At 39.5% G+C, this 72,089-nt stretch overlaps 1 protein-coding gene across 1 annotated transcript; it reads left to right on the plus strand.

Annotated features, from left to right (window-relative positions):
* Positions 1-3,544: 3,544 nt before the first annotated feature.
* On the plus strand, positions 3,545-50,636 carry ATP6V0D2 (ATPase H+ transporting V0 subunit d2; the record flags this gene model as incomplete). Its single annotated transcript, XM_079722436.1, has 8 exons — positions 3,545-3,674; positions 14,849-15,020; positions 38,337-38,515; positions 39,721-39,800; positions 41,272-41,349; positions 47,417-47,593; positions 48,796-48,873; positions 50,475-50,636. The coding sequence occupies 8 exons, from the start codon at positions 3,545-3,547 to the stop codon at positions 50,634-50,636; spliced, it is 1,056 nt and encodes a 351-aa protein (XP_079578562.1).
* Between the last annotated feature and the right edge of the window lie 21,453 nt (positions 50,637-72,089).

Here is a 72,089-nt window from a genome sequence, read left to right on the forward strand (position 1 = left end):
TTAAGGAATAACTTCAAGTACAATGGAGTCATGATTATATTATATAACACAGGGTATATAACAATATATCATTGTTAAAGGATTTTTATCTTTTAGAGATAACTGAAATATTTATAGATAAAAAATGATATCTTGGATTTACTTGAAAATACTTAAGGGTAGGGAGGAAGTGGGCAATGTTATACAGCAGGGCCAAAAACGACGGCCCAGACCAAATCTGGCCCACCACCTCTTTTTTTTCTTTGTTTCTTTGTTTGTTTAAATATTTATGTATTTATTTGGCTGATCGGGTCTTAGTTGCGGCGCATGGGCTTCTCTCTATTTGTGCCGGAAGGGCTCCAGAGTGTGTGGTCTTAGTTGTCCCGCAGCATGTGGGACCTTAATTCCCCAACCAGGGATCGAACCCATGTCCCCTGCATTGGAAGGCGGATTCTTAACCACTGGACTACCAGGGAATTCCAATGCTTTTGGTAAATAAAGTTTTATTGGAACACAGTCAGGCTCATTTGTTTATGTGATCTATGACTGCTTTCTTGCTACAAAGGCAGAGTTGAGTAGTTGCAACAGAGACCGTATGGCCCACAAAGGCTAAAATATTTACTATTTGGCCCTATGGGGAAAAACCTTTGTGATCCCTGGTAAAGCTGCACTAAAACTGGCCATGAGTGAATAATTATTGAAGCAGGGTGATGGATACATGGGCATTAATTATAAAGTATTGTTTCCATTTATATATGTTTGAAATGTCCCATAATAAAAAGGTTTAAAGTTTGTTTGTTTGTTTGTTTGTTTGAAGTGCTGATAGCTTTAGGAAAGGACTTTGACTTGGCCTTTGACTTTGTCACTGAGGATGGCATCCTGGGCCCACTCCAAGGTGTATCCTACACAACACTGCCTCTAAAGACACTCCGAGGGACTGTTTGGCTCAGAATGGCTACAAAGCTAATGACTCTTGGGAGCTCTTAAAATTGACAGAAATTTGTAATAAGTCCTATATATTCTATATAGATAAGCATACATACACATATACATATATTTGTATAGCATGCTACAAAACCGCAATACCTTCATTCTTTGGATACAATTACCAAATATAGTGTTTCCTAGAGAAACGTGGAACTAAAGACTCTGTAAGAGCAATTTTATCCAGCAAACAGCTATTTGAGTCTCTGCTTGCCCTCAAGGCATGCTACTAGGCACTTGAGAGACAGAAAGATGATAAGATACTCTTCCTGGCTTTCAGGAACTCAGTGTAGTTAAAGAATTAGGATTACAGTTTGTAGTAACAGGAGGAAGGAGAGAAGCCATTGCAGCAGCTTCTTAGCACACAAGCCCACACCTGCTAAGCATATTAAGGACTGTATCTCATTTAATATTTACAACAACCTGAGGTGAGTGTTATTATCTTCATTTTACACATGAAAACACTGACACTCAGAGAGAGGAAGTCATTTAAACTCATACTCTGTCACACTCCAAAGCCCACTCTCCTAAACATCATTGGTAGTTTAAACACTGAAATGAACGTTTTTATTACATTTTCACCAGAAGGACCCATTTACAAAAAAGCTCCAGATTACTGTCACTGTGCTGGGCTTCCTCTCATATCCCATGAGTTTGATCTCATTTTTGATAAGTACCTTTAGCAGGAATGAGACATTTTTGCTTTTGCTAGGTTAGAAGAGTAATGTGAAGAAAAGGAAATACTTTGCCTGATTCATCCTCTAATTTCATAATAGTGGAGAAAGTAGATGTCTATCATTTTAAAGAAACATTGGAACTTGTCTGCTCATAAATATAAAACATGGCAAACTGAAGTTTTTCGCACACATTCACACAAAATCCATTCTTTTTTGAGCATGTGGACATTCAGGGATAGTTCTCAGCAAAACTATGAAGACTTTGTGTTGTGCTCTAAATATTTAACAACTGGCTGTCTCCCCAAAATATGTATATATGTTTATCATAAATTTTATGATATAAAGGATGCCTATTACCCAATTTACAAATAACAATAAAATAATACTCTTTCTTACAAATCCCCTATATTCCATTGATTTTCACAGTATGCTTTCATTTATCTTTGTTCAACTCTAGAATCTGTAGCCAACCTATGGTTGCAATTGACAAACAAGTGTAGTTCCAATGACTGTTGGTTGATATTTTTACTTACATTAATGAGTAGGCCAAAAATGAAACAATGAAGTCATATGTAATGTGCGTGACTTCTTTGCAGAATAAAACAGTTTTTTGAGTACTGAAAGACTATTTCTTCAAATTTTTTGCAATTTACAATATAACTGTAACAGGAATGGGGACAAGCCCCTTCCAGGGCCAGAAAGTGAGCTCTTGTCTAATACTCGGAAATGGATTGTCTGAGGAGACACACGTACTGACAAAGCAAAAGATTTTATTGGGAAGGGGCACCTGGGCGGAGAGTAGCAGGGTAAGGGAACCCGGGAGAACTGCTCTGCCACGTGGCTCAGTCTTGGAAATACTGAGAAGAGACTGGAGAATTTCTGGCACCTTAACTTCAATTAAGAATTTGACACAATATATATGAAAGTGAAATACTACATATGTAAAATAGTGTTCAGGATATTTGATACAATTTTAGAGCTAAGTGTAAGGGAGAACCAGCATTCCTTTTGGGAGCATGAAACAACAGTTACGTCCTGGCTTAATTAAGCTGTGCATTTTGAGCTGCCTCCCGACTTCTGAGAGCTGGTTCCTTATTTGTGATTTGAGAAATAAGACTATCAGTCCAGATACTCATCTGAGTATCCTGAGATCCAAATGGGAAAAAGAAAATGAAGAGCGCCTTGTAAAGGGTCAGATTTTGCAAAGGTAGTGGCTTATTATTAAGAATCACAGCACTGTGTATCAGCTCCCAGGATTGTTTTCTGGTCTCTGCCTAAAGACTGGGCGCGGGGAAGGAAGCAGCTACGAACCTTTGACCAGGTTAAGGCATTACTAGTCATTGGTTTTACAAACACGGTGCTGCTGAATTAGCTTCTCAGGGTTCTCCAAACTGCCTGCTCACGTTTGCTCTATGTACATATAAGTTAATTTAAAAAAAAAAAAAGCCTTCTCTTTCTTCTTATTGATAGTCCTCAGGACACTTAGGACAAATGTAATTTACAATTGAAAGCTCAGAAGCTCAGATGGGGAAGGAATGTTTACACAACATTCTGCTGTAGCAAGGGTTCCAATAGCAAAGCGGGGAAGGGGCCATTTGCTCTCGCAGGGAAAGAGCCCTGACCCCCCCTTCTCACGACCCTCCTCTCCCAGCAAGGGTTTGCTCCCGGGTGCACTCGGGTTATCTAGCTGATTCACTGTTGATGTAAAAACAGGGCTGGGCAGGCTATGTTCAAAGCCACTGAAAGCGGAGGAAACTAGTCACGAAACCCCACTATCAGCTGAGAGATCGCTTCCCGGTAACTCCGGAGAACTGCTAGCACTCTCTCCAGACTGGTGCACGTCCTCTGGGTCTGCCCGGGACGCAGAGCTGTTTCAGCCTCTCCGGGCCGCGACCGCTTCCCCCATGCTTGAGGGCGCCGAGCTTTACTTCAACGCGGACCATGGCTACCTGGAGGGCCTGGTGCGAGGATGCAAAGCCGGCCTCCTGACCCAGCAGGACTACATCAACCTGGTCCAGTGTGAGACCCTGGAAGGTAAGCTCCGCTCTTTTCGCCGTTTAAAAAGGAAAAAAGGGATTGATGCTGCCCACTGGAAGCATGGCCAGGGGGCCTGGGAGTCCAGGGCGGGTTCTTAGGCCCAGGGTCCAGACTTCAGGGGTCCATAAACTTGGACGAGGAAAAAACTTACAAATCTATTTTTAGTATTCTCTAAGTAAAATGTAGCATTTCCTTTCATTATGAATGTAGGTAACAAATCACTGCGGTTAGTACTTTGTAACCAACAGAAATTCAGTGTTTTCATATCCTCATACAGTTCTTGCAGATACATTGAGATATCATTTATGTTTTCACTCTTTCAAAATTATACTAGATATTGCACTCATCCTTGATATTTAATGTCTTAATAAAGTCACGTTATTACACATTTTAAAATATCTTAATAGCTATATTTTAAAATATTTGGTTTCCTTTGTACTACTATGTATTTTCCTTCTACATACTTATTTATTTATTTTTGCTGCCTTGGGTCCTTGTTGCTGCGTGTAGGCTTTCTCTAGCTGTGGCAAGCGGGGGCTACTCTTCGTTGCTGTGAGCGGGCTTCTTATTTCAGTGGCTTCTCTTGTTGCGGAGCCCCGGCTCTAGGTACGTGGGCTTCAGTAGTTGTGGCACGTGGGCTCAGTAGTTGTGGCTCATGGGCTTAGTTGCTCCGCGGCATGTGGGATCTTCCCGGACCAGGGCTCAAACCCGTGTCACCTACATTGGCAGGCGGATTCCCAGCCACTGCGCCACCAGGGAAGTCCCTCGTTCTACATATTTATAAATATTATCTGGAGAAGGATATCACCAAACTGTCCAGGGATCCATGGCCAAAAAAAAAAAAAATACCCTAAACCTTCGTCTAGAGAATTTTATTCTATTCTACTTACCAGTATCTATTAACACGAGAGTATGTATATTTGAGGTTTGTCTTTAATGCAGCTTAAGAAAAAGATCAAGAGACATGGTATGTGGTGAGGCCATCCTAGATTCAAAAGTCCTGACTTTGACTTCTGCCAGGAATAGGTAGGTGACTTGGGGCTGAAAGCCTCTGAGCCTGATTCCTTATTTGTAAAACTTGATGGTAATGCCTGCTTTGCTGAGTTGTTTGGAGAAATAACATGAGTACATGAGAGAGTGTGTTAAGAACTGTGAAACACTCTACAAATGGAAATTATCTCTTTTTTTTAACCACTTTATGAGGTATGATTGACATGCAAAAAGCTGTGCATATTTAATGTACACAACTTGATGAGTTTAGAGATAAGTATACACCTGGGAAATCACCTCAATCTATGCCATAAACCCATCCATCACCTCCAAAGGTTTCCTCCTGCCCTCTGTTATTACTATATGTGTGTGTGTGTGTGTGTGTGTGTGTAAACTATAGGCTCTATGCTCTACAGTAGATTTCTAGGGCTTATTCATCTTGTATAATCAACACTTAGTACCCTTCTCCTCATTTCCCCCCCATTCTGGAAATTATCTTTTTCTTAAAAAAAAAAATTATTTATTTTAATTATTTATTTATTTTGGACTGCGTGGGGTCTTAGTTGCAGTATGTGTGCTTCTCTCTAGTTGTGGCGCACAGACTCTAGAGCACATGGGCTCAGTAGTTGCGGCACAAAGGCTTAGTTGCCCTGCTGCATGTGGGACCTTAGTTCCCCAACCAGGGATTGAACAAGCATCCCCTGCATTGCAAGATGGATTCTCAACCACTGGAATACCAGGGAAGTTCCTGGAAATTATCTTTAAGCTACAGTATTTTCAAAGACTTACCAAAGATTTCACATTTAAATATATAGTATTTTTATTATTAAAAACACTACATTTGTTTACTTTGAAATATGTTTATAAAATTAATATAATAATGTCAATAATAGGGTGTTTTAAAACTTTTAGGTTATTCTAGAAAAAACAAGAAAGCAATAAGGATCAAGACTGCCAGGAAGAGTATTAGAAGGCAAAATAAAACAAAAACTCGGAGGTGACTTTGCAGGCTTCTCAAGTAGGGCTGATGTTCCAGAGGTCACTTTATGGTTCTGACCAGTTAGAGCCAGAGTTAAGGCAGAACTGCCCAGGTTGAGGGAGACCCTCTCCTTTCATTAGCAGTGGAAAGAGCTACACAAATCTTGTAGATGATAACTAATTTTGTTGGCTACAAATAATTACAATATAATCCCAAATCCTAAATCACTTCAGCATATTTAATTAGGAGTTTGATGTCTGGAGAATGTTAATCATATATATATATATATATATATATATATATATATATATATATATAATCAGCATAAATTAAGGTAGAAAAAATTAGTGAACACAGAGCATAATGAATGCTTCTGAGAGAAGCCATTTGAATGAATTCTCAATAGTTTTCAGTCAAGCTTTTAAATGGGCTGAGGAATGCAAATTTAAACATAAACAATACATGAAATGTCTTCATGATACAAAGCAAGGTTTAACCAGCTCACTAAAGAATTCATAGAGGAACCACCCTCAGCTTCAGTTTTGGGGAGAAGGAAAGGTTTCAGACCCTTTTGAAGACCTGAAGAATGAACTCCTTAGAAAAATACACACAGGTGCATACATATAGAATTTTCCATATAACATCAGGCAGTCATGGACCACCTGAAGTCATCCTGCACCCCAAGTAAGAAACCATCTTATATACACCATTGTTTTATTGTCATTGTATCTCATGGTTTCTACCTTTCTTTCCTCCAATTAATATATATATATATTTTTTCAACCATTCGTTTTACAACTGTGTTTGAATCTGTTGCCAAACTGTTTGGAGACCCTTAGGAATACCAAATATGAGCCATCAAACTATAGGTTATAATGATGCATGAGAAAATCAATCTAAATAAAGTAAGGGTTTCATCTCCTCAGTTAACTGTTGAGGACTCTGAGGCTTAGAGTGGCTGTGACTAATCTAACCACCTTGTCAGGGGTGGGGTATGCAGACATCTGCATCTGCTTTTCCACTAAAATGTCTGCCTCCTGAGCATGAATGGAAGATACAGGAATAGGTCCATGTTGCTCTCAGCTCCATTTTGATATAGAAAATAATGTCTGACCTGCCTGTTTATTCTATAAGATGTTGGGAAATAAATCACTGGTGAAAAGCAGTGCAACTGTTGCATCTGTGAGTGTACTGAGAGAAACCCAGCCACCTTCCGACCTGGCTTAAGACATGAAGAGAAGAACTCAAGGACACTCATTGAGACAGAAGTTAAGGATTTTAGGATTTGTTTACTTTCTCACATAATATGCACCATACAAATTATGGGTAAAGAAGAGTAGGTAAAACAGTGTCAGGATAGTACTATGTGTTGAAGCAGGCATTTTCTGTAAAGGAAAGCTAACTTGGCAAAGCTTATATTTGCCTTTAGTCTTTTGAAGTCCTCTAGTCTTTAAAAGAAAAGTGTCCTGATACCAACAAGTTGTTTTAGAACCACTTACCAGGAACATATAAGGTTTCAGGTAAATTTGGAAGAGAGAAATATGAAAATTGTCCAGAAAAGCTTTGAAAAACCCTAGTATTTATGATTGTGTGAGTGTGGTCAGAAATACTCATCCACTCCAAGGCCTGACCCTGACTAACAGTGACCTGAACCAGTCACTAGGACCCTCTGTGACTCAGTCCTTCCAGGGGACAGGAGAGGAAGCCAGTTCACATGGCCTGTGTCGATGGTACTGCTTGGCGGCTATATTCACATAGAAAATTCTTAAAAAGTAACTTTTAAAACAAGTTCTTTAAAATTAACTTGAACCAAAATAATAATGTTAAAGGGACATAAAATAGTCTTTAGAAGAATTAACACTGCTAATTTTTTTAATTAAAACTTTTTTTAGAGCAGTTGTAGGTTCACAACAAAATTAAGGAGGAAAGGGCTTCCCTGGTGGCGCAGTGGTTGAGAGTCCGCCTGCCGATGCAGGGGACACGGGTTCGTGCCCCGGTCCGGGAGGATCCCACATGCCGCGGAGCAGCTGGGCCCGTGAGCCATGGCCGCTGAGCCTGCGCGTCCGGAGCCTGTGCTCTGCAACGGGAGAGGCCACAGCAGTGAGAGGCCCGCGTACGGCAAAAAAAAAAAAAAATTAAGGAGGAAAGACAGAGATTTCCTATGTAACACCTACTCCCACACATGCATAGCCTCCCCCTTATCAACATCCCACACCAGAGTGGTGCATTTTTATAATCAGTGAACCTACACTGATACGTGGTAATCACCCAGAGTCCAGAGTTGACATTTCAGTCACTCTTGGTGTTGTACATTTTATGGGTTTGGACAAATGTATAATGTGTATCCACCACTATTGTATTATACAGAGTATTTTCACTGCCCTAAAATTCCTCTATACTCTGACTATTCTCCCCCTCCCTGACCCCCAGCCTGGCAACCACTGATCCCTTTACTGCTTCCCTAGTTTGGCCTTTTCCAGAATGTCACATAATTGGAATCATACAGTAAGTATGTAGCCTTTCCAGACTGGCTTCTTTCACTTAGTGACATACCTTTGAAGCCCCTCCATTTCTTTTCATGGCAACACTGCTATTTTCATCAGATTTTTTTTTTAATTACAAACAAGACTTTTGTAAGTATTCTTTCCTCTTCAGAAAAAGGACAAAGTGGTAAAATGAATACTTCAGAGCTTTAGAATTTAGTAAGAAATAGCCTTTTCTAAAATATATGGTGAAAGTGATCTCTGGCTCTCAGGGTGTGGTAAGAGCGCTCTGGACCCAGCCTTTACCTCGTCCTCTTTGCCATCATTTTTGGGAAGAGGATGAGAGGAGGTGATTATAGCTCACGAACAATTACTTCCTTTTCAAGGGACATGACCTTCATTACTTTCCAACTGTGCCTTCACATGGGAATTCATTCATATATTAAGCACTTTCTCATTAGAGCCGAGGAAGTAAAGATGGAAAAGAAATAGTCCCTGCCCTAAAAGGGCTCCAACTCTAGAGAATAAAAATATTGAAAAAATAAGAACCCCTTAATGATAGCAGTTGGGCCTCAAAATTCCAAATGCATGTACACTTGACCTGGTACTTCATGTAGCATTGCTGGGAATAGCAGAAAATGAAAACGAAATCAAATATCGATTGGCAGGGAACTGGTTAGATAAATTATGGAACAGTCACATAATGGGATATTCTGTGGCTACAAAAAGAAAGAAAGAAAAGAAAAAAAAGAAAGAAAGAAAAGAAAAAAGCATGAGGACACACACACAGTCTAAGAGGACTGATATGGAAAGATAGCTGAGATGTATTAAGTGAGGAAAGCAAGGGGAAGAACTGTGTAGCATATGGATACTCTTTACTGAAAAAGGCACATACATTTAAAATATATTTTCTATATGATTGTCTCGATACAAAGAAACTGTGAAAGGATTCAAATGAAACTAAAACTAGTAATTTACTGGGGCTGGTAATGAGTGGTGGGGGTGGTGGATAGGTAGGTAACAAGTAGGAGACCTTTCATTGTTTACCTGTATTTATACCTGCTACCTATTTTTTTTAATTTTATTTATTTATTTATTTATTTATTTATTTATTTATTTATTTGTGGCTACGTTGGGTCTTCGTTGCTGCGCGCAGGCTTTCTCTAATTGTGGCGAGCAGGGGCTACTCTTCGTAGTGGTGCGCGGGCTTCTCATTGCGGTGGCTTCTCTTGTTGCGGAGCACGGGCTCTAGGCACACAGGCTTCAGTAGTTGTGGCACGCGGGCTCAGTAGTTGTGGCTTGCGGGCTCTAGAGCGCAGGCTCAGTAGCTGTGGCGCATGGGATCAGTTGCTCCACGGCATGTGGGATCTTCCTGGATCAGGGCTCAAACCCGTGTCCCCTGCATTGGCAGGCGGATTCTTAACCACTGTGCCACCAGAGGAATCCCCCTGCTACCTATTTTTAAATTAAAAAATTCATATAGAAGGAAGGCTCTTATTTCAAAGGGCTTTCACCAAGCTCCTTTAGACATTATTTGTACCTCTAATTATAGTACTTATTTTCTCTGCCTTGTGTTAAAAACGCATATACAATACCATCACTTTTCTGTTCAAAAATACTTTCATCGGGCAGGATAAACTTCACTCAGTTTAAAAGCTGGAGCAGTCTGTCCTATCTCTACCTGGTAAGCGTTTCCTCAGAACCCTTCTGCCCTTCTACAGTTATTCCTTCAGCCACAAATTCCATTCACCATCCTGCTTGCCTGGAGAACACCCATTCCTCTTTAAAGTCTCCACTTCCAAGTCAATTTCTCTATAAACCCTTTTCTCCTGTATCCCTATTGGGACAGAATTGACTAATCTCAATTTTGTGCTCTATTGTGCCTTGTAATGGACCTAATTCTGTGTAGCATCTGTGATATTTGCGTAAGTATGTCACCCTGGGGCAGGACATTTGTCTCGTTTATCTATCTAGTCCTCTGAATTATCAGTTAAGGGCTTACCTCCTGAATGAATAAATGAATCTGTCCCCTTCTAAATTTAAGCCTTAAGGGCAGAAACTATAAATATGTCTGGTGTTAATTAACTAGGTGGGAGAATTCTTTCACAATGTAAATGTATATCAGATCACCACAATGTACACTTTAAATGTCTTACCATTTTATTTGTTGGTTATACTTCAATAAAACTGAATTTTTTTAAAAAAAAAAGACTTTTGTTTTAAGGGTAGAAACCACACCTTATACTTTTTTGTCTCCTAGCTTCTCTAGCCCAAGGCTATGTTTTGCACATAGTAAGAATCTGAAAATACGCATTAGAAATGTCTGCATGTTTGAGTTTAAGTCCTGGCTCTTCTACTTTCTGGCTCTGGGGTGTTAAGCCAGCTGCTTAACTTTTAGTCATGGTGCTTTCTTATCTGATGCTTAGATGGTATCTCCCTGGCCTAACTCCCAGTTACCAGGGGAATTAGAAATTTCTGAAGATGTTCTGTAAACTGTAAACCATAGGAATTCCTGGGAAGTCATAAGAACACGCCCTGAACTGCAGTGTATATACAACAAGAATTAATTTACCCTCTTCTGCTGGACTCTTGAATTCCTAAAATAATCCTTCCATTTCTTGGTTATGGTTAATGGTGTTTGGTATATGATTCTAAGTAGCTGATTCTATTTGCCTTCAAAAGCACTGTTTTGTTTTGGAAATATTCATTCTATAAATAAACAAAACAATTAAAAATATAAGAAGAGTTTAAACCAATAGATAGAAAATATATTTGAAAGTGAACCAAATCTTGAAAGACAGTAGGTTGGGAAAATGCCAGTGAGATAAGGAATAGGAGGTGGGTGGAGGGGAGTTGATATGGCAAGACATCCTAGGTTCTTAGGGAGAATTAATGAACTATAGATAGAAAACAATAAAAGCATATGGGTGAGGAGTAAAGCAGTTTGGCTGCAATACTAGCATACTTGGAGAATAAGGCAAGAATTTAGGTTGGGAAATTTTTTGAAGGCCCTTGAAAGTCTAATTATGGAGCTTCAAAATATTGGATGAGGAGGTATGTTTGAATCTTCAGTCAAATACTTGTAAGCATAGAAAACATGAACAAGTTATTTCTCTGAGCATCGGTTTCTAAATCTATGGGGTTTTTTGTTTTGTTTTGTTTTTTTGCGGTACGCGGGCCTCTCTGCTGTGGCCTCTCCCGTTGCAGAGCACAGGCTCCGGACGCGCAGGCTCAGCGGCCATGGCTCACGGGCCCAGCTGCTCCGCGGCATGTGGGATCCTCCCGGACCGGGGCACGAACCCGTGTCCCCTGCATCGGCAGGTGGACTCTCAACCACTGCGCCACCATGGAAGCCCTTGGACATTCATTTTTATAGAGTATCAACAGGAAGCTGCACAGAAAAAATAAAAATAAAAAAAGATCTATCCAACAAATTAATAAAGAAGAGATAACAACCAGATAGTTGTCCTGCCTCACTGGCCAAGAGATCTCAGATAATTCCCTGAACCCAGTGAACTGCAGCCCACAGAAGATGCATTTTTACTTTATGACCCTGTGTACACACATGCGGGCACATTGCATATACACTACTCTGGGTGATATACTCAGATATTTGTTATAATCGCTCAATCTGTTCCTTTTATGTTATTACATCTGGGACCTATAAAATTGATTTAGTTGGTAGTGATCTCACAGTTCCTCATTTGAATAAAAAAAGAAAAAAATGCCACTTGACACACTACTCTGGATAAGAAAGGAGTGTAATTTTCCAAAGTGTGCTGTGTGGGTGTCTCCGTTGATTTCTGGTGGCTTGGGAGGTTCTGTACCGTACTCTTTCTAAAGAAATCATTCAAATTAATGTATTAAAGGCTTTCAGTTCCTGCAGTTAAGAAGCCTTTTTATTCCAAATGTATTTGACCACAAAGCTCTATTCATCACATATCTATTTAGGTAAGCATTTAGGGAAATGTGAGGAAAAATATGTGATCCTATTTTTAAAACTATAAAACTATAAGCATTATTGTCATTACTGACAGATAATGATATTATCTCAGCAAATATTTCAGTTCTTAAGATTTTCTTAGGATCTGATTGCAAGTGTCCCTTGGATCATCTTGGGGCTGGTGAGACAGGGCTCCTTCTATCTCAACTGTCTCTCCACCAGGCACAGTATTACAAGATTGCTTACAAGGTCTGAAACACTTGAGACATTTTTTTAAATATAAATTTATTTATTTTACTTATTTATTTTTGGTTGCATTGGGTCTTCATTGCTGCACTCGGGCTTTCTCTAGTTGCAGGGAGTGGGGGCTACTCTGTTGTGGAACAAGGGCTCTAGGCACGTGACCTTCAGTAGTTGTGGCACACGGGCTTAGTTGCTCCGCATCACGTGGGATCTTCCTGGACGAGGGATTGAACCTGTGTCCCCTGCATTGGCAGGTGGATTCTTAACCACTGCACCACCAGGGAAGCCCTGAAACACTTGAGGCATTTAATTTCAGAATCTCACTGGCAGTTGAAAGGTATGGAAGTTATTTTGCTTAAAAGAACCATATGTCACATGAGCAATATACCATGGTTTTGGAAGAAATATCATTTGTGTCACTTCTGTTGGCAAATATTCCTCAGTGCTGAGAAGGCAAACTGTCAAACTGTATAAAAATCTGACTGTCAAAATAAAAGCCAATGAAGACATAGCAAAAGAGTATGATTTTTTTTCATTAAGTTAATTAAATAGGTAATTGAGCAAGTAAGTTCTGCAGTCAATCAGATGAAGAGCATTTCTGATTCATGACCTACTCCAGACACTGAGGAAGAATGCCTGTCTGCTGAATCTCAGAGACTCAAGAGCCACTTGAGTGCCTAACTGAAAATCCACCCTCCCCCCAGCTTACAGAGCAATTAGTTCATAGCCCACAGGGGCTCCCTGTTATCCTCAGGATCAAGGAAGTCACACCAAGCCTTCCTGGGGATAGCCCCTGCTTATTTCTCTGTCTTCACTTCTTATCCCTCCTTCTCTCCCACTAAGTGCTTCAAACCACACTGAACTGTTTTGAGTTTCTTGCACCCACCATACCCATACTAATTCATGGAATGCCTTCCTTGCGCTCTTACATAGTACCTTAAGGCTCACCTCTGGCTTAACCTTCTTCTGAAAACTCTCCTAGGTTTTTTTGCTCTCATCCCTATGCATGTTGCTCTTATTTTCTATGTTCCCAAATATCAAGGTTCTTAGCATTTTTTTTTTTTTTTTTTTTTTTGCGGTACGCAGGCCTCTCACTGTTGTGGCCTCTCCCGTTGCGGAGCACAGGCTCCGGACGTGCAGGCTCAGCGGCCATGGCTCACGGGCCCAGCCGCTCCGCGGCATGTGGGATCTTCCCGGACCAGGGCACGAACCCATGTCCCCTGCATTGGCAGGCAGACTCTCAACCACTGCGCCACTAGGGAAGCCCCCAAAGACATTTTTGATATTCAGATATTTAAGAACACTTATACATTGGGTACTGCACAAGGAACCAAAAGATAAAAGATATAACTAAAAGATATAACTAAGAAAGCAGAACTGCATTTTTGGAGTTAACATATTAAGACTTTATAATATGCTGGGACAGGAGCTGTGCTAGAAATATTATCCAAGTACTTTGAAATTCAGTGTGAGATTGAATAGTTCTGCCAGACAGAATTAAGGCTTTACAGAACAACTGATAATCTGATTTAACTGATTGTCAATAAATTACAGATTTTTAAGATATGAGGCTGGCTTTGAGTCCATTTATCGACGTGATTTTGAGCAAGTTATTAAGCTCTCTGAGCTGCAGGGTTCTTATCTGTAAAAGGGGCTAAAAATCATTCCTAACTCATAGGGTTGCCATGAGTAGTAAATGAGATAATACACACTTGACACAATGCCTGATATGCAATAAGCACTCAATCACTGGTAACTATTATTTTAATGCTGAAGGATACATTATAATGAGCAATCTAAAAAGGGGAGGGGGCCAATTCTATAGCATTAGATGGGATCAGTATTAACAGAAGTGTAGGGCTGGAAAACAAATGGTTTGTTCAGGATGAAGTGACAGTAAATGAAGTTGGAAATCAAATTATCTGGCAACCAAAAGCATTGCCACTTAAAGAACATCTAGCATGGTCCCATGGAAATGATGTTGGAATTCAAGAGTAAGGAGACCCATCTCCTAGTTTAAGCTCCACTACTATATAACTCCCATTTAGACCTGCTGAAACTCAACTTCTTCACCTGTAGTCAAAGGATATTGGTGGCTGCCCTCCCATAGCCATGGTAAATATTAGTAATAAACTTTTCTTTTCCATCAAGCTGAGATGGAGGCTTAGTATCCTCAAACAGTTTTCCTAGCACTATTTTCACATGGCTAAGTTGGCTCAGGTAAAACCAATTTGCAATCTCTGAACTAGGTGGTTTTTTACGTTCTTTTGAGCTGTGCTAAATAATTCTAGATTTTTTCAGGTAATTAAAAATTGTTATATCGTACTATACGGTGTTAACATGAATTTTTTATTGCTTTAGAGATTGATGCTCAAATCTAAATCATATGTAGACCTTATGTTAAGGTCTAATAAGATAATAATTAAATATGCATTTCATTTGTCATAAAGTTACCATACTGTCAATTAATGTTGTAAAGGTTATTCATGCATGTTCAACACTTAACCTGATTTGGGGTTTCATTTAATTTCAGATCTGAAAATTCATCTCCAGACCACTGATTATGGCAACTTCTTGGCTAACCAAACAAATCCTCTTACTGTTTCCATTATTGACACGGAGATGAGAAAAAAGCTATGCAGAGAATTTGAGTATTTCCGGAATCATTCCCTGGAGCCCCTGAGCACCTTTTTCACATACATGACGTAAGTGGTAGCAGGAGGCCCTACTCCTCCACAGTGTGATTGTGCAAACAACCCCGCACAGTTAACAGGTGGGGTGTTAGGCTGACATAAGGCTTAAGACCTCTTCTACTGTTTGAAAGTTTGAATACTTTCAATTCTGAGCAACTGATAAGCTCACAGAGCTGCATTTTCACTGTTAGAATATAGATTTCATTTATTTATAAACGTGATTAGATAGGTTGCGATGGCCTCCGTGTCAAGCAGTGTTTTCAGTTTTCATTCTAAAAAATAAGTACTGCTGAGGCATGAAGGTAGATATTATGCGACGTTTTCAGATTGCTTGTCAGGGTGGGGTTGAAATATCACAAATCGTTCTTAAAGCCACACCTACCCTTTCCGGATTCCTCTTCAACAGCATAAGGAGTTCCCATCAGTTATATGTGTTTTATTTTTATCCCTCTCCATCACCAGTGGTTCCAGTCTTCCAGTGTGAAGGCCCTTCTTTTTAAAAAATGTTTGAACTTCTACACAATAGCAAATTGTATTTCTTAATCCGTTAATAGATTATATCCAGCGCTCAAAACTCTGAGCTTCTCTAGTTGTCTTAGCTGACAAACTGGGAACAAACGCCCGCAATAGATGAGCTGTTTATCATGTATATACAATTTAGATGTAATATACAAAGTTATGATTACTAGATCCAGGGCCCTTTATTCCACATGTCCCCTCCTTCCCCACTCAGTTCCGTTCCCTAAAAGTAGGTACTTCTCAGTTTCTTTTTCTTTCTTTTTTTTTTTTTTTTTTTGCCGTACGCGGACCTTCTCACTGTTGTGGCCTCTCCCGTTGCGGAGCACAGGCTCCGGACGCGCAGGCTCAGCGGCCATGGCTCACGGGCCCAGCCGCTCCGCGGCATGTGGGATCTTCCCGGACCGGGGCACGAACCCGTGTCCCCTGCATCGGCAGGCGGACTCTCAACCACTGCGCCACCAGGGAAGTCCCCTCAGTTTCTTATTATTTTTCTAAAAAAAAAAAGTACATTGTGTATGTATATTGATGCACACTCAACCCACCCTACCCCCACATTTTCAATTTATACGAATGGAATCAGTTTTTTCCCACTTAATATTTGTTAGAAATATCCTCGTCAATGTCATACTTTTTTAAATAACTGCGTAGAAGTCCGTGTTTGGTACATATCATGACTCCATTTATCAGGCATCTATTAACAACTGACTAACTTTTTTTTAATTACAAAATGTTTTGCAGCTAGCTTATTACTGTGTAGGTCTTGAATTTATTTCTAAGCTAAATTTCTAGCAGTGTGAGTAGTGAATCAAAGGAATGCCCCATTTTTGTCTTAACAAAATTTGCTAAGTTGAACCATCCCAGCACCGCATGAGAAGGCCTGTAGCCCTAACCATTACCAACATCACATACTACCTTCTTAAGTTTTGCCCTTCCAATAGGTTAAAAACTGTATCTCTGCTTTAATTTATATTTTTTTATTAGCAAAAGGGAACATCTTTTCACACTTAAGTAGTCAGGTGTATTTGCTACCCGATCAAATACTTTTATTTGCTTCCTGACCAAATACTTTGTCTATTTTTTTAATTGGGGTATTCAGCATTTTTTGTTTATATATAAAAGCTCTTCTTAAATTAAGAAAGTTAACCTTTCATCATATGGGTTGAAAATTTATTTTCTCAGTTTGATATAATATAATTATATTTTTATATTGTTTGTTTGCTGTAGGAACATTGAAATTTTTTAATTAGCTAGAATCAGCAGTCTTTTCATTGTACAATCTTTTGATTATTGTGTCCTGCTTAGAAAGGCCTTCTCCAGTCCAGCTCATCAATAAACTCACCTGTCTTTTCTTCCATTTTTTTTTGCTGTTGTTGTTGATGTTTCATTTTTTACATTTAAAACTTTGATTCATCTAAAATTTATTTTGGTGTAAGGAATGAGACTAGAGATCCAGCTCAAATTGTTCTTCCCACATAGTGATCCAGTTTTTCTGTACCATTTCCGTAAATAAGCAAGTAGAAGAAATGATCATAATTCCAGGCAGGAAGTAACCACTGATGTCCCTGAGACATGTTGTTAGTGCCTATGTTCCTTGTTTGTGCAGTCAATCCTCCTATCAGCACTGTAGTATAGAATTTTATTTATAGGCAAGACACAGAGGCTGACATTTTTAAAGACTCCACCAATATACAACTAGTCAGGGATGAAGATCAGATATGAACTTGGGTCCAACTCAGTCTAAAGCCCAAGCACTTTTTTTGAGAATTCTGGAAGGGCCGACATTGTTGCCAAGCCTGGAAATGGAGTAGAATTTGGAGATTCGGGAGAAGGCTGAACATCTGGGGTTGACGCATGAAGAGGGAAGGATTCTGCCTGCATGAGGAATAACTGGTCAGTTTGGGCTGGAGTAGGCTGTGCAAAAAGGGCAGGAGAGGAATGGGGAAGGGAGGCTAGAGAAGTAAATCCCAACCAGATAATGGAGTCTTCAGTGACCAGGCTAATGAAACTGGCCTTTATCACATCAGAGTATTTTTCGTGTGTGTGTGTGTGTTTTGTTGGTATCTGCAAGACCTTTCCTTAAAAATAAAATCTTTAGCAGAAACCCCAAATATAGGAGAGACAAAAGAAAAGGCCAGGTTTGCTCCCAAGATTAATTCCTCTCCATAACAGTTGGGGTGAAGTAGAATGCACTTGAGCTTTGGACTGAGTCAGATCCGAGTTTATATATAATCTTGAATGGCTGCCTGTGAGAGAGGATTTGCAAGCAGGGAAGCCTCCTGCAAAAATGTCTGGCATGGGTAATTATAAAGACATTAAAGATTCCTGAGCTTTAAGACAACATGGCCATAGTTGTGTAACAGTAAAAATGATAATCCAAATGCTAGACACCATTTATGAACTATTGCTATATGCCAAGGCTCTGCTAAGTGCTTTACAAACATTGTCTCATTTAACCCTCATGACAAGTCTTATTCAGTTCTGATCATCACCATTTTAAGGATGAGGAAACGAAAACTCAAGTGCAGCAATTTGCCTAAGTCACAGATCTAAAAAGTGGAGGAGTCATGATTTGAAATAAATGTTAGCAGTAGGCTTTGTAAAATTATTTTGCTCAGGGCTTCCCTGGTGGCACAGTGGTAGAGAGCCCGCCCACCGATGCAGGGGACACGGGTTCGTGTCCCGGTCTGGGAAGATCCCACATGCTGCGGAGCGGCTGGGCCCGTGAGCCATGACCGCTGAGCCTGTGCGTCCGGAGACTGTGCTTCGCAACGGGAGAGTCCACAACAGTGAGAGGCCCGCGTACCGCAAAAAAAAATAGTAAATAAATATTTTGCTCAGATTTTAGATGAGTTCGGAAAATCTGACCTGTGATGATGACAGGGGACAGTCCAATTTTAACTGAATGAGAAAACTGCCAGGCTTTGTACTTTAGGTTCCAAGACGATCTCACATGATGAAAATTTTCCCCAAATATGTGAAGAGATGCTCCAGCTCTAAGAATGACTCTGAGTCATTTGGTCAGTGGTTCCTCTTAAGTGATGATTCCATGATTTATTGCTTCCTAATTATAGAATCTTAAACCTGGAAGGAGCCATAGCATTAATTAGCCTTCTTATTTCACAACAAAATACCATGTCAATCTAGTTAAAATATACTCTGTTTCTAAAAAATATTACTTAAAATTCCAAATATTTCTAGTCATTAGCGATGTTTAAAAACTGTATATAAGAATTCAGACAGTCACAAATACCTGGGTAGAATGTTAATAAAAAATAAGACGTGGGGGCTTCCCTGGTGGCGCAGTGGTTGAGAGTCCGCCTGCCGATGCAGGGGACACGGGTTCGTGCCCCGGTCTGGGAAGATCCCACATGCCGCGGAGCGGCTGGGCCCGTGAGCCATGGCCGCTGGGCCTGTGCGTCCGGAGCCTGTGCTCCGCAACGGGAGAGGCCACAACAGTGAGAGGCCCACATAACGCAAAAAAAAAAAAAAAAAAAAAAAAAAAAAAAAAAATAAGACGTGGAAATGTAGTTTTGGTAGAATCAGTTTTGTTAGTAATGGACATGTTTTAATTTATCTTCTGCCTCTCTCTGTCTCTCTCTCTCTCTCTCTCTCGGCTGTAAACTCTTTGAATTATTTCTTTTAGTATCTCTATCTGGACTTACAAGTATATAATGGGCACTGAATATTTGCTGAATCAGTATATAATCCTGTATTTACCAGTATCTTACACATACATATAGAAACATACTTTCAGACAGTTCAGGATTTTATATTTTATATAGTACTTGAGAATTGGTTATTTACTGGCCAGTATGTTAGGGGTAAAAACCAAATGTCATGCCTGCAGATACATTTTGTGTGACCGTGTCAGTCTTTACAGTAATTTTTAAAAATATGTTTAATTAAGGCTTGCATTCTCCAATTAGCCACAGTCGCCAACACTCCCTTTTGTCTTATGATCTTCAGGTATTTAGGTTACTTATCAGACATCTGACCTAGATGTTTTACCTACATCTCTACACAAAGAAGTGTTTATATCTCCAGTTTTCAAACTAGAGAAACTGAGGCTCAACATATTAATGTATATTTCAAAGTCACAACAGTATTAAGAGATTTGGAAGGGATTTGATTTCAGGTCCATCATTCTAGAAAACTAATGATCTTGTACTGGCCCAGTAGTTTATAAAAAGGCAAGTAAATCAGAAATATCTGTGGGCCTTTAAAAAATAAGTATATTTCTGATCCCTATCCCAGGAGATTCTGATCCAGTTGGCCTTGGAGTGGGGCCCACCTGTAATTTGGAAGGCATGCAGGTTATTCTGATGTGCACCCCTAATTAAAAATGTCCCAGTATGGTGCCTCAACTTTATGACTTGGAAGTCACTTTCACAATTATTCTTATGAGTTTTTCACCACAGTTAATTACATGGTTAGGATTATCTCCTTGTCAGAGACCAGAGAGCTCAACTGCACTGAAACCTAAGTCTTCTGAATCTCAATCCATGGTTTGTTACACCATGTCGTGTGACTTGCCAACACTGGCAGCATCCAGCTGTGCTCTGCAGAACCTAAAGATGTGTTACCATAACAAAAGGTAACAAACGTATGTGTGCAGGACAGTTGTCCAATAGTTCTGAAACTATTTTTCTTATTTCTCTTTTAGAACATGTTGCAAAGTCAAGTGTCTGTCTAGCGCCTGTGAATTCCCATCAAACAGGATTACTTCCTGCCCTATTAGGAAATGCTCAGGGCATCATTATGAAAATGATTAAGTCAACCCTAATAGAGATGGTCTAAATTTAAGGTGGTATGATAAATATAATCTAAGCATTGCACATGCGTGTGATATAATTACTGTATATGTAAAACTTGTTTTGAAAATCTGGAATGGGTATTTTTAAATGCCTAATAGCAGGAAGATCTGAAGGTTTTTATGTACTATAATTATACACAGTGGTGTGAAACAAAGGAATAAATCCAATAGCATTTTAATGAAGAGACTATGTAATATAGGCTTGGATTGTTTTATTTTTCTTCCCTCCTACTCAACACTTTCCAGCAGCATTTCAATTCCTCCTATCTTTTGAGATTAGACATCTGACTAGAATAACATTTTAATATTCAAAATACTAATTTTATTTTAAGATTGTTTTAATCTCTTGAAATAATCAAATTTTCTCAATATAGGATGACCAAGGAAATATAATATTCAATACTTCACAGTAACATCGACCAAGAATCGTAGGTTAAGGACCACACAGTGAAGAAATCTTTAGAGATTCATTTATGAAAGCTAACCAAAGTTCTTGACTATTCCAGTGACACTTTATAACCCTGCTGTAGGCTTTGAACTGTGCTGTACATTAGGAGGCTGTATACCTTGGTTTACCCTAAAGGGTTTCTCAGGATGAGGTCTTTTGATGCTCAAACCAGGAAAAACCTCAGCAAACTGGATGAGTTGGTTACCCCATCACTTGTTAGTCAAAACATAAATAACCTAATTCTGAGTCACTAAGAACTTACATTCTAATGGAGCAAGCATATGTGTCACAAAGGGTGAAAAGATGACGGAATTAAGCAACGGCTATAATAGAGACTTAAACATTCAATTAGAGGATTTTGGAGGATGAAATAACTAAATCTGGTTTTAAAAGATTTTGCAGAGAAAGTAGAATTTGAACCAGTATTTCAGTGGGTATCTGATTAAAAGAATACATGTACATCAGTGAGGCATGATAAGATTGTGTATCTTGAGATAAGTCATCTCAGGTGTGGCTGGAGCCCACACAAGAGCAGGAGCACGGACTGGGAAATGAGAGTCAAGAGCCCGGCCTGATTTAGGGCTCTGGCCTAAGTCTCTATAAGTAACAATCAAGGAAGGCTTTTCAGAAAGTGTGCTACCATTTCATGCTTCAAGTGCCCAAGTCCTTGTAGCCAGTAAGTAGTAGAGATGCTAAGATGTGACATCAGGGCTCTCCAAATAGCATTTCAAAGGTGCTACTTTTACTTTTTTGTTTGTTTTTACTTTTCAACTCTTATTGCCTTGAAAAGTGAGGGTTAATGATCTGATACATATTTTAGGAAAATGATTCTGTTGGTATTGTGAAAGATGTGTTGAAGAAATGAGGCTTGAAGCAGAGAAACCATAGAGGAAGCTATTTTTAAAGTTTAGAGTGGAAATATTGATAGTAGAGTTAAGAAGGAAGGGACAGTGGTTAGATGCATCTGAGAGGTAGACAACAGAATTTAGTATCTTGATTTATGACGAATGAGAAAAAACAGTCAATGATTCCTGGGAATTCTAAGCTAAGGGAAGAAAGAATTTGCAAGTCAGAAAAAGGATTTTGTTATTTCTAATCAAAAAGAATAAGCCCATTTAAGTTCGATAAAATTATATGAATAAATTAATCATTCTTAATCTCACCATGAGTTGACATATTTTTATACTATTTCTATACATTTTAAAAGAAAATCATGTAAAAATAATTTAATTAATTTAAAATATCTATTATCGGCATTTTTTTAAGTAAGTTTTTCTAATTTTTTTTTTACAGTATGGTACCATCTATATTTTTAAATGGGGGGTTTGGCATGTATTTGCTTGTTTGTGTGTGTGTGTGTATATATATATATATATATATTTGTGGGAGATATCAAAGGCACTGATGGAGTTATGCTCCTGGAAGTTTCTTTACACCAATTTTCGTTCCAAACAATTTGTTTCTATTTATTTTCCAAGTAAGACAATTTCAATATACAGAACACTTTTCTTCATTTGGGTTGAGAAATTGTTGTTCTTGTTCTGCTTAACTAGCTATCATAGTTAGTAGGGGGTGATCACATGATTGCCTAAAAGGAGATTCCAAAATGGATTTGAGTACTCAGAGGAGAGAAGGGTAATGATGGTAACAATGTTTTATTGTTTCCTTTTTTATCTTTTAAATTCTGAATCATAGGATTGTATTACCTAATCAAAATAATAGTTGCTAGTCCAATATCCATAGCGTATTCATTACAATTTTTATAACAATTTCCCATGTCCAAAGTATGCTTTGCTATCTTAATCAGTTTCTGAACTCAGGGAGCAAGTTCAGGGTGAGATGGATACCTGAAAATTTCTCAAAGACCTAAACATAAGAGCCAGAACTATAAACGCTTAGAAGAAAACACAGGAGAAAACCTTCATGATGTTCGACTTGCCAGTGATATCTTGGCTATGACACCAAAGCACAGGCAATAGAAGAAAAAACAGACAACTTGGAGTTCATCAAAATTGAAAACGTTTGTGCATCAGAGAACACCACTGAAATGACTATGTTCATTCTTTTCATCTGTCATCTTTCCATTTTTAAGTGCTTTTCTTGGGTGCTTGAGGGTTGTTTTTATGGCAGGTCGACATACATAGTTCTCTAAGTTCCTTGGAGGTTTTTTAGTTCTCTTAGCCTGAAGGCCAATTTTCAGTTTTAAATTTCCCTCTGTAAAGTTTGTTTCTTTCACTGAAACTGTTGCTGTACATCAGTCAAACCATCATCTTTCCCTGCTTCGATGTTTCTTTCCCGATTCCACTTGCAAAGGTCCTCTTCTTCCTTTGTGTTGTTCTCTAGCTCTACTTCTCTCTTGCTGACCAGTGTGCCAGTACTGATGGCAGAGGGACTCTTTCTTGAAAATCTTTCGGAATCAGAACCCAATCCTAACATAGCAGTATTTCTAGGGTCCATCACAAGTGTATGTTATTGCCAAGGAATCCTATGAAAATTTTACAGAACTGTGTTCCATAAAAAACAGGGATCTCCAAAACTTGCAACCAGCATCTCTTTCTCGTGTCAGAGGCCAAGGCCGAGAGAGATGAGAGTGCAGGGAAGTGAAGAAGAGGGGGTGGCTGCCACCAGGCTCCTCCACTTTCCTTGGTCCGCAGCGGATCCCCTCCACTTGTCAGGAGGTGCCCAGAGAGTGAGTGGACTTCAGCAGTGCGAGCCCATGCCCCCTCCTCCACCTCCTCTCCTCCCCTCACCCCCTTCCCCCTCTAATATTTTTAAATGTTTATATAGCCTTCCATCTGGTCATGAACATTCTAGATGTTTTGTGTCTTCCTTACCTCCAAGTCTGCATAGTATTTAATTTGTTAAATTCTGATTTCAAGAATCAAATTCCCAATAATATTATGAGACTGACTATTTGACAGCACTATGCATTTGTGATTCTGACTCTTTGGCCAGAAAAGTTCTGAAATATAAAGATTACACCAACTTAAAGGCTTTCTATCCATGTGAATGTTCAATGGGGAACAAGTGCAGGGCAAAAATATCTCAACTCTAGTTGCTGATAAAGCTTTCCTCGTATAAAACTCTCAAGCACTTGAATGGAAAAACACTGGTGCTCTTCTGCAAAAGTGATGCTTGGTCGATCTGTAACTGAATGATACTTAATCAGCATAATGTTTATTAAGCTACTGCTATGAGTGAAGGCCTATGCTAGGTTCTAAGATTAGAAATGAATTGAATATAGACTTTGTTCTCTAAGCCAGTAGAAGAGTTACTTAAGGTACGGATTCTAAAACCATTCCTCTAAAAAGTATGTTTTAGTAGGTTCTGGACTGTGATCTAGGAATCTGCACTTTCAATAAGCCTTTCTATCAGGTGACCCTTATGCACGTGAGAAATTTTTACAGCCAGTAGGTAGGTTCTCTGTCTACAATACACCAGTTGTGAGACCCTGAAAAGAGTTCCTGAATCACTCAAAACTTTGGTTTCCTCATCTACAATAATAATTATTATATTAAATTTAGAGTTGTGAGTTTAATTGAAAGTAGAACATTATTTTGTGAGGCCCAGTGAAATGAAATACAGGGCCCTTGTTAAAAAATGTTTAGTAGGGCTTCCCTGGTGGCGGGGTGGTTGAGAGTCCGCCTGCCGATGCAGGGGACACAGGTTCGTGCCCCGGTCTGGGAAGATCCCACATGTCGCAGAGCGGCTAGGCCCATGAGCCATGGCTGCTGAGCCTGCGCGTCCGGAGCCTGTGCTTCACAACGGGAGAGGCCACAACAGTGAGAGGCCCGCTTACCACAAAAAAAAAAAAATAAATAAAATGTTTAGTAATTTCAGAAGAACAACAGCAGAGAATTAAACCAAGCACAGGGCCCTTCTAAGTGTAGAATCCTGTGTGACTATACAAATCGCACATCCATGAAACTGGCTGATTGAAAAATATGCACATATATAATACACAAATAAATCCACATATACAGCATATCCACATATACTCAAAAAATGTAACTAACTTTATGCATTGGGGTCTAGTCACCTGTGAAAGTGAGAAAAGTTTGCATAAAGGAGGCCTGAAGAATGACTCTGTTTGTACGTGAGCAGGAGGCACATCCAGCAGAGAGAGCAGAAACACAGGCTTAACCAGTATGGCTGTTGGGTTGCCGATGCCACTTGACATCAGCAAAAGTGGTGTCTGAGGGTTAACGATGTTAAGGTAATGGATGTCACAGAACATATAATATTGATAAATCAGGGCCAAGGTGGACGGGTTCTATCCTTTGCTTTACCAACTTTCTGGCTAGGCAGCAATCAACCACCAGGGGGCATGATTGATCCCAGCAACCTGTTTTCCAAAGTATTGCTCCTTCCCCGCAATTGTTTAGTAAAAGACTTAAGGCTGTCCCATAACTGGAGAGACTGAAATCCATTGTGGTACTTATCCAGATAACCACTGCCTTAGTTGTATTTTATTTTGTCTCATTTATTTTGTTTTTTTTTAATTGAAAATGAGGCACGTGTGTATATTTTTTTAAGAGTTTTTATTTAAAATTTTATTTAGTGCTTACTACAAGCCAGCAATTTTATAATCACTTTACATGTATTAAATTTATTTAATTCTCACAACAATCCTATGAGATGGCTTTTTAGAAATATGGAACAGAGATTTTCTAAGTAAAGAGTATATTCCAGTACCCATTTCCCAAAGCCCAGAGGCAAACACTCATAAGTTTTATGCATGCCTTTCCAAATTTCCTTCTATTTGAAAAAAATTTTATGTATATGCATACATTTATATCTAAACCAATAAATATAAATACACATAGTTGGTTTTATTTTTTTTAGAACAGGGAGATTATACTATGTATTGCCTACAATTTGTCTTTTTTATGTAATCTATTAAGATTTTTCTACATAAGTGTATATAGATCTATCTTATTTTAAAGCATATATTGTATCGCATTGTGTTGGATGTACCATGATTTATTTAATCATCCCCCTTTTGTCCATATAGTTTATTTCTTAGCTATTTCAAGTAATGCTACAACAGACATCATTGTACATATATATTTGCTTCCTCATGCCAGAATTTCCTTACGTTGGATTCCCAGAAGTGAAATTGCTTTGTCAGCAGCTGTGCAAGTTCTAGATTTTGATAGATATTAGCAGATTGCTCTCTCATGCTCCAACAATGTATGAAAATTTTGTTCCTCTCCCTGTCCTCTCAGCTGTTTCTTTTTTTCTTTCCTCATTGGAAGAAATAAGATTCTCCAAAATTTATTGTGACTGGTGTTTTGAATATAATAAAGATGAGATTTACCAGTCACTGTTCTTGACTAGGTGGAGAACAAGCTATTATAGACACAGCACGTTTAACTGCCTAATGAGCAAGAAGTATCACTCCATTGGTGTTTTCCTATGAATTTCTGTAATATTTACATACAGTGTTAGAGAAGGGGCAACACTGGAGCAATCTCACTAATGTTATTCTCCTCAGTAGAAAAGTATAGAAATAGCAAGGAATAAGCAGCTATGACCCCTAGAAAAAATGCCAGTTATCTTCTTGATTCTGTTTACTCAGGGAATATCAGGATTAACATATTTGTCTGAACATAGAGAAAAATGTATTCATCAATTGAAAAAAATCATCAGTGTGTGTCCCTGTTCTGTGCAAGTATGGTTCAGGTCTCAGTACAAAAAATGTACTGTACAAATTCCTTATCTTTAAGGATACTATAAGTAATAAAGATAGGTAGGAATTATCTGAAAATAATTACACTTGAATATGTAAAATCACTTACCCAAGAACAATTGATTAGTGGCAAAATTAGTGCAGGAATCCAGGTCTTAGATCTTTAGATATATAATAACTATTTGTGAATGAATGAGCTAACTGTTGCTCATGTTCACCATTGCTACTGCCAATGTATATTGAAAATTAATTTCACACCAATATAAATATAAATACAGAAATTTAGAGAGAGAAAGAAAGATATCACTTCTAGCTAAAGACATTTTAAAAGCTTAAAATGAATATTTGAATATTGGCCTTAAAGGATGGGAAAGATCTCAGCTTTTAGCAATTGGTGGGGAAGGGATGCTTTATCCATGTAGAGAAGAGTAGGAACAAAGACACTGATAGAGAAAAGGACAAATACGTTTGAAGAATTTTTAATCCAAACAAATGCGTTAGACCAAGATTGTAGAGAATCTTAAGTATTGGAGAAAAGAGTTTTCTAAAGATTCCAGAGCTACCAAGGGTTTGGGAAGTGCATAGTGGTAAACATTTTTGTTCTAAATGTGCTATTACAGCAATGCTGACTTCTTAATAGTTTCTCAGTATTTTATTTTCCTGGAAGGAAAAAAATATGAGTGTGACAGCAAAATTAATTGCTTTAAAAAATGGTTTTAATTTTCACTTCCTCTATTTAAAAAATGGGAAACTTCAGGGAAATAAGAAATGTTAACCAAAATGTCAGATTTCAAGAGGGAGCAGTGTGTTTATGGGGATATTCTAAATCTCAACAGTCTATTAGCAAATCAGACTAAATGGCAGGGCTGCCCCATCTGAGTATATAGGATTAGCATTGGATTGAATAAATCTGGGGTATATCAGAACTGTTTATCAATACAATCAAGGAAAACTTTCATTTGAAAATTAACACATGGGAAAATACTTTCAACATGGCCCTGTTGTCCATGTGACAGTAAATAACTGGTGGGCTTGTTAAGGGTGGATCAGCACCTTTCACTGAGGAGTTTCATTCAGGAATGAAATAACTTAAGTACACCTAATGTATTTCACACACACCCCTTTACTTTCCATGAACAGTTACTCTTGATCCTGCATTTTATGTCCCTGATCTTGTATTTTCCATATGTACAAGTGTGACCTAGAATAGTATCACAGTCCTGCTTGCCTAAAACAGCATCTTTATCACTGAGAACACCATTATATGTTGCATATGAAAGGATGCTGATCCAGCCACTTAAGTAGAAGGAACCAGTCCTGACATCAGGGTGTGGCTCAAGTGATGAAGCCAAACCTTAGTCACAATGCTTTGCGATGATGAATATCTTGTCATCTCCAAATTCGCCAAGTTATTTCCTATCCAGTTGTGCCTGAAAGGAGAATTCAGACTGAGTCATGAAGAGCTTCCATCTTAACAAAGGGGTTCAGGCCTTTTTATACATAAAAGCAGCTATCATTTATGATGAGTTAACCAGCATTGTTTTGAGGTTAATGGTTATATTTCCAGAGAGAAAACATTAATTTTTTTTAATTTATTTACTTTATTATTATTATTTTTTTGGCTGCATTAGGTCTACGTTGCTGCACGCAGGCTTTCTCTAGTTGTGGTGAGCAGGGGCTACTCTTCATTGCGGTGCACAGGCTTCTCATTGCGGTGGCTTCTCTTGTTGCAGAACACGGGCCCAAGGTGCACAGGCTTCAGTAGTTGTGGCACGTGGGCTCAGTAGTTGTGGCTCATGGGCTCTAGAGTGCAGGCTCAGTAGTTGTGGCTCACGGGCTTAGTTGCTCCGTGGCATGTGGGATCTTCCAGGACCAGGGCTTGAACCCGTGTTCCCTGCATTGGCAGGCGGATTCCCAACCACTGCGCCACCAAGGAAGCCAACATTAAATATTTTGAAGTTCAGATATCTTAAAGGAAACATCATATAAAATAATGACCACACAAGGATAATTCTAGGATTATAAGATGTAGAACAGGATGGTAACAGATTTTATGAAAGGTATAAATCAGAACTGAGGGTGAGTATCCCAACAGGTGTTATGATTTATGGTCTTGTGGATGTTCTCTCTTCCAAATGACTGTACCACTCAGCTTCTTGTCTCCACACCATACCAGGAGTTAAACCCTTATCTTCTTCTTTTTTTTTTAATTATTTTATTTTATTTTATTTATCTTTGGCTGCATTGGGTCTTCATTGCTGCACGTGGGCTTTCTCTAGTTGCAGCAAGCGGGGGCTATTCTTCGTTGCAGTGAGCAGTCTTCTCATTGCAGTGGCTTCTCTTGTTGGGGAGCACGGGCTCTAGGTGTGTGGGCTTCAGTAGTTGTGGCACACGGGCTCAGTAGTTGTGGCTCACGGGCTCTAGAGCGCAGGCTCATTAGTTGTGGCGCACAGGCTTAGTTGCTCCGTGGCATGTGGGCTCTTCCCAGACCAGGGATCGAACCCGTGTCCACTGCATTGGCAGGCGGATCCTTAACCACTGCGCCACCAGTGAAGTCCCTAAACCCTTATCTTCTAAGAGCAATAGGTAAATTTAGAAAGGATTCTGTTAACTAGAACTAAGTGTAAAAGTGCAGAGATGTAGAAATCTCAGACTTGATGAAAGAGTATGAACATTGCAAATTTTTTACTCTAAAGATTATGTATGTGGCTTATAATTTTCTCCTCCTCTTCTTCCAAGGTCTGGTTTATAGAGAATTAACTTCCTCTAAGGATGTATGACCCTCCTTCTTTGCAGGAGGCACTGCAGTAATGCTTTCATATGTATGACTAATCCTGGTGCCAACCATTCAAGTTGAATAAATATTTCCATTTAAGATGAGGAAGTTAAACTCTTGTTAAACTGGTTTTTAAGTAACAGAGCTGGGCTTAGAATTAGGCTTATCTGTTTCAAAGCTTGGGCTCCTTTTACTGTGACAATTTATGATTCCAAACTGTTTTCATATGTGTGATTTGATTTAATTTACACAGCAACCACATGAAGATAATGGTATTCTACCCTTTCCCACCCCTTGATGCCAAGCTTCTTAAAAAGGATAGTCTCTACTCCTATATTCTCACTTATTTACTCAACTCATTCCAGTCTTATTTTCTACCCCACCAGGCCCTCAAAACTACTCTAGTTGCTAAATCTAATGGATATATTTTCAGCTTTTTCATAACTCACCACAGTAGATGTCCTCATCCTGTGCATTCCGTGATGACACTTTCTCTTTGGGCTCTTTAACCATCCTGGCCTTTCCTCATTCTTCTTGCAAAGTCTTCTTCCCACCCTTTAAAAGTTTTTTGGGGTCTGTTCTATTCTCTCTTCTAAAATATATACTTTCTTTTTAATGATATCATTCACATCAATAGCCAGAGAAGTAATCAGAAACCAATGAATGAAGGGCCTTGAATACAATTATGAGAAACTTGTGTTTCATTCTAAAGGCAGAAGGAAGCCATTGAGAGATTTTTAAGAATAAGAGTAGTGAGGTTGCTGATAAAGATAGAGATTCCAGAAGAAGGAGAAAGATTAAGGGCAATAAGATTTTTGAGATAGTGTGTCTGAGGTGCCTATGAGAAAATCAGGTAGTCATATTCACAGAAAGGAAGTGAAAGAATATGGATCTGAGGCTGGAGGAAGAGGTTTTGCCTGGAGCTGAAGATTTGCAAGTAGTATACTTCTATGAGGTAGAAGGAAGTGTGGCCATGGATAAGGTTTTTGAAATGGGACCTACTGAGTGAGAATAATACTCTGATGGGATCCTTGCTTAGTAGGTATGTGTATATTTCTTTGCTCTTAGCTGAGAATGCCTACAATAAAAACCACACTAGTAAATACCTCACCTAATGCCCAGATCTTGGTTTCTAATACCATTCTCCCATAAAGGGAATCAGCATTCCTTGGAGAAAAAGCTAAATCTAGGACAGGGGCAAGAAATATACAAGATGAACTTAAACTGTCTTGTAATGCCAGAATATGAGGACATGAAAAACGAAACAAACAAAACAAAAAACCTGCAATTGTTGGGTATGTTAAAGGAGCACACAGGAGCCAACTGCAAGAGCCCTTAGTGGCTAAAGCTGAAACAATTTGAGCAACAAAATAAAGGGAGTTGTACTGAATTATCACCCCAAATACAAAATAAATGTAAAATAAATATTTATGAGACCATCCTGATCTAAATAAATGATTGGATAACTTAATAAATGAGGGAGAAGAGACAAAGCTCCCTTGTAGAATAATTTGTGTAGATGCTCCATCCCCAAGGAGGGGAACCATATTCCCTACTTCTTAAGGGTAGGCTGTACATAGTGTCTTCTTCCAAAGAGTGCAATATGGGAAGAGGGGGCAGTACCTTCTCAGTTTGGAGACATCTGCACAAACAGTCATAAACTATGCTAATAGTATGTACCTTTGATATGATGGGATGCAAATGGCTCCTTCTGCTTAGCTTGTGGAAGTGCAGAAGTAGTCTGCAGGGGTGACTTGGGGGGTGGGGGTGTGAGGTGGGCACAGAGCCCTTCTCCAAGCTTCTGGATTTCAAGCTTCCAGTTCTTCCAGCTACATCCTTTAAGATTAAGACTCCTCCAACTCCATTCTCTCCCTCACTCCTGGGACTCAAAATACACAGCAGCAATGAGTCTCAGGAGGAGAGGAGAAAAGGGGAAAGGCTGAAAATGTATTCAAAGTAACAGTAATTAAATTTTTGCCAAATTTGGCAAAACACAAACCTACTGATTCAAGAAGCTGAGTGAACCCCAAACAAGAACAACCCAATGAAACCCAAGCCAAGAGACATCATAGTCAAACTTCCGAAAGACAAAGACAAAAATGCCTGAAAGCTGTGACACTTGTGGGGGAAAAGCAATGTGAACAATGGGGGATTTCTCATTAGGAACCATGGCATTCAGAAGGAAAGTGTGTAACTTTTTTTTTTGTGGTACGCGGGCCTCTCACTGTTGTGGCCTCTCCCGTTGTGGAGCACAGGCTCCGGACGTGCAGGCTCAGCAGCCATGGCTCACGGGCGCAGCCGCTCCGCGGCATGTGGGATCTTCCCGGACCGGGGCACGAACCCATGTCCCCTGCATCAGCAGGCGGACTCTCAACCACTGCGCCACCAGGGAAGCCCAGTGTAACATTTTTTTAATGCTAAAAGGAAAGAGATGTCCACTCCGAATTCTATATACAATGAAGATATCTTTCAAGAATGAAGGGCAACTCAAAACAGTCTCAAATGAATGAAAACTAAGAATTTGTGGCCCATAGACCTACGCTAAAATAATGTTCTTGAAACAGAAAAAGTTCTTGAAACAGAAAAAGTCCTTGAAACAGAAAAGAAATGATAAAAGAAGGAGTCTGAAACAACAGGAAAAGAACAACAAAAAAGTAGGAAAATATGGGTAAATACAATAGACTTTCTCCTCTTGATTTTGTAAATTATATTTGACAGTTGAAGCAAAAATTAATACTTGTCTGATGTGGTCCTTTCTGTATGCAGAGGAAGTATTTAAGACAATTCTATTAAAAATAGGGAAGGTAAGGAGACTTTAAAAGAGGTAAGGTTTATACACTTCACTAAAATTTGTACAGCCACTCTGGAAAACAGTTTGGCAGTTTCTTAAAAAACTAAACATACCCTTACCATGCAACTCAAATTGCACTTCTAGGCATTTATCCCAGATAAATTAAAATTTATTTCCATGTAAAAACTGACACAAGTTTCCATAACAGTTTTTATTTATAATAGCCAAAAACTAGGGGAAAAAACCCCAAAACCAAATGCCTTAAATAGGTGAGTGGTTAAACAAACAAGTATACACATACTGTGGAATACTATTCACCAATAAAGGGACAAATTATTTACATGCAACAACTTGTATGTATTACATGTGTCTCAAGGGAGTTAAGCTGAATTAAAACAGCCAGTCTCAAAATGTCACATAATATACAATTCCTGTTAAATATTATTCACAAAATGGCAAAGTTACAGAAAGAACAGTTTAGTATTTGCCAGAGGTTAGGAGATGGTGGGTGGGAAGAGAAGGGTGTGACTGTGAAGGGGTAGCACATTGGAGATCTTTGGATGATACAGTAGTTCTTTACCTTGACTGTGGCGGTGGTTACACAAATAGGCACATGGGATAAACTAACACAGAACTACACACACACAGAGTACCAATGTCACTTGTCTAATTCTCATGTTTCACTACAGCTATATAGATGTAACCCCTGGTGGAAACTGGGTGAGGAGTACATAGGACCTCTCTGTATTATTTTTGCAACTTCCTGTCAATCTAATTATTTCAAGATAAAAAGCTTTAAAAATTTATACCATGCTGTTGTGCCCACATAGTAGTAATCGTAATAATAACTCATAAAATTTCTTCTAACATTTGAAGCCTGTGATCACAGGAAGTGAAAAATTAATATTCAAATATATGTACATAGAGTTATAGAGAGCCATAAAAGACTTTCAACATAAAGACATAAATGCCATATTAGGGTAAAATTTCATCAGAGAATTGGAATAGAAATAACATTTCCAGAAAAAAATAATAAGGAACAACATAATTTCCTTCTGTTTATGTATTTATAATTGAATAGTGGTAGTGTCTTAGTGTGCTCGGGTTTCTGTAACAAAATGGTATAGACTGGGTGGCTTGAAAAACAGGAATTGATTTCTTACAGTTTTGGAGGCATGGAAGTCCAAAATCAGGGCGTCATCCAATTTGGTTCCCCGGGGAAGGCTCTTTTCCTCACCTGTAGACACCTGCCTTCTCATTATGTCCTCAAGTAGCAGAGGGAGAGAGAGCAAGCTCTCTGGTGTCTATTCCTATAAGGACACTAATTCCATCATGTAGGCCCCACGCTCATGGCCTCACTTAAACCTAATTAATAGCCCGAAAGGCCCCATCTCCATATACCATCACAATGGGGGTTAGGGCTTCAACATGAAGTTTAGGGGGACAAAAATCTGTCCTTAGCAAGTGGGTATTCAGATATTTCATTGGATAATTTAATTTGACTGATTTAACAGGTTCATTTTAAATACTGACATTCACAATATACCAGATATATTTTTTGCAGTATTTAAACTTATAATAAAAGTTTTTATATATCAACTTAAATGAGTTAGTGCATAGCTTCAACAATTGTTTTAAGTTGTTCCAGGGCAACGCTCTTCAAGCTTGCTGCCTTACCCCACCTGGGAGGTCACTTCCCTAGAAAGTCATTGTAGTTAATTGCCCTGACCCCTTGCATTTAACCCAGTCCTTATCTCTGTTCCTGAGCCAATCCAAGCTTGACACTTTTCTTGATAATTTCCCAGTTCTGCACTGCTTTATCATGTGTACACTCTGATTAGTGACTTCTTTTGCTCTAATCCATCAATAAGATTCTATTTGTTTGAGATCTTCTAGAAATTTATTGAAATCTGTTTCCCTCATGTCACTGTATTGATGAATGTTTTCCTTTTTTTATACCTTGAATATTAATATGGTTTGGGGAGGGTCAAATAGTGCAGGTATATGCTCAGCCCAAAATCTGACGAGAGAATCCTAAAAGGATTTATAAAGTCCTCTGGCTTTTACCTGTGCCCACTATCTTTGTAGCTGTGTCTTCAGAAGGGACCTGACACCTTTCTTCTGCACTTAACGTCACCTGTGTTCTCAGAAGACCTCTCTCTCTCTTTGTCTAACTATGTCATGCCAAAGTGCTCAGGGAATGACAGTCATTTCTCAGCTGTTGCTAATGACACTTAAGTACTTAAAATTTTTATCCATAGAACAGTTCCTCTAACTCACCAAATTATGGCTCTACATTATCTGACCGTTTAGCAACTGTTATATTAGCCCAGAATGCGGTAGTTATCATATAAGAAATGTAATTTAGTTAGCTTCAAGATCCTTAAATAAGTTTGGGAGCAAAAGGAAAAAGGTTAGTGCTAACTCCAAAAGGAAATGTTAAAATATCTTCTGGCTGGAGCTGCTTTATCTGAATCCAACATGGAGCTGGGGCTTTGGCTGTGGGGTTCCAGCCCTGCCTCTTTCCAGCAGTGTGACCTTGGATGAGTCATGGAACCCCTCAAAGCCTCAATTTCTTATGTGTAAAGTGGTGGTAATAATGGTCTTTAGAGCACTGACTTGTGGGGAGGCTTGAATGGGAACATGCATGTAATGCATATGATGTATTGCATGTATGTAATGTAATGTAGTGTAATGCATGTAATGCCTGGCACATAGCAACAACCTCAAGAAGTGTTGGCATTTTTAAAAATTATTATTTTTACAACCTAAAAATTTTGAAATAGAGTCATTTACTCTTACAATTCCAGGTGACTTCATGATTTTCACAGGTGCCAATATCAAAGTTACAGAAGAGAATATTTACAAGGGGCTAGAAGTGAAGATGTTTGTCTAGACCATGAGTGGGAGAAAAATTAACCCAACAGAGTGGGCACTAGTTTTGGCTCTGTTGCTACTAATAAGCGCAGTTATTTAAAACATGAGGAGTTTGAGCTAGGTGAGCACCCAGATGTCTTTAAACTCAAACATTACTCAAGCAACACCAGTAGAGATTTCCTTCCTAACCATTGGAGGCAGGGCCCTAGAGGTCTATCAAAATTATACTCTGGAAAGAGCAAGCTATCTTCTGGGCACATTATCCCCCCGCCATCCCAAACAGCCAATAATAATTATATACCTGGTGCCTATGTGACAGAGATGAGGGAGGGACAGGAGAGATACCCTTCTCCCCTGCCATGGGCCAAATCCTGAGTCTCATTTCATTTTCTGAACAAAACTATGAGAACTGCTACTGTTGTCCCATCTTAGAAACAAGGCCACTTAAATGAGTTGAAATAAAACAATTCAATCTCCATAGCCCTTGCTCTTTGCAATAGAGGGCCTAGCCTCTCTATTACCTTTAAAAAAAAAAACACTCCAGACACACATGTGCACACATACACATGTGCACATCCCCACACACACTGTACAGGCATAGGCTTGAGTGTTACGTGTGGGCTAAATCCTCACAGCATTGACTTTGGTTGCCCCCGTCAGCGTTGGTCTCATAGTCCTCTGCACATTGAGAATGTTGGCGGCTCATATGCTGTTACATTACAGGGGTGCTGTGGGGGAACAATTAAACATCTGGAGTCTGCTAAGGATTAGTAAGTGCTGGCAATTCCCCTCTTGGGTAATAGCTTTTGAGTCATAACGGGACAGTTAAATAAGCACTTCCATTTTAACACCATTTTCAAGAGATGAAAAGGGTTCTAAAATTCCATAATGTCCAAATTTGGTACTGCTGTTTGGGGGAGTGAAGAAACTTTATAGTCATGTGCTTTTTATAAAGGGATAATTGCCTTCTTCTAAACTTCTTTAGGTAAAAATTCTATTGGGGTACATTGCAGAAGCTCAATTGCAATGCAGGAGATTCTTATCCTGCTGGAAATGCATTCTTGCACAGGAAGTCAGTAACCCTTGCAGCCAGACTCCAGTGACAGGGCTTCTAAGTGGCCAGGTTCATTTTCATCCAGTGAAAGGTGTTCTTTTCAAGCCTAAACTGTGCAGTGGTTGAGTCCCACTTGTCTCATCGCTTGGCTGTCCATCCCATCTTCTGAACCGCCACCTCAGCCTCTTGGCCGCCTCTTTCCCCTCAGCTCTTAAATGTGTTCTATTCTCTCCCACCTTAAAAAACAACAAAAAAAAAACAAAAAAAAAACCACCAAAACTGAAAGTCCAAAGCTCCTCTGGCCCCCGGGTCTCCATACAGTTGCCTTCCCCTGCTTTATAGTTTAAACTCTTTTAAAAAACAAAACAATTAAACAAACCAAAACCCTCTATACTTCCCACTCGTTTTAAACACACAGTGGTCAGGTTTCTGGCTTCTCCCCTTTCTCTTCCACAAGCAAACTCCACTGAACATGTTTTGTGGTGCCAGATGACCTCTTAGTGGCTGCATCCTGAGAACACCTTGCTTCAATGTCTACCTTGACTTTCCTGTGGCCTTTAACCTCTTCTTCCTAGAATTCTCTTCCCTGGTTTTCTTCCTACCATCTGGTTATTCTTTCTCAGGTTCTATCAAAGTCCTTAAATGTTGGGGTTCCCCAGAGTTCTCAGGACAGAACTCTTGACATACACTCTAGAATGTGGTCTCATGCATTCCCAAGACATCTGCTTCCACCTTTAAACTAGCACCCCCTGCCCATGCTCCCTAAATGTCTCTGGTCCACAGCTGTCTCTTCAGGACTTAGATGTCCGAGGCCTATTTGGCATCTCCTCCTGGGCATCTAAAATCATTCGGTCCAAAACATCAGCTCCCACTACAACCCGTTCTTCCTCCAGTGCTCTCATCTCAATAAATGGCTCCAGCTTCCAACTGTTAAACCTAGAAACCTATGTGTCATCCTTGACAACTAAACACAGCATAATCTGAGCGTTAAGAGAAAAGTTTCAGAAGCAGACTGTCTGAGTTTGATTCTCAGCCCTCTTCATTTGTTAGCTGTGTCGTTATGGGTGAGATTTTTACCTGTCTGGGCCTCCAGTTCCTCATCTGTCAAACGGAGGTAATAATAGTACCTATCATCATCACAGTGTAATTATCATGATTAAATAAAATAACTTTTGTAAAGCACTTTACTATATAAGTGTTGGCTTACCTCTTATCCTGTTTTAATGCATATTCTATCTACATAGATCATAATTCCCCCTGTCCTTGAAGTATTCAGCATCTCCCATTGCCCTCAATCCAAATTCCTCATCTTGTCTTTCAGGACCCTGCACGTTCAGCCTGGGCCCCACCTCCAGTGCTCAGCAGGCAAAAGAACATCCTTGTTCCTGGTCTTCTTGTCTCTGGGGTTTTCACATGCTCTCCCTTCTGCCTGGAAGCACTCTTTCCCAGCCACCGCTTTTGTCTGGACAACTCCTACTCATTCTGCATGTTGCAGCCTGAATGTCACTCCCTGGGAAGTCTGATCCCAGACTGGTTTAGTGCCCAGCTCTGAATCCCCACACCACCCTGTAATCTCCTTTATGTAGCCTGTATGCTGCATTGCAATGTACCAGTGCCTCCCTTAAACTGTATTTTCTGTGAAGGAAGCAGCTATGTCTCTCTTACTTCTTGACCTCATTGCATGGAATATCCTGGATAGAGCTTATATTGAATAGAGAAATCACGTAAAGTGTGAACCTATGGGCTCTTGGGGTTCTGGGAGGGGAAAAGGCTAGAAAGTTGACTATCTGCTCTCATAGGAGGAAAATAACCAGAATATTTTAATTTTTAATATGTAAAACATTTTAATATTAAAATTAATAATTTTTTTTTATTTTTAAATATTTAAAACTTTGAATACTCAACGATGGGCTTCATCAAAGATTTAAATAGTCAGTTTTTGAAGTAGAATGAAACCCTTTAAGTCTCTGTTTCTCAATTTTTTAATTAAGCCCATAGTCCATTACGAGAAACCAAACAATTTAACACCCTCACTACTCTCTGCCCCACCCACCGCATTTGGCAATTACTGTGTAAGGGTCATCTTCTGTGTGGTCCCACCAGTCAGGTATTATAACTGTGAACATGGTTTTTCAAACTATGGTACCCTCTGAGAGTCAGATATTTTACCTCACCTACATCTCTCAAAACCCAGAGTTTAAAATAAAAGGAGATATATATTTCCTTAATGAAAGCGTGTGTGCCTGAACTGAAATGGGGGGGGTGGGGTGTTGTTTTTGTTTTTTGTTTTTTACCTGAGGGATGCTTCTTATTCTCATGCAACTGTTTTCCTAACGATTGAGCCCTCTTCTACACCAGGTGCAGTTACATGATAGACAATGTGATTCTACTGATGAACGGTGCATTGCAAAAAAAATCTGTGAAAGAAATTCTGGTAAAGTGCCACCCATTGGGCCGTTTCACAGAAATGGAAGCAGTCAACATTGCAGAGACACCTTCTGATCTCTTTAATGCCATTCTGGTTGAAACACCATTAGGTATGAATGCATAAATAATTGCACAGCTGCTTGTGTATGTTATCACAGTATTAGAAAATGCACTTTCAATTCACAATTTCCTCCATGAATATAGTGTCATACTATACAGATTCCTAGAAGTGAAATGTACATTAAAGAATCATCTGGTCCAGCTCCCTCATTTTTCAGATCAAGACAATGAAGTACACCAGATCACATGCAAACCATTTGTAGCTGAGAAGGAGCTAGGGCTCATCTCCCAACCTCCAAACCCCTGTACTTTGTTCCTGACCATAGCAAATAAATGATAGAACTTGTAATTTTCCAAAAAATTAATTTTATAGATGGGTTTTATATGTTTATTTCCTTATCTTTTCATTTTAAATTTCTGTCTTAATAAGGCTGCATATAGGACACATTTTGTTTTAGGAAATTTAAGAATGCCATTTTTCTGAGATGCTCAGGAATGTCTGTCTAATGACTTGGAGCAATGATTAAATAAGTAATAATTTCATTATAATTTGGCACTGACAACAGTTGAAGCATTTAAAATACTAATGGGATAATTTTATACAGTTATTGTCAGGAAACCTGGATTTTAGTTATTCACTGTTGATCATTCATCAAAATAGTTGCTGTTTACAACAAATTTCAAAAAGAAAAAAAATTACATCATTATTAAGTGTCCAGTGCTAATGGAGCATAGCATGGCAGAAAGAGGGTAAGTCTGAAAGCAGATATCCCTAATCATGACAGGTTCTGCCCACCACCAACCAGGTGACTTGGAACAATTCATTTCACTCCAGTTTCCTCATTTTAAAAACAATAATATCTTACTATAACAGAGTTTTGAAAACTAAGATGGTTTTAATACAACTCAATGCTTGGCACATAGTAAGGTTGCAAATGGTAAATATTGCTGTTATCTAAAGGTGGGTGTTGTGGGGGGCTTCAAAAAGTAAACCATAAAGTGAGTAGTTCCAGGTTGGGAGGATTACATAAGTTCAAGCATATCCAGTGTTTAGTGACAGCTTGCACAGAGCAAATGTTTCCTAAGTAATCACCCTTCTTGTCACCATCACTGTTAGCCTCACTGAGTCTGTGGATTGCCACTCCACAGTGTCCTAGTTAGGGGTGGGCAGAGGGTGGTGCATTCAGGAGACATTTTCTACAGTTTATAATCATGTTTTGATTAATTTATTTTGTACAATAATTTCTGCTTTCAGCTCCGTTCTTTCAAGACTGTATGTCTGAAAATACTCTAGACGAACTGAATATTGAAATACTGCGCAATAAACTGTACAAGGTAACTGTTTCCCCAAATATTATGTTCTTCTTTATTACATAATATATCATAGCCAGAGTTGTTTATTAAATGTTACTTGCCTGTTAGCCAGCTGCTGAATTAGGAAGCTAGGCATACTGGGGACAAAGCTCTTTTAGTCCTGGCCTGTCTTCGAGTTAAATACATGTATGTCAACTTCTTCCAGCCAACAAGATCCTTGAGAGGATCCCATGCTTCTCTGTATCCTTAACTCTTTACATGGTGCCTGGAACATAAAAGGTGTCAATTGGATGGATGGATGGATGGATGGATGGATGGATGGATGGATGGATGATGGGTGGGTGGATAGATGAGTGTGGTGAGCCATATGAATCCATTTCAAAAGAACCAGCGTACATAGTGAACCTTGTGTTATATAGTGTCCATCTCTGTCCGCAATCCTGTTAACAGAGTCCCTGAATTTCACAGTTAATCTGTCCACACAATTTTAATCTACTGACTGTGTGCAGCATACCAAGATGACCATCTGTGGACACAACATCATAGGCACCACTTTGTATAATCTGCCCAGCTGTCTATCTGGACTATGCTGCCGCCATTTGAGTCAGTCTGTGTGATAAGGGCTGAGCAAAATATAACCATTTTCACTCACACCACTACAGCATCTTTGGACACTCTTACAGAGTACCTGAGTGAATATATATATATATATATATATATATATATATATATATATATATGTATACATTGCCGTGCTGTATATCTAGCTTCTCATGCTGAAACATGTGGGCCTCTCAAAAGCATTGCATTGCAGCAGTTTTCCTTTTTATATAAAGACTTATGGGCTTAGAGGAAGCATCCCTGAGATATAGCTAACAGAAGGCACTGTTAATCATGTATAGGCATTAATCACTTAATCCATCCAGCAAAACTATGTGCCATCCCCATTCCTCACATGAGAAAACTGAAGCATGGAGAGGTAAATGTACTTGGCAGAAGTCAGTTAGCTAGTAAGTAACAGATTTGGGATTCAAACACAGGCTACCTCTACAGCCTAGACTCTGCCTTTCCAGAGTATCTTCCATGCTCAATGCCATCCCAAATGTGTCTCCTGAGCACTAGGAGACATTAAATATCAACATAGGACCAAATCTAGACTTATTTGCAGAGCTCATAAGAAAGTTTGGCACTCTTGTTAGAATAGCAAGAATTAACAGTGTGAAATAATCCAAGAGGCATGCAAAAAAGTGCTTGTTGAGTAATTATAAGCTATGATAAGTACAATTTTGTTCTTTTATGGAGTTCCTTTTTTAGGCTGTGCAATGTGCCTCAAGTTGAAAGTTTACACCAAATTTATTATAAAATATCTCCCTAGGGGAGAAGTAATTCAATTTCCATTAAAAAGTTTAATAACCCATGAAAAGCTGATCTAGAAATTTCCAAAAGGAAAATATATTCATTTTCTTGCCTTATGATCTTTCTTCTTTTTAAGTCTTACATCGAGGCATTCTATAAATTCTGTAAGAATCATGGTGATGTCACAGCAGAAATTATGTGTCCCATTCTTGAGGTAAGAGAGAGTCCTTGAATTTTTTATGTCAAATAATGTATTTATACACTTTTTATTTATATAATCCTACCAATTTTTTTAAATCTTAGAAGTTCTTTTATTTAGAAATAAAATAGCAGTATATTTTATTATACATATATCATTTGATGTCTTCAGTTAAAAGAGGTATTTTCTTAGTTTTCTACATAGAAGAGTTACTTTGGAATTAGAAAAGAATGCTTTTGATAGAAGTTTGATCATGATTCACTTTGATGTAGTATGAAGAAAGTAGATTATAATTAGTTAAAAATTTAGTATGCTTTGGACAATTGGTGCACTATAGGTACTCTTTTAATAATCACCAACTTCCCTCCCAAAATTGGGCAGCTGTGGACCCCCACAACTTGGCAACAAAGTCTACTGTGGCCATGGTTCCTTATTTAAATCCTAAAATAAAGGTTGCCCCAAACAACCATTGAGCATCCCCGCTCTTGGCAAGAAGATTCTATGGGTAGTGATTCACAGTTTGCATGCCCACTTAAACCTCACAGTGTGTCAGATGCCACCATTGGTTCCAACCTCTCTAATTGATGTTATATTCTCTTTAATTCCTCTTTATCATCACAGATTTCATCTGTGCCCACAGGCCCTCTTGCTTGCAATGTCAATCTGCATATGCAGGAGGCACTCAGGCCAGAGATCAGAATGGTCTGAGGGGAATTTTGGGCATAGTTTGCACTGAGTATTTGACATAGATCTCTCTTGCTGGCTTCCTATTTCACTTGCATCTTAAAAACAAAACCAAAAAAACCAAACAAACCATTCTGGGCTTAAAAAGCTCTTGCTTTGCCCTGTGAAACAAAGTTTTATCTAAAGCGTATCTTTAACCATTAGATTATCTGTTACAGTGGCTTCTACACTGGTGGGTAGATATTTAAGCTGTTCGGTGACTTCTGATTTCAAGAAAAGCCTGATAAGAACTACCCTTTGGGTAAGAAGAGAAAAAAACCTGAAATAACCTCATCTGCATATATTTCAACCAAACGTTCTGAAATTGCATTTGATAAAATTAGCTCCCCTCAAATACCTAATTATTAACATTTTACAGTTAAAGATACTGTTAAAACTTTAAGGTCAAAGCAGTCCTTGAAGTCAGAACTTCTTGGAGAACTCCAAAAAATATGTTTTGTCTTTATCTATATTATACAGACAGTGGGCATGGATAAATAACATTTTTTTCATGGCATGCTAATTGTCAGAAAGTGAGTTTGTCTCTTCCAGACATGCTGATAACATAACACAAGCAGCCTAGTGACTCTATGAAGCTCCTCCCTTTCTTTTCATAAATTTAACTACTAGCCACACTATAAAAAGCCACATTATCTCTGGCTCAAAAATGTAGTTTCTACATGGCATAATTCCTGTGGTTTAGAAATGGTTCATGTACTTTATACCTACAAAATATGTAGGAAAAGATTAATGTTAAAATTAATAACCTTCACACCTGTCAGAATGGCTAACACCAAAAGGAATACAAATAACAATTGTTGGCAAGGATGTGGAGAAAAGGCAACCCTGATACACTGTTGTTGGGAATGTAAATTGGTGCAGCCACTGTGGAAAATATTATGGAGGTTTCTCAAAAAACTGAAAATAGAACTACCATATAACCCAGCAATTCCACTACTGGGTATATAGCCAAAAGAAACAAAAATACTAATTTGAAAAGATACATGCACCCTAATGTGCATAGCAGTATTACTTCCAATTGCCAAGGTATGGAAGCAACCTAAGTGTTCATCAACAGATGAATGGGTAAAGAAGATGTGGTACACATATACGATGGAATACTACTTGGCCATAAAAAGGATGAAATTTTGCCATTTGCAGCAACATGGATGGAATTAGAGGACATTATGCTAAGTGAAATAAGACAGAGAAAGACAAATATTGTGTGATATCACTTACATGTGGAATCTAAAAAATAGAACAAACCAGTGAATAAAACAAATGAACAAACAAAAAGCAGACTCACAGATATAGAGAACAAACTAGTGGTTACCAGTGGGGAGAGGGAGGAGGGCAGGGGGAAGGGGGAAGAAAAGGTTATTCTGGGATTATATGAAATGTGAAACTTCAAAATTGTAAAGCACTTAGTATTTAAAGAATCTTTCATTCAATAAAAAAAAAGAAAAAATAATAATAACCTTACAGAGGTATACAATGGCACTATTAATATTTAACACTTATTATATACCAGATACTATCCTAAGTGCTTTATATACACAAGTTCACTTGGACTTCAAAATAGCACAATGAGACGGGTAGTTTAGTACCTCATTTTCAGAAGGGACAACTGAGGCACAGAGAAAGCTAGTAAGTTGCCTGATGTCAAACAGCTAGTAAGTGGTAGTGTCAGGATTTGAATACAGGTAGTCTGGCTCCAGTTCTTATTTGTTTATCTACATTAAATTACGTCTACATCAAATTCACCTGCACAGTTCTTTTGTATAAAAACTGCTCTTTTGTGCCAATTCTTAAGCAAGATCATACTGCACGTGCTACAAAAATCAGAAGTAAATAAGAATTATGTCTTTGTAAATGTAAAAAGGGTAGCACAGTATTAGCAGAATACTTATCACCAGGAAGATTTGGTCAAAATACTATATACCCTGTGTTCTCTTTGTCCCTTTCCTATACCCATGATACTACCTTATTAGATTAGATTTTTTTCAAGCTGTGTTAAAAATAAAAATCCATTTAACTATATTTGTACGTTTATATTAAAATATCAGTTATGTATGTTTATGCAGTTATAACATTTCTAATGATGTGATTGGAAGAGGCTTGTCAGTTTTATATAAATATACCAGATCATGTAATTACTTCCCTTTTTATTTGTGCAAGTATAGAGCACTTAGAGTTTCTGAAGTTCTTCCATATTCTCATTTGATCTCATTTGACAGGAGACTTTAAAAGACTGAATACAATGGAAGAAGGCATTAACCTAGGCTTGCAGGTTAAAATGTGACCTAATCACAAGACTGTAGCTTCATACTTAAAAAAAGAAATTGACTTGTGTTCCAGACAAATGTGCTGCATTATAGTGTTTGCCTCTTATTCCTGCTCTTCTGACAGTCTGTAAGGTTAACGAAGCAGTGAAAAATAAGCACAGAATATGTTTGTTTCATCTCCCTCAGTCAGTGCACATGCTAATAAGGCTGGGTTTGGTCCCAGTTCACTTCACTCTCTTCCACTGCCATTGACCCCTCTATCCACTGCTCCCACCAGGGAGACCCTTCCTCCTGTAAGGAACTGGCCAGAATTTTTGACTCGATAAGCCCAACTCCATCATGAGCAACGGATAATGGTTTTGAATACATCAACACTGCATGGTTATCTTTTGCAACAACAACAAAAAATAAGTTATGGTTTTAAAATGCATGAGTGTTTGAAGGGTAGAGTGAAAGGAAAGACATTCGACGTACACTGTACCACACAGGCTGGTTGCCCTCTGCAAATGATACAGGGCTTACAGGAAACTAGTACCACCCCATCTACTCTCCTCCATAATCAGATGTCATAGCAAACTGTCTGCTTAGGGATGGTCAAAGATAGAATAGCTCCTTTACAATTCAAAAATTATAGTTCTTTTCACTAAGAAAATACACATTCACACACACACACACACACACACACAGCCTCTAGGCTAGAAGTAGTAAAGTAGATAGACAGTTATAATAAAAGGGAAATTAAAGTATAATAAAGAGGCAAAGGAAATCATATCCAATTAGAGAGGAAAGAGAAGGACTTCTTATGAAAAAGATTGCATTTGATGGAACCCTCAAATGCAGGTAGGATTTCAACCTGGAGAGTTATGGGATGGAGTATGTGCTCTGTAGGCAAAGGGAACAAGTATTAACCAGGACAAGAAGTTGGAAAGTGTGTGGTGTGTTCAGATAACCAGCCGCATCAGTCAAAGTCCTCTCTTCTTGGCATGGCTTGTGAAGCCTCTCCTATTCTCTCCCCAGCTACCTGTCCATCCTGCCTCTCCAGCTGCTTCCCCAGGGTTTGAGCTATGGCCATTCTTCCAAAATGTAATGCTCTACACCATGCAGCTTCCTCCTCTGCCTTGCATGCCTGCAGTTCTGCCTACCTGGCCCTATTTCTCTCCTTATTATTCTAACATTCTAGAACTAGAAAGGACGTTGAAGATCATCTGGGACAATTAACTCCATTGTTGCTCCTCCTGCCCTATTTGTTATTTCAAGGTTTTTCTTTATTGCCATGAAATCTCCCTCTTGCATTTCTTCTTTTATCCCTGGAAAGTCTGAGATTACTGACAGGACTGGTTATATTCAGTAGCCAGAGGCAGCTGCCTTTTCGAATAAGCCCACTCCTTGCTTCTGGCGCACCCATAATTTCCATGAGGGCAATCAAAAAGATCAGAAGGAACCAACTCTCACTGTGCTGATAGGAAACACCTGTTCTAACAAAAGAGTTCCAGTAAAATCTGTTGCAAGTCTGGATTTGTTATTAATTAGTCAAAAATAGTATTGTAGAGCAATTCATTTCAACTTTCGTGTGCATATGAATAAGCTCGGAATCTTGTTAAAATGCGGATTCTGGTTTACTAGGTCTGGACTACGGTCTAAGATTCTGAACTTCTAACGAGCTTCCAGGTGATGTCAAAGCTACTAATCCTTGAAACACACCTTGGATAGCAACATTGTAGAGAATATTAGAGAATTTTTTAAATAGTAGAACCATAGTAGAACAGTGCACCATTCCACTGGATTTAGTAAACAGTTAAGATCTTCCTGTGTCAGGCACTGGATATTCAAAAATGAACAATTGGGGGCTTCCCTGGTGGCGCAGTGGTTGAGTCCGCCTGCCGGTGCAGGGGACACGGGTTCGTGCCCCGGTCTGGGAAGATCCCACATGCCGCGGAGCGGCTGGGCCCGTGAGCCATGGCCGCTGAGCCTGCGCGTCCGGAGCCTGTGCTCCGCAACGGGAGAGGCCACAACAGTGAGAGGCCCGCGTACCGCAAAAAAAAAAAAAAAAAGAACAATCAACAAGAGAGACATGATCTCTCAGATTTTAGAGGGTGGTGGGGTGAAAGACACATGCACAGATTTTTAAATAACGTGGTAAGTGCAGGTTGCTTTGGGTGGATGGAGAAGGCTTTCTTAGCCCAAGGACATCATGGCAAACTCCCATGGTGGGCAGAGGAGGTGCCCATGGCGGACAGACTGAGATCAAATGGTCAGGGTAGGTAGGAGGAAAACTAAGAGGAGTCCAAAGGAAGAGAAGGCAATTTCAAGAAGGACTCCGTGGTTAGATAAGACAGAGAGGCCTGACCGGCTGGGAGCTCGGCTGCCTAGTGGTACTCAACACAGAGAAGACAGGCCGGGAGTACATGTGACCCACTTGAGAGATCGTGTAGCCAAACCCCACCATTTACAAATAAGGAAACTGAGACCCTGAGAGGAAGATCACTTATCCCAAGCCCTGTAATCCTTAGCTACAGACTTAAATTTATTGATATCTAACCTAGAACTTTAAAGAAGAAAAACAAACCCAGGAAAGTACACACGAATTTTAAGTAGCACAGTTTCATTATGTAAAAAATCCTACTGACATCAACAATCAGAAAGGGATGTTTAACATGCATGACATGCACATTTTGTGCTAAACACTCTGCTAAGTCCTTCTATTTACATTACCTTGTTCTATCTCTGAATCGACCCCAGCAAGTAGGTGTTATTCCAATTATTATGGAAGACACATTTGAGACTCTAGTGGCCTACGTGAGAGAGACACATGAGTAACTAATAACGGAGAGTCTGGGAACTGAAGTTTAGTGGGAGGTCCTGGGCTCCTGGGCTGTTGTCACTGCTGTGTGATCCTTCTTTGGCAAGCAGATTTACTCCGTTACATGAAGAGACTACGGGAACATTAATAACACATGTCTGTATTATAATTAGACATAGATCAGGAAAGGAAAGCAAATCATTTTGGAAATGAATTTGTCTAGAGCGTTTAGTAGATGGTTCAATTTCACTGATTTTATGTCTTGCAAATTCAGTTTGAGGCAGACAGACGTGCTTTTATCATCACTCTTAACTCCTTTGGCACCGAGTTGAGCAAAGAGGACCGCGAGACCCTCTACCCGACCTGTGGCAAGCTCTATCCCGAGGGACTGCGCCTGCTGGCCCAAGCAGAGGACTTCGAGCAAATGAAGAGTGTAGCGGACCATTATGGAGTATGTGTTTATCCCAGGTTCCCGAAATGTCTTGTGTGATTTCATCACGTGTACTTTAGAAGTCCGCACATTACATTTACACTTCTTATCTAAAACATTTATAATGTTTGTGCAATAGAAAGCAGTATCTCTTGCTGTAACGTCTCTCCCAAAGAAATACGCTGAATTTCTAACCCAAGCTATTGGTGTTTTAAGGTTCCTGCCAAGCAAGTACTTGTTTAAATCTCCAAGGAACAGTCATTTGAGCCCTTTTCTTTTTGAAGTGCTTGATAAAGCAAGTTCCCCAAAGGACTGGTGCAGTGTTCTGGAAATGTGAGCTCATGCCAGAGTTATGTAAAAGAGCCTGACCCAGCCATCTTTTCAAGTGCCCATTGGGCAAACAGTGTTAGGTACAGACTGTCTACTTGAAGGACAGGAGAAAATATGGACATACTGTTCATACCACTCCCTTTGCTCAGTGGCCAGGATTCGGGAAAGGAAAGAGGGCTGCTATGTCCTCTCTCACTCCAGCACCCAATTGCTCTTAGAGAGCCTGAAGCTTCTCAGCTCAAGGTTATAACCTCATGCCCTGGTACCGTTCCTTCTGACCTGCAGACAGTAACATACAGACCCTCCAGGTAGCTTTTCCAGAACTGGAATGACACCCCTCTTATCTTTGCCTATGGATTTCTGAAACCCTCCAGGAAAGATAAGCCAGCAGACAATGCGTGAACCTTTGTGACATCTCTTGTGTCACTGCAAGAGGTTCTTTAGCATAATATTAAAATTTGCATTTCTCCCCAATTTCCACCCCTTCCTCACTTGAAATTCCATAATGAAATTTAATCAGTTGTCATCTCAAAGAACCCATGAAGCCATACTGATTAAGCCACAAGGACTCCTTTAGCCTCTATAATGTGTCTAACTAGCCCTAAGAATCAAATGTGGAAATCAGCTCAGTGTACACTGAAAGTAGAACTGCTTTTGCCTCTTGCCTTGTCGGCCTGAACAAGCCAATAGGATGGAATGCCATCTGTACTCTCATTGTTTGGATTTTTTGGTATTTCCTCAAGAAGCCAAAGATCCTACAAAAAAAGTCCATGCCTTCTGGATAGATTTTCTAAGATGGGTGCACAGTTTCTATATTTCTGGAAAATATAGTTCTTATATTTATAAAAAATGAAAATTTGTTAAAAAAACAATTTCTTGTCTTTGTTTTTCAGGTATACAAGCCTCTGTTTGAGGCTGTAGGTGATGGCAGTGGGGGAAAGACATTGGAGGATGTGTTTTATGAGCGTGAGGTATGATGTAAATGGAAATGCTGCTAGCTTATACCTCTTTTTCTCATACTCTGGGTCTTAGTATTTCTTTTTTTTACTTGGATTTTCTTTTTACAGTTGATCAGACCAATTGATTATGTACATTCATAGTTTGAATGGGTATTAGTATCTCTGCCTTGGAGAGTCAAGGCACTGTGGTTCACATATGATGGCTTCTTGTGGGATTGTCATATCCAGACAGATGTGCACATAGCAAAGCTCTGGAAGTAATGTAGCCATTCTGTAATTATCTAGAGAAACAAAGCTAGGATGTTCTCATGATCACATATTGACTGTCCCCAGGGGGCATACCCTGTTAAGTGCATCCCACTCGAATCCATCCCTTTTTCAAGAAGGATTTATCACTCCTACGCACAATTAGAACACTTAGGAATTATTTGCATGGAAATCCATCCCGTCTAGATTATCCTCTTTCCCTGAAAAGGCAGAAGAATACTTGATCCATTTATAGCCAATTCCTGAGCTACTGAAGTGTGCCAACAAGAGGACTTTGGGGAAGTGTAGCCAGGTAAAGTCCCCCAAATCTGGAGACTTTTTTCTAGTGTACTTTATTCATTTCCCTAAAACCATTGGTCCTTCCATCTCAGTCTGATTGGAACTAACAGAGAACCCTGAAATTCACCCACACTTTAGGATTAAACTGGCTTGAGAAAGCAGTATGGGGTCTTCCTGTAAGTCCTACTGTAGACATTTTCCAACGATTCTCTAGAAAGAAGTAAAAACAATGCAAGTATTCCCATATATTAGGGATGTTTTAAAATTCCACACTATTGCCCTTCTGCTGCAAAGACAGCTGTTAAAGGAGCCGCCCTTGGCAGGAAAAATGTTTGCTGGTTTCTAAGAGCAGGGGGCCTCCCCTTCCTGACTGCTTTGCTTGAGGTTTTCAGTACCTCTTCTCCTTTTTTCTAAATGGAAAAGAATAAAGGAATTGTTCCATTTCAGACTGTACCCCAGTTAAAAAAATGTTTTTTGAAAATCTTCTTTTACTGATCTGCCTTCTGCAGAAAAACACTATTCAACTGTATGTTAAGTTGCTGCAGAGCATCCTAAGGAAACTCATAATATCACCTGGTCCAAATTCCAGAGGCCTGTGACATTACCCTGAAAGGGAGTTCAATAGCCTAAAAACCACCTTAAAATTTTAAAAATTGTGGCCAAGGAAAAATATTTTATCTAAATGAGAACAGCCTACTAGCTAGAAGCCAAATAAATATCACTACAAATTTACACACACACACACACACACACACACACACACACACTCCAAAGTCCTCCTAGGAATCTTGGTGCTAGCAGTGCTGCTGAGATTTGGAGCTTGTCTTATGATTTTACAAACTTACTTTTTAAACTACTGCTGTCTGCCTTTCTCTGCAGAGTGACACTCTCCCTTTAGACTTGCTGAATTTCCTACTGCTTTCCTTTCTTTGACACAATTTAGAAATTGTCTGTTTAAATACAGATAAGCACTACACAAGCACAAACCAGTCTGTAGCTTAATATTATTTCATTAAAGTAGTATGTTCCAGAAGAGTTGATGGTCCATGTTTTTTTTCCTTCCCCAGGTACAGATGAATGTGCTGGCATTCAACAGGCAATTCCACTATGGTGTGTTTTATGCGTATACCAAGCTGAAGGAACAAGAAATGAGAAATGTCGTGTGGATAGCTGAATGCATTTCACAAAGACATCGAACTAAAATTAACAGTTACATTCCAATCTTGTAACCCAGTGAGGGGCCTGAAATGCAGCAAATCATAAATGTTAAGAGGAAGTTACTGAGGGAAATAGGAGTTGTGTTATATTATCTAGATCACACAAAACTAAGCCACACTTCACTTCATGAATTGCAGACCGACTGGCAATGTAGCAAGCCAACCCTGAAACAAAGCATTTCTTTTTCTTCCGGAAGCCTTAAATCTTGCTTCCACATTTATGTCTCATTCTTCACCTTGCCTTAGACATTAATTTTAATTAACCCTATGGTACTTTTCCTATTCTTATTTTTGTTCTTTTAAAAATCAAATCTATTAAAAGTATTTTGCTTTCCCATGATTCTCCACAGGCCCAAATACTGAGTGTCTGCTTTATTTTTTAACTGTCCATCCCTTCCCTAGGTCCACAAAAATTCAGAGCTGTACATAGCCAACATGGACCACATATGGTGGAAAATACCATATTTTTTTCTAATACACTTTGATCTGGTAGGCTTGGGAAAGCTACATAATTCCAAATCATATTCCATAGATGCGGGTAGTGTTAAATTTGTTATTAAGGCTACCACTTAATAGCTAATTTTCTCACAACTTTCTTTAAATAAAAGGTATACCTCTCTTTCTTGCAGTTTCTTCATACTTGGCCTGAGAAGAAAGTAACTCCATTAGTTGTATTCTATTCAGTCAGAAGCATAAATCACAGGTTTGGTTTACAGGATATGGATTCTCTATAAAACTTCAGTAAAACTGGTGCAGAGAACTACCCAGAAAAAGAAAAAGTGACAAACACTGCTCTAGTGCTTTCTTCAAAAATAAAAAATTCCTAAATAGAAAAATCTGTATTTGCTATAGTTTAAAAATTAAACATATATACATATTTGAAAGTTCTTCAAGTGAGAATATTTACAGAGAATATACATATACTGGTAACTAGAATTAGGCACAAAGACCAAGAAGTAAATCAATTTTTCTGCAAAAGTTCAGAAATTTTTTTGTAGAACACTTTCATAATTTTAGTGATAGGAATGTTTAAGCATAAGGAAAAACAGCGGCTCATACCGCCAGAAAGAAAGCCAAGTGCCTAGCCTCCCAGCTGTGCGAGAAGCCTAGGCCACACCCCAGTTCTGATGGCAGGGGGGCCGCAGCTGGCGCAGGGCTCCAGTGCAGACCCATCAGCTGGACCCGGGAAGCCTGCTTCCCATGTACGGCCTCTGGTCTGGAAAGCATCGTCCCTGACTTGTCCCTGCCCCTGCATGCAGCTGCTGTCTTCCACTCTGAGGCCTGGATGCCAGGAGACATCTACATTTTACATTTTCACCCATGGTGTCTACAGTGGGGGTGGGTGAGGATGGGGGTAAAATTCTGAGCTTCTTTAAGGGTTGAGAGCAAAGATGCTGATAGGAAAGAGGCAGCTTAGAGAAAGTTGATTCTCAGACTAAGCCCTTCCAACCCACCTCTGCATGACATGCGTGGGGGCCCTTCATGTGCCACAAGGCCACAGGCTGATGATACTTCTCTTGTTCCCTCCATATAAGCAATGAAGCCGCCAATCCCCCAAACCCTTTCCCTAGCCACCAAGTCTAACCATTGTGTGAATACAGACGAATTTCCTATAACCTCATGAGCCAAGTACTGTAGAATGTGCCCCTATTAGAGAAGGGGATACATGCTCTGCAATTTGAAGAACTTGCCTTGAACTTACAGCTTTTAAGTGTTGCTGGGATCTGACTTCTCTGTCTTACCTCAGGCAACTGGTCCACACTGGAGAATATGGACATTTGAAAAGCATTACATATGCTAGAAAACGAGGCCAACAAATCAGGTACATAAAGCAACATAGAAAACAATGAGACAAAAATGTATTTCTTTTTCTAAGTGATCGAACCTGAGGCTCCTTACCATCCCTTTCCCACCCTCCTCCCAGCAGTATTTCATCAATCTGTCATATTTCCACCCGTATAATTTGCTGCAGTTGGTCTTGGAACATTGTATTCCAGTGAATTCTATACCCAAAATTGCTCTCAGTCTGCAGCCAATCCTGCCTGTGCGCTGGTGCAGATTTCTGGCCACGCCCCCCACCCCCCCCACCCCTTCATCCAGCTCCCTTTAGCGTCATTCTCAAAGGTTCAAAAGTACTTTAGCAGTCTCTCCGTGGGCAGGAACCCATTAAATCTCTAAGAAAGTTTTACAGTCAGAATTTGCGGTGCTAAGGGATTCAAAATTAGCAATTGCTGTTCTCAGGATATTTGGCGAATATCTGAGAGAAAAAAAAAAAAATGCCGTCCTTTTATTTGTTGCAATGTTTTAGGAATGCTGAAAGTAAATGGAAATGACCATTTTGAATCTGGGTGAGTCTGGACTAAGGCTAACTTGCTGGATAGTGGAGGAGTTGAGTTAACCATTGGCATGGCAGCAATGTAATAAGACATTGAGAAAGGGAAATAAATCTTTGTAGGGTGAAGAAAGACTTGGTGATGATCAGATTTGAGGGGTTTCATTAGTAACTTTTAGCCTACCACTTGAAAAATGCTGTCAATGTCAGATCTCACAGGTAAGATGTAGCTATATGAGAAGGATACGATTGCAGTTTCACCCTGTTTTGTCTTAGTTTCAGCAGCAGACAAAATTCTCCTTATTGTTTGATTCATTTCAGTCATTTTGAGTCATTTTCTCTCCCCTCTCACAAATGGAGGCATTAATACTAATATGTGGGGAATAGAATTGCTGAGGAATATATGTGACATTATCAGACCTTATCATTCTTAGTGATTTCATCCCTTATGTCTCACAAGAGCTGATGTTAGGAGTTTTGATGACATTTTGGATTGCTGCATAGTCACAAAATCTATAAGCTTTATAAATATGAAAATAGGATGCAGAAACTATCATAAAGGCCAAACCACCTGCCCTGAGCAATTTCCCATCCTGTTTTTCCTCTTTTACATCTTCATTATTCTATCTGGCCTCCCATCAATTACTTTTCCACCCTCCTCCCGCTTTCTCCTCAGTCACTCTGTGCTGCAATTTTCTGCTTCCACCACCAGCTTGATCACTAATTGAAATCCCTCTGGTCAAGTTGGAATTCTCTTTGGAAAGAAAAGAGATACGTTAAGAAGATGTACACTGAAACTAGTGTCAATCAATATATTAGAAAGGAATTGTCCCCAGAGAATTATCACTCTGACCAGACCCACAAAATGTCATTTAAAGACTAGGATCATTGACAAGCTGTAAAAGTATATCAGTAGCTCTATGGAGACTTCTGATAACCCTGGGAATGTTGTTAACATTCCAGCCATTGTGGCTCTCTTCTTGACAAAGTTGGAAATAAGTTTTTAAAATAAATAACTAAATAAAGAAATAAGAAAGTATTAGGTCTCCATTTCCGGTAGCAAGAACTAGGCTCCCAATCCATAGAGAGGGCTATCATTGAGACCAAGAGATGAGGTCTTTGTCCCTCCTTGAATGTGAACTGGCCTTAGTGACTTAACTCATGATCAACAAAATCCAGAAAAGCAGTGCTGTATGACTTACAAGGCAATGCAGTTTCCTTTGCTTACTGGATTTTGGAGTCCTGAGCTAGAGCGTAAGTAGTCCAGCTTCCCTGAGCCTCCCATTCTGTGAGGAAGCCAAGCCACATAGAGAGGCCAAGTTTAGGCACTCAAGCCACATGGAGAGGCCAGGTATAGACAAATATGACAGTCCCAGGAGAGCACCAACCAATAGTATCAACTAGCAGCCATGTCTGGCCCAGTCAATCCTTCAGATACTAAAGCCCAAGCCAAATACCTGACCACAACTGCATGAGAAATCCCAGGTGAGAACTATCTAGACAAGTCCTTCCTAAATTACTGACCCATGGAACCCGTGAGCTTGATAAAAGAGTTGTTTTGAACCACTGAGTTTGGGATACTTTCATGCAGTAGTACAAATGGAACAATGGTGCTCAGCAGTCATCCATTGAATGTGTCCTACAGGGTTTTGTGGCCTCTCTGAAGTCCTTTCTAAGGCCTGCCTAAGTCATCCACTCTCCAGCCATCTTTGCAGGTGGTCAGGGCAGGTGTGGTTTTCTGCACATATCACCTACAAATGAGTCTTGACTCTGGCCTGGAGGGACTACCTCTATGCCATTCAGAGACAGAAATAACATCCTCAGGGCCAGATATGAACAAGCAACTCCAGGTGACAACGTGGCATCTTGTTTTCCAATAAGATTTGGCAGCAACAGGTTCACTGACACTGAATCTAGCTCTTCAGAGGTGACAGTCACTATAACACTTGTCATTTTTTGAACAAACAGCAGTTTTAGATTTTAAATCATTTATACATTCTTCTTTTGTAGGATTTTTAAAAATTAAAGCAGTTCATTCTCTATTTAACTGTTAATGCTGAGATGCATATTTCATTGTGTAAGATGTTCACCATCTTAAAATTTTTGCTTTGTTTCAGTTTGGGTTTTATTTTTAATTTTCTGGTTTTTATTTAAATATGAGTGAAATAGTAATATATTACAGTTTATTTCTGCAACATCAGGAATTTTTATTTTTTCAGCTTCCTTTAGGTATAAATGACAAATAAAATTGTAAGGTATTTAAAGTGTACAATATGATGATTTGACATACATAGACATAGACATTGTGAAAGGATTCTCCCCATCAGGTTAATACCGTTTTTCTTGTGTGTGCGAGAACATTTAAGTTTTACTCTCTTAGAAAACTTCAGTTATACAATACAGTGTTATCAACTATATCCACCATGTAATGCATTAGATTCTAAGACTTTATTCATCATACAGCTGAAGGTTTGTATTTTTTTACCAACCTCTCCCTATTTGTACCACTCCCTGCACTTGGTAATCACTTTCTACTCTCTGCTTCTAATGAGATTGACTTTTTTTTTTTAGATTCCAAATGTAAGTGAAAATTAAAAGGAAATATATGGCTAATATTTTAGTGATCTTCATGATTAGATATTTTAAAAAATGGTACTGATGAACCTAGTTGCAGGGCAGGAATAAAGACATAGACATAGAGAATGGACTTGAAGACAATGGGTGGCAGGGAGAAGCTAGGGCAAAGTGAGAGTAGCATCGACACATACACTACTAAATGTAAAATAGATAGCTAGTGGGAAGCAGCAGCATAGCACAGGGAGATCAGCTTGGTGCTTTGTGACCACATAGAGGGGTGGGATTGGGAGTGTGGGAGGGAGGCTCAAGAGGGAGGGAATATGGGGACCTATGTATGCATATGGTTGATTCACTTTGGTGTACAACAGAAACTAACACAGTATTGTGAAGCAATTATACTCCAATAAAGATCTATTAAAAATAATATATTTCTTAAGATGTGTAGAGGCATGGAAGGGTGGGTGACCATCAATCCCAGTTCCCAGGGTCCAGATCGCATGGTTGTGTGCAAGGATTCACCCTGGTGTTGTGATGAGTGGTTTATATTGAATAAATCTTTCGGAGCCTGAAAGGCTTTTCAGTAGAAAGATCAGAGGAAAGTCATGCAAGATCCACACATACAAATAAATAAAGATAAATCACATCATAAGGAATTAGCAGTTCACAGTTCAACTGTTCCCTGTGCTGGAGGTAATTCTGTGAAATACCAGGATTATCTGAGCCACTGAATTTAACATAAGTTGTTAACAGTGGCTTTAATCATTTGGGTTCAAATAACCCTTTAAGAATCGATGAACACTGTGGATACCTTCCATTAGAACAATAGACATTACACATTCACCTAAAAATTTGCATAGTATATGAAAAGACTATGGATCCTGTAAAATTCACTCATGAGCAACCTAGAAGTCTATGGGCTCAGATTAGAAACCTCCATTGCATAGGCTGAGGAATGAAAGAAAATGACAGGTTAGAAAGTAATAGATGGGAAAGGATTTTAATTTGATGAATAACATATAGATACTCATGTACACCTCTCATCTCTTAGAAGGGCATCTTGTTCAGCTGAGCAAGTAACTTTGGGATGGAAACTGGTGCTGTGGTGGAAAGGGCTCCCCTCTTGGCCAGCAAGTTCAGTCATGGCAATCATGGAGATGATGGAGGGACAGGGGTCACAGTCAGCTTGCTCTCATTATAGGCTAAAGCATCTAACTCTACTTAAAACTATTGATGTTCATATCCATCAAATACATTAAATAATGCTACTGGGGTTTTTGCAAGGAAAGTAGGTGAAACTTTGCAGATTGGTTGAAAATAATTGCTGACCTATAAGTATAATCAACTGAACTAGAATGGACACTAGTTTTCCAGATAAGGAAACTGTAGTCAGAAGAGCTAAGAGTAAGGGAGCCAAAACTAGGTCTCAAGTGTCCTGTCTCTTCCATTTTATGTATAGTTTTAATATAAATATAAATATATATATATATTTCTTCATGGTGGTTTTATTTTCTCTTTAAGTTACAGCCTCCAGTTTAAGACTGAGGTTCTTGTTTGGTCCAAATATGTTCTGTGAAAAATGACAGAAATCCTGTCAAACTAGCTTAAAATACAAAAGGGAAACTTACCATCTCATGCCTTTGGGAATTTGAAGAGCTCATGGAACTGGACCCAGGGCTTCAAAGACTTCATTAAAAATTGTTTCTCTCTCTTCCCCATGTCGGGCCAGAGGTGACCAGCAGCAGGCCTGGGTCACATTGCAAAAGCTACCCAGCCTAGTGGAAACTGTTCCTCTAGTCCAATAGCAACAAATGTTCTGGATTTGACAGCAACTGACTTGCCAAGGCATTTCACATAAACGTTTGAAATTATAATTTTTATTATGCTACTAATATTTGAGAAAAAAGGAAGCATTTTTTAAAAATTTGTTAATTTACTTTTATAAATTACTAGAATAGTAGAAACACTACCTATTTTATCTAATCATTTAATTGTTTAAGCACTGAGCCTTTACCGAGTACCAGGCCATATCATGCCCAGGGTAATTTGGGAAATAATTTTGCCATTGTTCAACACTAAGTGCCAAATACATAAAATTATTTGGAATGCTAGTTATGAAAGCTTTGGTTTATTAAGGTTTTAAATTTAAAATGTTAATAATTGGGACTCCTCTGGTGGTCCAGCAGTAAAGAATCTGCCTTCCAATGTAGGGGACACAGGTTCGATCCCTGGTCAGGGAACTAAGATCCCACATGTCACAGGGCAACTAAGCCCAAATGCCACAACTACTGAGCTCACGCGCCTCAAAGAGAGAGCCTGCGTACTGCAAACTACAGAGCCCATGCACTTGGGAGCCCTCGCACCACAACTAGAGAGAAGCCCATGTGCTGCCATGAAGAGCCCGTGCCACGACGAAAGATCCTGCATGCCTCAACTAAAACCCAATGCAGCCAAAACATTAAAGAAAATAAATAAATAAATAAAGTGTTAATAATTAAGTTATATCATGACATCTTAATCTCCCTCGCCCATCATATACAGCCCGTAAGTAAATTCTCCCAATTCTACTAAGAAAAATATTTCTTTAATCCACCACCTAAATCTAATCCCTCATCATCTTTTGTGTAGATTAGGTCCATAAACCTCTAACTGTCTCTAGTCTGTCATTATCCCCACTACAACTGAGAGACCTGAGGCCTTATCACCCTTTAAAAAAAAACAAAAAAAACCAAACTCTTCCATTGTTTCTCATTGCACTTGAAATAAAATCAAAACTTTACTACGACCTACAAGGTCCAGAATGGTCAGGCCTTTGCTGCCTTACCAATCTCTTCTCCCACTGGCTTCCTTCTGTCCACTATCCCATGCTTACTGACCTTTCAGATTTCCAGTACCCTGAACTTGTCCTCACGTGGGGGTTACCATGTTCTTCTCTCTACATGGAATCTTTTTCCACTGGATTCTCACATGGCTTGCTCCTTTCCTTCAGGTTTTAGCATCATATTTTTCCATGTTGCCCAGCTCCAGTGGGCACCTTTCCTATCTTTGGAATTGTGAAAACCACCAGTACACAACCATCATGCATATTCAGCTTCTCAAAGACTTCTTTCAATCATAAGGATGTACCTTGTATTGTCTCTCTGAAATCACCCTGTTCATTACCTTGTAAATCTTACCACAATTTGTAACCATAAATGTATTTGTTTGTTTTGTAATGTTGGTCCCCTCCTCCACCCAACTGTGCTCTGTGAGAGCAGGATATTTATTTTTTTGATCACTGCTGTATACTCAGTATTTGGCACAGAGGCTGGCATATGGCAGCCCTTAATAGATATTTGTTTTATGAATGAATGAACAAATTCTTCCACCTGCAAAATTCATAGATTCGAAGCAAGAACTGCTAAAAGACGAACTGAGGCATATTAAAAATTTTAAGAGTTTATTTAAGCAAAATCGATCTCACTTGGGCAGGTCCAAACTGGAAGTAATTAGGCATGCTCCACTGACAGCAGCTAAGGAGAAAGACTTATAGAGAAAAGACTGAAGCAAAGGAAGGAAATTATTCGAATGGCTACAGCTTATGTGTCTGCCTTGTTTGGGAAAGCTTATTTGGCTGTTTGTGATGCGTTGTCCTCAGGTTTTTATTCCTTAACCATGAGGCATTTACACGTCTAAATTTTGGTTTGCTTACAAAGGCTGCTAAGGTATTAGGACCATCTCAGTCTAATGTCCGCCTTGTGTACTTAATTTAATAGTAGGAAAAGCCACAGTATAACTAGGCGAGGGATCCATAAACTTCCTTTGGGGCACAGGTATTTTCATTGCCCAGGAAGATAGAAAAGTCAAAACAACTGAGTCTGAAAGATTGTCACCTCCTCAATCAGTGAAAACAGAAACACACTCGAAGGTGGTGACCCTGCTGGCTCCTCTGGACCAAAGTGAGACCTTCAGCACATAGCAGGCATCTAACACATATTTGTTGAATGAATAAGCCCATATGCGGGGCAGGTATTGCATCACTATCCACCCCTGACCCTTGCAACAAAAGGTGAAAAACTGACCCAGGATCCACACCAAGCACAGCATGCGCTTAGAGTCACAGCAGCCAGAACCAGTACCAAGCACAGCATGCGCTGAGAGCCAGAGCTGCCGGATTGCCATCTTTGCCTGCAGGCACATTTGGCACAATCACAGCAGAAGCCAATCCAGTTCAATCACAGAAATACACTTCAGTCAAGAACTGCTTAACTAAATGGTGCCTACCTCCTGTGGCTTACAGACACAGGTGTCCACAAAGGAGGAACCAGAGGAACAGGGAAATTAACCAAAATGGCTCCCTGGTGTTCCCTGAACACTGAGGTAAATGTGGGTAATTACTCGCAATCCAATTTGCCTGCCTGCTCAAACCCTTAACATCTAACTTGAAACTCACAGGGGTTTACAATACATAAAGAACTGGCTATTTCCCTCATTTATGCAACATATTAAAAGAGAAAACAATTAGACTGAATTATCAAACGAGGTTTACTCCGCCATGCACTTTGTGTTTATTCAACTAATTATGTTATCTCTCTCCTTCAAAGGGTTCAAGGCATGTAGAGAATAGCAAAAGCATAGAATATTCCACTTTAGTGATGAAAATTAATGGGTATATTAAGAGGGAAAAAGATGAATGATATTTAGAAAAAGGAGAAGAATGGAAATTATCTCAAACAACTGCAGGTGGAATTTAAGGTTAATTGCAAAGTCCCGACATGGCTGAAACGTTACTGAGTGTCTCTCTGTCCACCAGGCACCAAGCCACACCCCATTCATCCCATCAAGATCAGAAAGGCACTCAGAGAAGGCTACTTTCAACTAAAAGAGTAGCTGAGATTTTGGAAATAGTTGTTTTGGGGGGTTCACATTTATTACATACTCAGTATAGTTTCCTGATATTAGGTGGTATTTAGGCATCTGTTCCAAACAAACAATTTTGTTTTCTTAAATGTGAAACCTTTGGGGAGAGAAAGAGGGCTGTTCCACAGTGGTCTTCTTCAGGTGTAAGTTAGGTAAACCATGCCCAAACACAGACTAAAAGCCACATGATCTCATGAAACCTTATGTGATCTCATGAAACCTCTGTCCTTATGCAATTCTTTTTCTGAGGCGAGGAATGCTGAAAATGCGCTCACCAAGGAATAGCATTGTGTTTCCTCAATGACACCCGCTTCTCCTAGGTGCTTAAACAATAAATCTGATCTGCCAAATGTTTCTCAAATGTGTCATTCCAAAAGAGACACTCCCCAAATAAACCAGTTCAACAGTCCTAATACTTGAACTTAGTGAAACATAGGAAGACATGAAATACAGCCCTAGTTGGAAGAAAGTAATCAAGATGAAGATATTCTGCACATCCTGTTCATTATTTAGTTGCTTTTCTGACCATCTGTCTGAAGTCCTTTCTCCAGAACTTACTTCACCATTATGGAGAACTATTTTAAGACAAGGATACTTCAAAGAGCATTATTTGCTTTGATACTATGTGGGAGTGGGTTTTTTTTTTTTTCAAAACAAACAACTTTTTATTGGAGTATAGTTGATTTACAATACTGTGTTAGTTTAAGGTGTACAGCAAAATGATTCTGTTATACATACATATATATCTATTTTTTTTCAGTTTCTTTTCCCTTATAGGTTATTACAAAATACTGAGTATAGTTTCCTGTGCTATACAGTAGGTCCTTGTTGGTTATCTATTTTATATGTAGTAGTATGTATATGTTAATCTCAAACTCTTAATTTATCCCTCCTCCCGCCTTCCCCTTTTGTAACCGTAAGCTTGTTTTCTATGTCTGTGGTCTATTTCTGTTTTGTAAATAAGTTCATATGTAACATTGTTTTCCTTTAGATTCCATATATAAGTGATATCATATGATATTTCTCTTTCCCCGTTGACTCACTTCACTTAGTATGATCATCTCTAGGGCCATCCATGTTGCTGCAAATGACATCATTTCATTCTTTCTTATGGCTAATATTCTATTGTGTATATGTACCACATCTTCTTTATCCATTCCTCTGTTGATGGACATTTAGGTTGCTTCCATGTCTTGGCTATTGTAAATAGTGCTGCATTGAACATTGTGGTGCATGTATCTTTTTGAATTATGGTTTTCTCCAGATACATGCTCAGGAATGGGATTGCTGGATCATATGGTAGCTCTATTTTTAGTTTTTTAAGGAACTTCCATACTGTTCTCCATAGTGGTTGTACCAATTTACATTCCCACTAACAGTGTAGGAGGGTTCCCTTTTCTCCATACCCTCACCAGCATTTGTTATTTGTAGACTCTTTAATGATGGCCATTCTGACCTGTGTGAGGTGATACCTCATTGTAGTTTTGATTTGCATTTTTCTAATAATTAGTGACGTTGAGCATATTTTCATGTGCTTTTTGGCCAACTGTATGTTTTTTTTGGAGAAATGTCTCTTTAGATCTTCTGCCCATTTTTTGATTGTATTGTTTGCCTTTTTTTTTTTTTTTTTTTGCGGTACGCGGGCTTCTCACTGCTGTGGCCTCTCCCGTTGCGGAGCACAGGCTCCGGACGCGCAGGCTCAGCGGCCATGGCTCACGGGCCCAGCCGCTCCGCGGCATGTGGGATCTTCCCAGACCGGGGCACGAACCCGCGTCCCCTGCATCGGCAGGTGGACTCGCAACCACTGCGCCACCAGGGAAGCCCCTGTTTGCCTTTTTTGATATTGAGCTGTATGAGCTATTTGTATATTTTGGAGATCAATCCCTTGTCGGTAGCATCATTGCAAATATTTTCTACCAGTCTGTAGCTTGTCTTTTTGTTCTGTTGATGGTTTCCTTTGCTGTGCAAAAACTTTTAAGTTTAATTAGGTCAATTGTTTATTTTTGTTTTTATTTCCATTACTCTAGGAGACAGATCCAAGAAAATATTGCTGCAATTTATGTCAGTGTTCTGTCTATGTTTTCCTTTGGGAGTTTTATAGTATTTGGTCTTACAAGTAGACCTTTAATCCATTTTGAGTTTTTTTTTTTTGTACATGGTGTTAAAGAATATTTTAATTTCATTCTTTTATATTTAGCTGTCCAGTTTTCCCAGCTCCACTTGTTGAAGAGGCTGTCTTTTCTCCATTATATAATCTTGCCTCCTTTGTCATATATTAATTGACCATAAGTGTGTGGGTTTATTTCTGAGCTCTCTATTCTGTTCCATTGATCTATGTGTCTGTTTTTGTGTCAGTACCATACCGTTTTGATTACTGTAGCCTTGTAGTGTAGTCTGAAGTCAGGGAGCATGATTTCTCCAGCTCCATTCTTCTTTCTCAAGGTTGCTTTGGTTATTCAGGGTCTTTTGTGTTCCCATACAAATTTTAAAATTATTTTTTCTAGTTCTGTGAAAAATACCACTGGTATTTTGATAGGGGTTGCATTGAATCTGTAGACTGCCTTGGGTAGTATTGTCATTTTTAAAATATTGATTCTTCTAATCCAAGAACATGGTATATCTTTCCATCTCTTTGTGTTATCTTCAATTGCTTTCATCAGTGTCTTATAGTTTTCAGAGTACAGGTCTTTTGCCTCCTTAGGGAGGTTTATTCCTAGGCATTTTATTCTTTTTTGATGCAATGGTAAATGGGATTGTTTCCTTAGATTCTTTTTCTGATAGTTCATTGTCAGTGTATAGATATACAACAGGTTTCTGTGTATTAATTTTGCATCCTACAACTTTACTGAATTCAGTGATGAGCTCTAGTAGTTTTCTGGCAGCAAGCAGTGGGGGTTTAAAAAACCAAAGTTTTAAATGATTTCAGAGGTGAGTTTCATCCTCTTTAGTCACCCTTCAGGATAACAGAGAGGGGCCTGTCCTCCATGGAGGTCCTTCTCTCTTAATATCATTACACCATCCTCCAAAACAGAGATCTTTACTCTGCTAGACAGAGCACAGCAGACAAGATCCTCACAAATACATGTCTCAATCTTGTTAGACATCAAACAAACACACTTAGACTCTAAGAAATTAATTGGTTAGAGCAGAAAAGCCTTTGAGTAAATGAGTATGAGATTCATGAATTTGAATATATCTTCCCTAGCTTCCAGAACTTCGTGGCCTTAGGGAAGTTACTGAACTTTTAAGATTGAGTTTCCCCATCTGTGAAAGTGACAGAATTATAACTACTTCTTAAGATTGCTATGGAATTTAGATTAAATAATATGTTTAAATGTTTAGTACACAACCTGGCAAAAAGTAGGAGCTCAGTAAATGTCTTATTCATACCTCCTTTGGACAGACCTGCATTTGAATGACTTGTGCATGTGACTGTCCCAGTCACCAGTTGAAAGTACCATCTCTTAATTGCTTTTGTGTCTCCATTAGATCACTACACAGTGTTTGCTTAAAATCAATCATACATATTTTTAAATAAAATCAAACTTTGCTACTAGATATTGACATATACAGATATATAACCAAAATAATTTTACTTAATTCCCAGGTTGGCTATGGATTAATTAATTCTAATAAGTGAGGACCATCACCTTCCATATCAACCTGCACAACACTATATGGTCTCTTGTGTACAGTAATTTCTTCTGGTTCCAGTCCACGGACTCCCTTCCCCAAACTCCTAGAGCAGTTTGTGTTCTGGTCTTGCAATTCCAATTACTGCTTCCAGCTCTCCTTGCCCTTCCCTCTCCAAGTCCTTCACTGCATGTCTGCTGCAATACCACTTAGCCCGTAATCATGTCACCTATTATATTTCCTGGGACTCATCACTCTTCTTTTTTTAGTCTTCTCCCCTCCCCAGGCCTCAACTCAGTCTTACAATAAATTCTAATAGAAAGTTACATAAATATGTCCCTACATTCTTAAGTAGAAGCCTCCACACTGGATGGAAACTCTTCTCGGTGACTTGAGATCCTTCCTTCCACCACCTGCTTCTCCATTTTTTTTTTTGTTTGTTTGTTTGTTTTGTCTTCACAATTTATATTTTAATGATTTACCTTTTTTAGAAAGTATCCATGGGGTCACAAAGTCTGAGATGAAGAGAGGTCCCAGAGCACCTGGACATCTGGAGTCCTGCCCTTGCTTAATTTCCAAGGACATAGAACACCTCCTTGTACCAGGAAGGGTGAGGGCATCCACAGAGCAGCCAGCATTCGGAATGTGCTCTGTTGTGCCCCAACCCTCTCGCCTGATACTTATAGGCACATCCTCACTCCAGAGCCCACCCAAGTGCAATTATTCTCTCCATAGCCCTCTCTTTGGGTGCTGTTGCCTTTTTTTTTTTCAGTGCACAGTATGTACTTATGTCCAGGAGTTAAATTTACAGCTGCCATTCTAAAATTATTATTGTTAGAAAGTATCTTTCCTTATAATTTCAGAATATAAAAAGGGGTAAAAAAAAAAAAAAAGGCCCCAAACAATAATAATACAGAGTTGCCTCGGGGACTACTAAGCTGAATAAGCCCATTTGCCTTTCTTTGAAATGACTCCAGACAAGTCCATGTTTTGTAGTCTTATGATTGCTTTTTCTATAATTTTCTTACCCTTTCTCTCACTGTCAGTGTAATAGAAATTATTTTTTATTACTTTTCTCTAGCTTCCTTCTATCATATCTGATTTGCTGCTCACCTAAGTGGAGCAATAAAACTATACTTTTATACCAATTAGAATTGGGTCCAAAAGATATGTAAATAGGGCTCAGGGTAAGCTTAAGTACCTGGGTGTTATGTTGCAGCTTTGAATTCTCACTAAGCCCTTTGGTTTGATGGATTATTTTCTATTTCCTGAGAGCTGAGCTTACTTTGTTAAATAACTACTGGGTACATGAAGAGTTTTATAATATTAGTGTTCTTGTTGACAGGAAGTGGTGTCACTGAACCAGCAGATGGATATGTCCTCTAAATCGGTGTTAAATCATGTCTTGTGACAAAATTTAAAGACCTTGGTATTGGAGATGCCAACTGCCAAACTGCATTACAAAATCAAGCCTTTAATTCCTTCTGATTATTAAGTATTCCACTGAGTATGTGTGTGATAACAAATCAGGAGAGGATATTTTCTTCCCAGTGTTCTGCCAACTCTCTGCTTGAATTTAACGCTTTGGCTGAGCACATTTCCCCTTTCTGTTTTGTCTGGGTAAATTTTGTTTTTTTGGTTTCCTGTCATATAAAGTTATGTTTACAAAAAGGCTGTATCCTCTAACCTCTGGTCTTTGGTAGAGGGTATTTCAGACTGTACTGTGAGGCTAATTAGTAAGCAAAGCTGCTCAGTGCCAGCTGCTATGGAAACATCAGATACTACATTCCGTCAGACTATGTCATTTTAACTGGCATTGAGGGAAAGTAGACATAATCTCTAGGAACAATTTAAGCCAAAATTCTTTACTAACTTGATGCGACATTTTAAATTTGAAGTGAAAAGTCAGCTTCTTGAAAGGGAAAAGATATATTCTTTATATGAAACCTTGAGAATAGGACACCTGAAAAGGAAAAAAAATGATTTAAATTGAGTTGATTATGGTTTGTGGAAAAGATTGTGTATTTGTCCCCTTTTATTTCTGCTAAATCTAATCTCTTAGAGGGCTATAAAATCTGTCTGCTCAAAGAGCTTCACTGTGTGGGTTTGTAAGAACCTAATCATTAACCCACGGAACAGAGGACCTGCCAATCATGTTTGCCGTCCTTCAGTACTTTCATAACTGGCACTTCGGTTAAGATTCTTTCATTTTCAAGGGAAAGAAACCTACTCTAGCTAATCCAAATGAATTAGGAGAGTGTGTTAAAGGGGTGCTCACAAAATCAAAGGAAAGGCAGTACAGACCTTGCAGAGGACAGAAATCAGAGCAGATCCAGGGAAATCACCGAGGTTGGTTGCTCATGAAATTCCTCTCTTAGGACTCACATCAGGTGACTCAACTCTGAGAAGCTTCAGTTTCTGCAGATCTCCATTCACTGTCAAATGTCTAGGGAAGGAACATCCTACTGGCCCAGGCACAGTTAGCATCTCTACCTTTGGATTAACAGCCACTGCCAAGGATAAAGGGTAGAGAGTGAAAGGGATGGGAATATGGTCAAGGTCACTCAGAGAATCATTGTGCACTGAGCAGCAACCCCATGCCATCTACTGTTATTGATGATGTCATAATCAGGCTCTATATTCATGGAGCTAAAAACAGACAATTGGTTTTCCTATATCTTTATCTTTTTAAATTAATGAATAATTTCAACACTCTATTAAATACCTACAGTGTGCCAGGAGAAGACAAAACTCCAGGTATAAAAAGGTAAGTTCTGGGACTTCCCTGGTGGTGCAGCGGTTAAGAATCCGCCTGCCAATTCAGGGGACACGGGTTCGAGCCCTGGTCCAGGAAGATCCTGCATGCTGCAGAGCAACTAAGCCCGTGCACCACAACTACTGAACCTGTGTACCATAATTACTGAAGCCCGTGTGCCTAGAGCCCGGGCTCCACATCAAAGAGAAGCCACTGAAATGAGAAGCCCACGCAGAGCAACAAAGACCCAATGCAGCCAAAAATAAATAAATAAATAAATAAATTTTAAAATAAATAAAAAATAAAAAGATAAGTTTTCACTCCAGTAAGAGCTGCAGATGGGTAAGTAATGATTAGCATCATAACAGATATAATTCAGGCTTGTGCATATTTAGGAAATTAGTAGAAGCTTTGAAGAAAAGTATCAATCTATATATACCTGAAGATGTCAGGGAAAGATTTTCAGAGAAAAAAATCTTTGAGTTATCTTTTTTTTAAAGCTGAAGTATAGTTGATTTACTTGTGTTAGTTTCAAATTTATAGCAAAGTGATTCAGTTATATGTATAAACTTTTTTCAGATTATTTTCCATTATAGGTTATGAGTTGAGTCTTGAAGGATAAGTGGGAATTCATTAGGAAATGGAGATGAGAGGCATGCCCTACAGAAAAAGTGCATTTTCGAAGCATACAATACCTACAAAGGGTAGAAGTAAGAGACAGTGTGGCTCACTGGGGAGATGTGAATAATTCAGTACTGTTGGAGTTTGAGAATCTGAAGGGGAATTTGCTGAAAATAAGTCTGGAGGAAAAGGCACGTCCCTGAAGTTTCTATTATATAATATTAAGGTCCATGGACCAGATGCTTTAGGCAACAGAGGGTCAGTAAAGGAGTTGTGATTTGGGGTAGTGACATGTCAATGTTGTTTTCAGAATGACCACTTTGGTCTTTTCCAGTAGGTGGAAAAGAGTATGAACAAGAGAAGAAGATCTGCTACATGGAAGCTTCAATAGAGCAGAAAAGGGAGGTCCAGGGAAATTCAGTCTTCTTTCTCAGGCAGCAGACTAAATGGTGGGGTCACTAACTGGGAGGAGGAACTGAAGAGAATGTTGAAGCCATTCAGAGGCCAAGCACACACATGAGTCTGGAGTCAGAAGAGAGACATTGATATTTCTGAGTCAACAGCATAAGATAGCCATTCAAAGTGTGGGTATTGATGAGGTTTCATATATAGAATATTTCAAATAAGCACAGACCTCAGAATGGAACCCTGGAGACTATAATTAAGGGATGGACCAAGGAAAAAAGACTGAATTGGAAAATCAAGAATAATGGGAGGAATGTATAAAATGGATAACTAATAAGAACTTGCTGTATAAAAAAGTAAATAAAATAAAATTCAAAAACTCAAAAAAAAAAGAATAATAGGAGGAAGACCAGTAAAGAGCAGATATAACAGAAAGTAAACAGAGGAAAGGGAAGAGAGTTTCAAGGAAGAGTACATATTGGTTAGGAAGAGACTTAGCTGCAGGTTACAGTTCTCTCTTACATAAACTGGGTGTGGAGCTAAGCAGGTGGTACCAGTATGGGGGCTCCATTATAATCCAGCTCTTTCTGCATTCTGCCCAGCATCTTGATAGTCCAGCTTGGTTCCTCAAGATTCATCTCAGGGGAAGGAGGACACGTTGAAGAAGGGAGCACCGCTCCCTTGAAAGACATTACTCTACACTTTACACTTCTTCCATCTGTTGGCAGAATTTTGCCATATGGCCATATCTGCCTTTAAAGGAGGCTGGGAAATGTACATCAAATTCTGGGCAACCATGAGTCCAGCTGAAAATAGAGCCCTATTTTACTAAGAAGGGGAAAACAATCCTGAAAGCAAACTGGAAATTTCTGCCACGCAGAAGTTGGTGAACAATGACACGAACTGAAGAGAGTTCTTATGAGATACGGACTGAAAACTATTCATTGAATTAGTCAGTGACAACCTTGGCAAACGTAGTTTCTTGGAGTGATGAAAATGTAAGTCCAATTACAGTAGACAGAAAACTGATTTTTAGATAAGGGAAATGAATATGAATATAGATTTTGCTTTCAACAAGCTGGGCTGTGAAAAGGAAGGTGAGAGGTGAAATCAGTCAGCTCAGCACTGTCATGGGAATGGAGCTCATGAAGGGTCAGGGCTCAGACTTCGATGGGCCATGTGCAAGCTGCAGCAGAGGGAGGCACCCATCAGAAACAGGACAATGGAGAAAACTTCTTCTCCTGAAAACTGTTCCCTCTTCCCATCTCCTCCCAAAGCAGTTTGGTTTTTATGGGGTTTTTCTGAGATGTCATGTTCTTATATAACCCACTTCATGGTCAGAGCTAATTGGTCAAGGGTAAATCTAATCCAAATTGATCCAAAGAACTCAACCCCAAAAATCATTTGTATGAATGAAGAGTGGCTAATTTACCAAAGTGAGCCAGAGTATCCCTACCATGGGAGTTTTAGGTTTCCTACCAGAGAAATAGCAAGTCAGTTTCATTCCAGCGGTTGAAACTCTAAGCTGTAAAATAAGTTGGAAACCAAGTTTTTCATCATGTGTTGAAAAGCAACCTGCAATGAGAAAGACAAATGAAGTTAGGATTAAGAGGCATATAGAGATTAAAGACTGACAGAAAGAAAGAAAAGAAGGTCAGTGTACTAGCAACATTTAGATTCTTGCTTCTGGTTGTTCCTGAGACCCAGCAACATTCTTTCCCTTGAGATCTGTGAGATCATCAAGATCCTTATCATAAAAATCCCCTTCCTGCTTAAGTAAATTCTAGCTGGGTTTCTGTCATTTACCATCAAAATTGTTCAATTAATACTGAGAACACCATGCTTATATGTTTCAGGAAGAAAGCCAAAAGAAAGGTTGAAGATATCAAAAGACTGAGAACTTGAGAATGTATCTCCGATGACAATCTTGTTTCTATATGCCCATGGCTCTCTTCTGAAGGAGCAGTCCCTGCCTAAAATCCCTACTGTTCTGTGACCTCAATCCCTGGCCACACTGTTTGGTTCATGAAAGGGCACCTGGCTTCCTTCTATATCCTAGATGAGCTGGGCTGATCTTATTCTTTTGTGGGGTTTGTTATTTAGTTGTGCAGAGACTGAGTTCATGAAGAGTCAGGGCTGAGGCTATGATGGGTGATGTGCTAGCTAAAGCTGAGGAAGCCAGACATCAAAAAGAAGAGATTGGAGGACTCCTACGGAGAGAAGCAGAAGTGACTGTGGACCCCTGAAAGAGAGGACAATGGAGTGAGTAGCTCCCTTGATTCATGCCAACCTGTGTAGCCTTCAAGACTGTGAGCTTCAGGGCTTCCCCGGTGGCACAGTGGTTGAGAGTTCGCCTACCGATATGGGGGACACGGGTTCGTGCCCCGGTCTGGGAGGATCCCACATGCCGCGGAGCGACTGGACCCGTGGGCTGTGGCCGCTGAGCCTGCGTGTCCGGAGCCTGTGCTCTGCGATGGGAGAGGCCACAACAGTGAGAGGCCCGCGTGCCGCAAAAAAAAAAAAAAAAAAAAAAAAAAGAGTATGAGCTTCAGAATCACTTAAACCTAAGCTTGAGCCTTAGCTCTTTATCAACTAGTGTGACCTTGAACAAGTTACTTTATCCTTTAAAACTCAATTTTCTCATCTGTAAAATGGAGCAGTGTCTGACCCATAGTAAACTAACAATTAATGTTAATATAATTATATGTAATATATTAAATATAACATAACATTTCTAATAAAATAAAATGACATATAATAAAAGTTAAGAGCTTCCAGTTTCATTTCCCAACAATCCTCCAGATTCTGTCTCTATTTCTTAATGAAATCTATGTATCTTTGTAATAATCCTTCTTTCTATTTGGCCTAACTATACTGAGATTTTGTTCCTGGCTAATACAGAGTGAGAATGCTTGGCTCCCAGTCCCCAGGGTGAGTTTGGACAAGTTTTTCCCTCAATCAATATTCAGCAATATTGCTCCCTCTGTTCATCCTGAAGCCTTGTCTCTATCTCAGCTTCTGTGACACCGCACTCTCCTGCCTTTCTTCTACTCCGCTGGCCATGGGGGTCCCTCATGCTGGCTCAGTCTCTTCTGCCTGACCTTCAAATGCTGTAAGTCCTCAAGGCTTATTCCTAGATGCCCTCGTTTTTCTCACTCTATATTTTCTTCCTAGGCAATAATACAAGCACGTGGTATCAGTTCTCATCTAACTGAACCCTTGACTCCCAAAAGGTTATCTTTAGCCCAGACCTCTCCTTAATCTCCAAATGTGCATATCTTACTGCCCACTCAACATTTTACTTGGAGATCTGAAAGGCAACTCAAAACCTACAGATCCAAAATTGATTTCATGATCTTTTCCCCCAGGGTTTTCTGTCTTGATTTCACCACCAAACCATCCATCCAATTTTGCAAGTCAGAAGCCTAAATATTATACTAGACACCATCCTCTTCTTTAATACACTAATCTATCACTAAGTCCTGTTGATTTTACCTTCAAAACATTTTTGAGTTTTTCTATTTCTCTTTCTCCATTTCCATCACCTGATCACCCGTGTCCAAGCCATCATCTTCTGTCACTTGGGTCCCTGCAACAACAGCCTCAGAACTTATTTCATTACATCTTATCCTATTTCTCTCCAATCTTTGCTTCATACTATTGCCAAAGTTACATTTAAAAAATGCAATTCCTGACTCACCAGCCCGAGAGGCTTGTCTGCTCGCCCGCCGGGGCGGGCGGCGCTGGAAGCTGAGGCTCGGGCTTCGGTCAGAGCGCAGGGAGAGGACTGGGGCTGGCGGCGAGAACTCAGCCTGAAGGGGGCTAATGTGCCACAGCTAGCCGGGAGGGAGTCCGGGAAAACTCTGGAGCTGCCGAAGAGGCAAGAGACTTGTTCTTCCCTCTTGGTTTCCTGCTGCGCGAGGAGAGGGGATTAAGAGCGCTGCTTAAAGGGGCTCCACAGACGGGCGCGAGTCGCGACTGAAAGCGCGGAGCCCAGTGACGGGCGTGGGACGCTGGGGCTGCTGCTGCCGCCGCCAAGAAGCCCGTGTGCGAGCGCAGGTCACTGTCCACACCGCCCTTCCGGGAGCCTGAGCAGCCCGCCACTGCCGGGGTCCCGGGATCCAGGGGCGGCTTCCCTGGGAGAACGCACGGCGCGCCTCGGGCTGGTGCAACGTCACGCCGACCTCTGCCGCTGCAGGCTCGCCCCGCACTCCGTGCCCCTCCCTCCCGCCCGGCCTGAGTGAGC

The sequence above is a fragment of the Hyperoodon ampullatus genome, assembly GCF_949752795.1.
Source record: "Hyperoodon ampullatus genome assembly, chromosome: 17".
NCBI lineage: Eukaryota > Metazoa > Chordata > Mammalia > Artiodactyla > Ziphiidae > Hyperoodon > Hyperoodon ampullatus.